The sequence below is a fragment of the Triticum aestivum genome, chromosome 6D, assembly GCF_018294505.1.
Source record: "Triticum aestivum cultivar Chinese Spring chromosome 6D, IWGSC CS RefSeq v2.1, whole genome shotgun sequence".
In the NCBI taxonomy this organism is placed as follows: Eukaryota; Viridiplantae; Streptophyta; class Magnoliopsida; order Poales; family Poaceae; genus Triticum; species Triticum aestivum.
Window position 1 is genome coordinate 81866465 of NC_057811.1, and position 69721 is coordinate 81936185.

General features: G+C 46.4%; 1 protein-coding gene, 1 long non-coding RNA gene and 1 pseudogene across 3 annotated transcripts; 1 reads left to right on the forward strand and 2 right to left on the reverse strand.

Moving 5' to 3' along the window:
* The first annotated feature begins 7426 nt into the window (after positions 1-7426).
* Positions 7427-11601, forward strand: LOC123143703 (uncharacterized). The gene is made up of 2 exons (XR_006470988.1): positions 7427-11030; positions 11157-11601. It is a non-coding gene; the product is annotated as an uncharacterized lncRNA (long non-coding RNA).
* Positions 11602-11894: 293 nt separating this feature from the next.
* LOC123143702 (uncharacterized) lies at positions 11895-15685 on the reverse strand. 2 transcript variants are annotated; one of them, XR_006470987.1, is made up of 5 exons: positions 15229-15685; positions 14660-14731; positions 14460-14552; positions 13653-14214; positions 11895-12661 (listed from the first exon to the last, which is right to left on the reverse strand). XR_006470987.1 is itself a non-coding variant. In XM_044562658.1 (2 exons), exons 1-2 carry the CDS (start codon positions 15535-15537, stop codon positions 15019-15021), a joined length of 375 nt encoding a protein of 124 aa, XP_044418593.1. In that variant the 5' UTR covers positions 15538-15685; the 3' UTR covers positions 14763-15018. The 2 variants fall into 2 exon arrangements, 1 of the variants encoding a protein (XP_044418593.1); XM_044562658.1 differs by lacking the exons at positions 11895-12661; positions 13653-14214; positions 14460-14552; positions 14660-14731 and adding an exon at positions 14763-15084.
* Positions 15686-36433: 20748 nt separating this feature from the next.
* On the reverse strand, positions 36434-40295 carry LOC123141165 (protein FAR1-RELATED SEQUENCE 5-like; annotated as a pseudogene).
* Between the last annotated feature and the right edge of the window lie 29426 nt (positions 40296-69721).

The window sequence follows — 69721 nt, forward strand, 5'->3', positions numbered from 1 at the left end:
GCATATCACACAAATCAACGAAACTATTAAGATGGGTAGCGACATCTTCACTAGGAAGGCTGGCGAATTGATCTTTCATGACAAGATTCAACAAAGCAGCATTAATTTCACAAGATTCAGTATCGGTAAGAGGAGCAATCGGAGTGCTAAGGAAATCATTGTTGTTGGTATTGGTAAAGTCACACAATTTGGTATTATCTTGAGTCATCGTGACAAGCAAGCAATCCAACACACGAGCAAACAAGAAGCAAGCGAAAAAGAGGCGAACGGAAAAGAGAGAGGGCGAATAAAACGGCAAGGGTGAAGTGGGGGAGAGGAAAACGAGAGGCAAATGGCAAATAATGTAATGCGGGAGATAAGGGTTTGTGATGGGTACTTGGTATGTTGACTTTTGCTTAGACTCCCCGGCAACGGCGCCAGAAATGGCTCGTTGACGGGAAATCAAATCTTGACTTGACTTAGTGTCAGCCTCCCCGGCAACGGCGCCAGAAATTCTTCTTGCTACCTCTTGAGCACTGCGTTGGTTTTCCCTTGAAGAGGAAAGGGCGATGCAGTAAAGCAGCGTAAGTATTTCCCTCAGTTTTTGAGAACCAAGGTATCAATACAGTAGGAGGCCACGCACGAGTCCCTCGCACCTACACAAACAAATAAAATCCTCGCAACCAACGCAATAAAGGGGTTGTCAATCCCTTCACGGTCACTTACGAAAGTGAGATCTGATAGATATGCTAAGATAATATTTTTGGTATTTTTATGATAAAGATGCAAAGTAAAGAAAGCAAAATAAAAACGGCGCCATAAATAACTTGTTGTCGGGAGATTAAATATGATGGAAAATAGACCTGGGGGCCATAGGTTTCACTAGTGGCTTCTCTCGAGAGCATAAGTATTACGGTGGGTAAACAAATTACTGTTGAGCAATTGACAGAATTGAGCATAGTTATAAGAATATCTAGGTATGATCATGTATATAGGCATCACGTCCGAGACAAGTAGACCGACTCCTGCCTGCATCTACTATTATTACTCCACACATCGACCGCTATCCAGCATGCATCTAGAGTATTAAGTTCAAAAGAACAGAGTAACGCTTTAAGTAAGATGACATGATGTAGAGGGATAAACTCATGCAATATGATATAAACCCCATCTTGTTATCCTCGATGGCAACAATACAATACGTGCCTTGCTGCCCCTACTGTCACTGGGAAAGGACACCGAAAGATTGAACCCAAAGCTAAGCACTTCTCCCATTGCAAGAAAGATCAATCTAGTAGGCCAAACCAAACTGATGATTCGAAGAGACTTGCAAAGATAACCAATCATACATAAAAGAATTCAGAGAAGATTCAAATATTGTTCATAGATAAACTTGACCATAAACCCACAATTCATCGGTCTCAACAAACACACCACAAAAGAAGATTACATCGAATAGATCTCCACAAGAGAGGGGGAGAACATTGTATTGAGATCGAAAAAGAGAGAAAAGGCCATCTAGCTAATAACTATGGACCCGAAGGTCTGAGGTAAACTACTCACACATCATCGGAGAGGCTATGGTGTTGATGTAGAAGCCCTCCGTGATCGATGCCCCCTCCGGTGGAGCTCCGTAAAAGGCCCCAAGATGGGATCTCACGGGTACAGAAGGTTGCGGCGGTGGAATTAGGTTTTTGGCTCCGTTTCTGGTAGTTTGGGGGTACGTAGGTATATATAGGAGGAAGAAGTACGTCGGTGGAGCAACGTGGGCCCCACGAGGGTGGAGGGCGCGCGCAGGCGGGGTAGGCGCGCCCCCCTACCTCGTGCCTTCCTGGTTGATGTCTTGACGTAGGGTCCAAGTCCTCTGGATCATGTTCTTTCCAAAAATCACGTTCCCGAAGGTTTCATTCCATTTGGACTCCGTTTGATATTCTTTTTCTGCGAAACTCTGAAATAGGCAAAAAACAACAATTCTGGGCTGGACCTCCGGTTAATAGGTTAGTCCCAAAAATAATATAAATGTGTATAATAAAGCCCAATAATGTCCAAAACAGAATTTAATATAGCATGGAACAATCAAAAATTATAGATACGTTGGAGACGTATCAATGAGTTGGTGTTCCCGTTTCAGCAGGTACCGTCGGCATCTCCCGCGGCGCGACTCGCCCCTGCCACTACCTCTGGCGAGTTGCCCCCTATGCCGCGCCGAGCACTGGGCCTGGCCCTGCCTGCGCTTCCAGCACTGGCCGCTCCCTCCCGCGGCGCCTCGGGTGTGGCTGCCCCCTCGGGCGCCCCGCCGCCGCGGCCTCTGGCGCCCCATCGCCCGCCCCCATTGTCGTGGCCCCCTCGGCCGCCCCCGTCGCTGCGGCCCCTTCGGCCGCCCCCGTTGCCGCGACCCCTTTGGCCGCCCCAACGCCGCGGTCCCTTCGGCCGCCCCCGACGCTGCTGCCCCTTCGGCCGCCCCCGTCGCGGCCTCCGGCGCCGCCACGGGTGGCCCCTCGGGGTCTTCGGAGACCGGCTCGACTTCCTCCTCGCCGGTCCCTCCCTCGGCTCCGCCGGCTGCAGCCGCACCTCCAACTGGTGTGGTCACTCAGGCTCGGACTGGGACGTTTCGTCCTAGCACGCGCTACACCTCCGACGAGTACGCGTGTGCCGCGTCTACCTCGGCCCCGTCCGTGGTCCCCACCTCCGCTTGCGCAGCCCTTTGGAATCCGAACTGGCTTGCTGCGATGCGTGAGGAGTTTGACGCCCTACAGCGCAACCGCACATGGCAGCTTGTCCCGCGGCCTCCCCGTGCCAATGTTATCACTGGCAAGTGGGTCTTCCACCACAAGACTCGCCCCAACGGTTCTCTTGAGCACTACAAGGCGCGTCGGGTCGTGCGCGGCTTCCGCAAGCGCGCAGGCGTGGACTTCACCGACACCTTCGCCCCGGTTGTCAAACCGGGCATGATTCACGTTGTTCTCCAGCTTGCCGTCTCTCGCGCCTGGCCAGTTCACCAGCTCGATGTGTCCAATGCTTACTTGCATGGCCATTTCGACGAGCAGGTGTTTTGTCAGCAGCCTACTGGTTTCATCGACTCAGACTATCCGGACCACGTGTGCTTGCTCTCCCGTTCTCTCTACGGGTTGAAGCAGGCGCCTCAGGCCTGGTACCAGTGGATCGCGGCCTTCCTTCAGCAGCAGGGGTTCCGGTCCACACGGTTCGATGCCTCCCTGTTTGTTTATCACTAGGGCACCGCCACCGCGTATCTTCTCCTGTACGTCGACGACATCATCCTGACTGCGTCCTCGCCAGCGCTACTTCAGCAGGTCACAGCTCGCCTTGGCACCGAGTTCGCCCTCAAGGACTTGGGGGCTCTCCACTACTTCCTCGGCATCGAGGTTGTTCACCGTGCCACTGGCTTCTTCCTGCATCAGCAGAAGTATGCCTATGAGCTTCTGGAGCGAGCCGACATGCTCAACTGCAAGCCTGCTCCCACGCCTGTCGTTACAAAGGCTAAGTTGTCCGCCGTCGAGGGCTCTCCGGCGTCTGACGCTCCCTTCTACCGCTCCATAGTCGGTGCTCTTCAGTACCTCACGCTGACGCGTCCGGATATTCAGTACGCTGTCCAGCAGGTGTGCCTTCACATGCATGCTCCTTGTGATACTCATTGGGCTCTGGTGAAACGTATTCTCCGGTACATACGTGGCACCACAGCTATGGGTCTCACCCTGACGGCATCACCTGACACCAACCTCGTCGCCTACTCCGACGCCGACTGGGCTGGGTGTCCCGACACTCGGCGCTCCACTTTCGGCTACTGCGTCTACCTCGGGCCCTCTCTGATTTCGTGGTCGTCTAAACGACAACCCACAGTCTCATGATCGAGCGCCGAGGCCGAGTACAGGGCCGTGGCCAACGCCTCAGCGGAGTGTTCCTGGCTACGACAGCTACTTCAGGAGTTGCTATGTGAGGTTACCAAGGCCACGCTTGTCTACTGTGACAACATCTCTGCGGTCTACCTTGCTGCCAACCCTGTTCATCACCGACGGACGAAGCATATTGAGTTTGACATTCACTTCGTCAGGGAGCACGTCGCACTTGGTCGTGTTCGAGTTCTGCATGTGCCCACCGATCAGCAGTTCGCAGATGTTATGACGAAGGGACTACCTACCTCGACTCTCGAGGTTTTTCGGTCCAGTCTTTGCGTCACCGGCGACGCTTCGACCGCCGGGGGGGGGGGGTGTTGAACATGTGTACATGTACGTAGGTCTGGGTTTGTATGCCGCACATGTAGTGTCTCTCTCCCCCTGTATGTACTTGTATCTTGGGAGACAAGACACCGGTCGCACCCCTTGTACCTATATATATGTGTCTAGTGCATGATCAATCAATTATCTATGCACCAAATCATTCTCTACATACATCATTCACAACCGCTAGACACCTTTTTGCTTCACGGGTTTACACATTTTTTCAAGGCTGTAAGGGCATCTCACCCGTAAACCGGACACAACATCCATTCACGGACCAGGGAACTAATGTGGGAGTTGGCCATCCAAAACTATCCGCAAACATTTCAAGGCGGGTTTCAACTAAACGCACAAACAAATTACATGCAAACCGGATGATTTTCATACAAACCGGACGAAAACATTTACATTTCAGACATATTTTAACTATACTATATCGGACTAGGCTAAAACTAGTCTAATGCCGGCCACAGCGGATCTCCGTTCCCACCACATGTCTTCCCCATGGCAGCTCGCTCATCGGACTCTCGTGAGCCCCGGAAGGATATGCTTCAGCGGGAGGGGAAAAATAGCCTCCCTTTGCCACCGCGAAGCACGGACCAGGGTTGGTTTTTGGCGGGCGAAAGACAGTCGCCGTGGCCTTTGCGCCCGCGAAGCGGGCAAGTCACCGGTCATGTAAACCGGTGAGGTGATGTCCATGGCCTTCAGGGGATCCAAGCGGTGGCGGTCTCCCATGGTCTACTTTTCTCGTTGTCGGTGACAGCCGTGGACATGCCACCTTCGTCGTCGTGGTGTTGGGGCGTGACCGACAGGTACATGTTGTTGGGGACATCGTCGCCGGTGCCCCAGTCAAATCCCTGCGTCGTCGCGCCAACGTTCGCGAACATGGCTTATTTCTCCGCCTGCCGGACGCGTTGCCACCATCGCTCGTGGCAGATTTGCCAATAGACGGCGTTGACCAGCCTAGACAGACGAGGACATCAGAGGGACACACGTGTGGTGCTTGGGTCGCCGGAGTAGGTTCATCGACACATGCACTGGTTTAATGGAGGTATGCGGGCACAGATACCCTTTCAATGCGGAGAGAAGGAGTGCGCAGCAAGCGTGCTGCAGGCGGTGCTCTCGGCTAGCGAGCTGCTTCAATGTCGACGCCAGTAAGAGGCCACGTCCGCTCTGGACCGGCGTCAATGCTGAGCAGCTGCTCTGGCGGGAAAGAACGCCGGTGAGGGAGGGGCTTTTTGGTGGGTCAGGGCAGTCAGAAGCGGGCATGGCAACGGTTCAGATGCTCGCAAAGCCCCCCCACCCCAACCCCCCAACACACAAGCATTTGAAAAAAATGTTGAACAAGTATTTAAAAAAGTGGTAACCAAGCATTGGGAAAATGCTAAATATGTATAGAAAAAATGTTGATCATGCATTCAGAAATAATGAATTTTTTTATCATTGTATATAAAAATGTTTATTAAGCATTTGAAAAAATGTTGAACAAGATTTCAAAAATGTTACTCAAGCATTTGAAAAATGTTACATGTGTATAGAAAAAATGTTGACCATCCTTTAAAAAATGTTAATCTTGCATTTTAAGAAATGTTGATAAAGCATTTGAAAATTGTTAAATGTGCATAAAAAATCTTGACCATGTATTAGAAATATTCTAATGTTCTATCTGAAAAACATTAGTCAAGCATTTTTTTTAAATGTTTGTATTGAAAAATGTTAAACATGTATTAGAATTTTTTTGTTGACATATAAAAAATGTAGAATGAAGAATGAAAAGAAACAAAAAAAAAGAAATTGAAAAAGAAACAAAATAAACCAGAAGATAAAAGAAATAAAAAATAAAACTAAAGAAACAAATGAAAAAACAAAAAATGGAGCAGAAAATAGAAAAGTGACGAAATAAAAATAAAAAAGAAGAAAAAACCCCGAAGAAGAGCGAATAAACAGAAGAAAATGGAGAAAGAAAAGAAAAAAACCAGGAAACCAATATAAAACCAGCTCTTTTCTTTCTAGTAAGTTGCGCCAATGCTATATAACACAAACTCACGTTGGGTCAGTGGCTGTCAGTGCGACGGAGCAACCAGATGGTCCCAAGTTCGTGAGAAAAATGCATTCATGGTCACTGAACTTATACCATAAGTTCATTTTGGTGACTGTATTTAAAAATATGATCAATACAGTCATCGTATACGACTTGAAATGATTCTACGGTCACTGCCTGGCGGTATTGCTCCGTATTTCACTCTATTGACCGTGTGTGTGCACAATTTGAGCCATTAGTTTTGTTACTGTCGTAGCCGCCGTGTGTGTGCATGCCATGATATCGTGCTCCCTGCTACCTACTAGTAGTACGTATATAGGACGTTCCCCGTCTTGGTTTGCAAAAAATCGCTATAGCTCTGGCGGAGGATGTCACAGGCTGTTCTCTTTGTACATGCAAAAGGATCGGCTCCATACCGTCACCGTGTTGTGGAATCTGTGGTCGGCAGTGCGCGTACGTGACAGCGTCAATGCAAGGACGGACGAATTTCCTTGGGTAGGGAGTGTGCGACTCGCCTGGGTGAATGAACGACGCGATGATCCGGCCCGTCAGAACCACCTTATGATCGATCAACCATACGGAGCGTACGAGCATCGATCCCAGCTGCCAGGAGCATGATCCAGCTAGCCCGTGATATTCTGACGCCAACCCCATGAATCTTGTAGTACAACAAGACCTCCAGATCGAGGAAGAGTGGAGTGGGGCGCAGTCACTCACATGATCGATCGAACCAAATCTACAACCACTACTTGTACGCACGGTGATCGACTAGCGGTCGTCCGGTTGCATGTACTGCTTCCAAGCATATAGACAGACTCCCGTTCTACTGCGCAAGGCAAGTGCGACCTTCCTTTTTTTGCTGAATGATCCAGTGAAATGATATTCTATGTTATTCAGAACGCTGTTCACGTTCTTGCTTCACGGGTTTGCACACAGGATGGCTCCATGTTCTGTTTTTTCGCACTGAAACGAAGCAGGGCAGTAAAGCTCACCAAAAGGATACGAGACACATACCCTATGTATTTTCATTCGGAATCAATAACTCCCGAACGGCCTGCTTTTTCGGATCTCGTCCCGAACGTGTCCATAGCCACTAGATCAAAATGCACGGATCTCAAAGCTCATCCCCAGCCACGTCACCGAGAGTTGAGCGCTCGGGATCAGAGGCGGTCGTCGCGAACGAACCCCATTCTCCACCGCTCACAGCCCACTCCCCTATCCCATTTTCCCCACTCCCCTCCCCACATCCCAATCCTCGCGGTGAGGTCCTGGCCGGCGACCCGGCGACGAGCGCGAGAGGAAGGCGAGGGGACGGCTAGGACAGGTCCTGGCCGGCGACGGACTCGTCGGACCGCTCCTCTGGCGACGGAGCGGAGGACGGGGGGCAACAGAGGTGGCGGGTGGAGCCTGTGCTGTCGAGGGCCCGACGAGTTGAGGTCCTGGCCGGTGACGGACTCGCCCAGTCACTCCCCCGGAGACGGAGCGGGGGACGGGAGGACAACGGGAGGTCGTCAGCGTCCACATCGTCGTCGTCCGTGACGGCCGCGGCCTCGACGCTTGGGGATGGGCTCGCCTCCGCTGCGCCGCCCTCCGCACAAGGAGGTCCACAGCGATGCGACCTGCACGGCGCGCCATCCCCGGCGACGCGCTCTACGCCCGTTCCTCTTGGCAGGACCGGCGGCCGCGGCGGCTCAGGCAGAAACACCGGGGGCTGGGACGCGTCGGCCTGCGCGACGACGCCATGAGCTGCCCGGCCTGCGTGTAAGAGTAGCTCACTGGCGACTAGCTCGATGGGCAGCAGCAGCAGCAGCACGGGCGGCTGTGCTGCACGCACGAGGTTGCCGCGACGGGGATCTGCATACTGTCGTCAGGCTCGATGGGAAGCACCAGCACCGGCAGCAGTGCGTGCTGCGATCTACGTCGCCTGCGACAGGAGCTGCATACCGTCGCCGGGATCGAGGGGAATCACCAGCACCTATTTTTCCTCTCTCGTCCGGAGGTAATCACCGATGCTCCATCCATCCTCCCCTGTTCTCTGTCGCCGTCGCAGCTTGTAAGTTGCTTTGCTGACTTCCGTTGGGAATCATTGATGGTTGTAGAATCCACGATGCACATTTGTACAACCAGGCCGGCGAGCTATATCATACTAGCACCCCATACATGCCTGACAATTAGATTTTAGGATTTTTGATTCATTTTCCTGAATGTATGCAATCTTCTACACATATATACATGGCAATTTTTGGAGGCATTACCAGACACTTTCTGCACGCCTTTTTCATGCACTACATGGCAACTCAGGAATTTTTCCCCTGATGTTCTGGTTCTGAATGTGTGGCATCTTTTATACATAACACACAAGAATTCTTGTAGTCACTACCTGACACTTTTTGTATGCTCTCCGAGTGCACTACATGGCAACTCAGGTTTTCTGCTGTATTGTTTCTGAATGTGTGGCATCTTGCCATGACAATTTTTTGAGGCGTCGTTGAATTGTAAAACAAAAAACGATGGTTGAGGTCAGAAATTTTTCAATGCTCACACCCCGTCCCCGACGTGCTCCACATGCCCGCATTGGCAGTAGTGGTTTCCCGGTTAAGGAGCTTTGTGAGTTTCAACTACAAGTGCTGCTATCTCTCCTACTGTTTTTGTAGATGCTCTAGCTATTTACCTTTTGTTGTACAGATGTGAGTATATGTGTAGATGTGTGATTTTTTCGTAGTTGCTCTATCTCGTGGTACTACCGCTACAATACATGGCAAAATCCTGAAAATTGATAATTCTGGTCCATGGCAAAATTAATAGGAAATGCTCCAAAAGATGGCAGTTTCTTGTGAAATGTCATGGCAAAGTATGAAAAATCATATGGCAAAATTCAAAACTTTTGTTTAATCAAATATGACATCTTTTAGAGCCAATTGTATTTGTCACATGGCATTTTTAAGAACAAGTTTTGAACATTGGCATGGCAAAATTCAGAATCAGATCCTAATTTGCCATCTCTTTCGTAAGGAACAAATCTTCTAAATTTGCCACGTGGCCATGGAAAATTTGCTAATTTTGCCATCTCTTTTTTCACAAGAACAAATATTTTTACAAACCTTGGCTTTTTACTTGATGGACCATGGTGAATAACTTTTGGAACATGATGAATTATTTCTAGAACATGACTAATTTGTTTCACAAACTATGGCAAATTTACTTTATGTATCATGACAACGAAATATCATTGCAAATTTATTTATTTTCACCATGTCAAATTTACTTTTCTACCATGGCAAATTTGTTGTAGCTACTTTTACACTTTAGTTTGTTCGTACATACCATGAGACTTTTTAATAGTTACCATGGTAGTTTTACTGTATGGCTTTTTGATGTTTCATAATGTTTCATGGCAAATTTATTCTACAACCCATGGCAATTTTCTTTCAAATAACACGACAATTTAATATGCATTTTTTCACCATGGTTTTTTTATATTTCATAACGTTTAAGAACATGGCATTTTTTCTCTTTCTAGCATGCCAAAACTTTAGTTTCTTGCGATGGCAATTTCGAGCTTCATTTGCCATCCAATTTTTTTACTCTTTTTTTTGCCATGTCAAAATTCCTTTATTACGACATGGCAAAATTACCCTTTCAGCTTTGCATTGGCAAATTTACTCGCACATACATGGCAAATTTACTTCAACATTCATGGCAACAATTTTCCTTTCCATTGCCATGCTAGTTTTTACTCTTTTTTTGCCATGTGAAATTTACCTTTTTTTTTGTCATGGCAAAATTTACCTTTTACTTGCCATGCCAAAATAAAGGAGTATTCATGGAGCATGGCAAATTTTACCTATAAATACTTGAAAATTTTCTATTACATGCTATGTGGCAATTTTTACTCTTTTTTGCCATGTCAAAACTTTACTTTCTTTGTCATGGCAATTTTTTAACCTTAATTGCCATGGCAACTTTACTTGTAAATACATGGCAATTTTACTTTAACATAGATGGCAATTTTTTGCCATGGCAAATTTAACCTTTTTTATTGCGATGGCAATTTACATTAAACATACATGGCAAATTCACTTTTTCTCGCTCATGGCATTTTTACTTCTATGGAGCATGGCAAGTTTGACTTTTTTTTCTGCCACTACTATTAAACAAAAGATGTTGCATTTTTGTTTCTGCTCCACATGATGGCAATGTTTAATCCACATTTTTAGATCTTCATTTATATAGTAAAAATAGCATACACTTTTACAATCCATATTTCTTGCCATCATGATGTAGATGCAAAATTGCCATGAACTTTTTCTTTTTCGCCATTGCATAAAAAAAATCTTTTTTTACCATGGCAATGTTTTTGCTTATAAAGATGATTGCATATTTAGTAGAATGTTTTCATTTTTTATCTAGCACGACAAATTTATTTTTAGATCTTTTCAATTTCTTTTCAGAGTATGGCAAAATATGGCCTTTTTATTCACAACCAAAAGCGGCCTTTCTTAGTCACAGTAGGTCTTAGGAAAACTGGGCTTTATTTCTCTTTCAAACGCGAAAAAGGCCTGGGGCGATGGTGTTCGGGCTGGGTTCTTCTCGTCCCGAACGACATCGTTCGGTCGTTTGCCTCCCCTGTCACGAACGAGTTGTTCGGTCTGGGGCTCTCCCAGACCGAACAGTCGGGAGTTATCGGGGTCCTTTTCATTTGCAGATTAATCGGCAGCTTCAGACTCGGACACAGCTTGTGATCCCGGTTCCTTTCAATTTTTTTGGAAAAGAAGGTTAAACCCTCAGCCTCTGCATCAATCGATGCATGTAGCCATCTTTATTAATTACTAGGAAAATGGCCCGTGCGTTGCAACGGGAATACAATCATCCCCTGATTGATAACTTTTTTGCCTTACCAGGGATCTATCCTAGCCCCGCAATGAAGCCTGACTATCACCACGATGATAGGGCATGACAGTCTGTCTCGAGAAGGTCCTCGGAATCGGATAGACCTAATGCGACCATGGCCTCCTACTACACATCTGCCCAACACGTGAGCGTGCGGTGGCATGAGGCAGGTTTCCTTGCCAAGGCCCAGCTGCATGAGCATCTGATCTAGGGCATCCGCCCTTGCAGTGTTAGTCGAGGTCGGCGGCCGGCGTCATTGCGTGTGCGTTGCTATCGGAAAAAAATGTGTCTAAAGTTTTTATCTTGCAGACTATATCTAAAGGGGAGATTCAAAAGAGAACGATGTGGCTCACGTACCCAGGTCATTGTATCTGAAGTTTCTATTTATTCAGGATGGCGTAGGAACACATTCAATAACGAAGTATAATCTAATTAGTAGCAAGGCACTCGGTATCATCAGTTTGTGTTTTTCTCCAAGTAGCATAGAAACACATCCCATAACCATAATATAATACTGGACGGAGGGAGTATGTGGTAATAGGCAATTAGTTTGGTTACTATCAATTCTCTATGTTGTTCTTACCTTATACAACATGAACATTTTTTACGGCTTCAGTAGATGATGACCTTTTTTTAGATAATGATACTTGGGAAATCTCATAAAGCTTCTAGATTGCAGCCATTGAACCAATCAACCAAAGGGCTTATGTAAGTAATTACTGTAAAATAAGACTCAGACCTGAGAAGAATTCACTTTGAACACATTTCTCTTAAGACGGATAGAACAATCCTTGACAACCTATGCCAGTAAGGAAAAATTAACATCAGCAGAATCGGCAAATGCACACACGCTGTATTGAAAAGACCGCTCATGCTCCTTCCTCTCACATTAACTTCAGGCCTCTAACAATCACCGATCTTTGACTAATCATTCTGAAGTAATACAGGTTTAACTTAAAACATGAAGAGCAATGGTGTTGTCGCTGCTGAACATGACATCTCCCGCTGTTTTGTGTTTTTCCAGTCTACTTGTGCCTACTTCCTCTAAATAGAAATTTGTCAGTGTGGCTCTCTGTATGACTAATAGAATGCAGCCAATAACTGCACGTGTCGGTAATTAATCACGATGTTACCTAAAAAAAGGTACTTAGTCCATTAAATCTCCACCGCGTGTGTCAAATTCCTGAACATGAAGCCTGTCCATCTGTACCTACAAAATAGCTAGAACATCGGCAGTGAAATTGAAGGAAGATTGTGACGAGCTTCCTAGACTTGAGCTGCTGGAGATCCCACAGCTAGAGCTCAACGACTCCAGCAAGTCACTGTTCCGGAATGTGATTGCGTTCGAGCGGACGTACACGTACCTGAATACTATCTTTTATGATTCTGAATCTTCACAGGAGAGGGTTAATTACATACAAACAATTTGCCTTAATTCTTGAAGAGAATGTTAATCGGATTCTCATACCGAGGAACCATCTTCACGTGCATTTTCTTCACAATCTGCTTGATACACCTATATTGATAAAGTGTGACCATCAGCTACATTCACCTCAACATAACTGAGAAGAGAAATATTTTTATGACGGAGAAGAAAATAATGATTGATAGAAACCTATCCAACCATGAATAGCTCAGATTAGCTATTTATAATTTATATATACTACAGTCAAAAATCATAATTTGATCAAAACATAACTTCATCCAAGATTATGTCGCAATGGATTGCTATAAGTCCACCAACGAATTTCGGATTTAGGACCAAACTTTCTGCCAGAAGGCAGCCATAATATATATATATATATATAGACACACACACACACAACACTGATAGATTAATCTTAAGAAATAATTTACTGCTAGGTGCATGTAGTTTATACCCAGAAAGCTATGAAAGCTACAGGACACAGCAAATGCTGGAGAAAATGAAGAGCGGTGAAATTCTGACAATTTGCAAGCATCCGGAATAGGTCCTTAGTCAACATGAACTTAGTAATTCTACAATTACAAAAAGGCAGGATAGTCTGCTGCAGGCAGAATAGTAAAAGGAACTTGGATTATTCATGCAATGAATCTTCTAGAAATTGGCTGCAAGAGACACAATCACCAAACAACAGTTTAACAAGAATTATTTCTGTGCAAGTCCAAAGATATATTTAATGGCTCTTACACAGTTAACTTGGTCTTCTAGAAATTGGCTGCAAGAGACACAATCACCAAACAACAGTTTAACAAGAATTACTTCTGTGCAAGTCTAAAGATATATTTAATGGCTCTTACACAGTTAACTTGGTTGCACAGATAATTACATAGTAGATTATATATGCTGAAGAAACCATAAGCATCAAGATGGCATATAAATTCTTATGTTATGGCATCGCTGGTCATTAGTGCTCATTAGGCTCTATACTTATCAAGTCAATGCAAAGGAGGAAAAATCAAAAGCATAGCCATGCATTCGCACCATATTTGTAGACCAGATGAAAAGAGGAAAGTATGCTTGTTACCTAGATGAAATCTGATTTTGGCGGCACAGATGCGCATAGAGTGGTGACCAATGTTGCTACAGCCGGGATGAGGGAACTCACCCACCTCTGACTCTCGCATGGCAGCATGGGAAATTTCCCTTTTCTTTCAACTAATCTCAACTGAAAACTTCCATGGTTCCATGAACCTCCCCGTCTCCCTCCTTGAGGCCTTCTCCTCTCAGATCCAGACGAAACGCCAAGCGGAACAGACGGCCACCAGAGGAAACGCAGTATCGCACGGATAGACAGGTCCATGTGGAGCTTGATCTAGAGCTTGACAACGGTAGGGAATTGGAGTCCGGCAGGCAGCCTTGGTACGGCGATCTGCTCGACCAGGACGACACCGTCCGGCCGCACGGGCACACCTCCGTCCAGCCTTGGTAACTGTCCAACGTAGCGCACTGCTGCTCACCGAAGAGATGAGCCTGGAACCACCATGAACCTCCTCATGTCCCCGTTTGCGTCTTCACCAGTCCAGGTGCTACCTCCTCCAATGCTCAAGATTTAGTCTATTAAGTAACAAAAAATCAAAAGATTGATCCTGCAGAGATGAAGGCTTCAGAAGACCAACATGGTAGCAAGCATATTAGAACTGAATATAAAATTACAGCATGCACATGTCGCATTGATATGCATAATTAGAATTTTACAGGGCCAGAAAAATGACACTGTAGTTCACTGATGCGGTTAGAGGTTTGTGCATCCAACCATCCAAGTATAAATGTAGATCCTACCTCTAATAACAGTTTCACTCAGTCAGGAAACTGTGCTGAATGTTAGTGTTACCTCTCTAAATGAACAAGAAGTCCTTCTGTTCCTTGAAAGAGATCATCAATGGATGAGATAGCTAAGCATATAAGGCCTCATGATTGCTCTTTCCTAAATGAGGCATAATATTAGGAAAAATATAACACCTCATTTGGCATCAGAGATTTATAAAGTACTTGATCAAGTAAGATCATAGAAAGCAACAGTTGAGCATGTACCTTGTCACAGATCTTCATACTCATAGGTGGAATGTGTGGTTGTATGGTAGTTCCTGGTTGTTGCTATATAATCTGCACTCCGATCAAGTATTGGAATGAACAGTTTTGAGCATAATCAAAGCACGTCATACAACTGTATGCCATTAGAATTCAGTTCCAAATTCATACAACTGAAAAGAAGATAGATACTACTTTATATATCATTTTTGTCAAGCCAATATTGCCATGGTCATGAAGCATTGGATTCTATATAAGTGTAAATTTAGAGAGTGAGGCGATGCCGCCGTCTGCCCTCCGGAGCTCCCCGCCTTCGATCTCGTGCACGCCTCCCAGGACCGCGTTGGTATCGACCTCCCACCTCAATCTGGATGTCCTCGATCTCGAGCACCTCTTCCCTGTGGATCCGGTTGTGGCCAATGTACAGACTAATTCCCACACAAAACATTCATTAAGTTAGCATTGTCTCTTTTTCATCTATAGTTCGATTTTCAACCCGATAGAGTTTTGGAGCACCCAAACCGAGCAGGCATACACAAAATGAAGGAAACAGGCAAGTGAAGGAAGCAGACCTTGTTGTGGGGGTGGGCGGGGAGCCGCGTAAGGTGCCCCATGGCGCCAGCAGCAAGCACGGCCCACGCGCCATCGTCTACGCCGCAAGCAAAGCTCATCGCCGCGGCCGCCGCATGGACGAGCGCGGCCGGTGACGCGCCGGGCTCGGCCAGCGCCGCGACGACCGCCGGCACGACGCCCAAGTCCGTGTCCTCCTCCTCCTCCCGGTCCGCCCAGGCCCGCGTCCTCCTCCTCCTCCTGGTCCGCCGATGCCGCTGGGGGCCCCTGGCCGCCAACCTGGCTGCGAGCTCCTCCGTCTGCGTCCCCATGCAGAAAGGCGCCGAGGAGGACTCCGAAGGCGCGGATGCCGGCCGGCTCGCCGGCGCGGCACCGGATCGACCGCCGCGTGGGGTGGGGCGCCTCCTGGCGGCTGGGATCGGGAGGCGAGGGAGAGAGAGGAGAGCCCGTTCTCGTGTGGGTTTCTGATTTTTTTTTTTAACTTAAAAAGGATCGCGGGTTGAATACCGTAAACTGTAGGGATTTATTTGCAAAATGGCTGAACGAAACGTTTTCTCACTTAAGAAAGGATTGCGGGTTGAATACTAAAAAACTCAGGGACTTTTCTGCGAAACTGCCACGACGTACAACCCCAGCAATCGGTGGTTTATTAATAGGTAATAAAGATAAAGAGCAGTGCATGCCGATTTGCATACTTGGGATCGGGAAACTCTAAAGGGACCGAAAGTAAGAATTTGGAAATTGAAAAAAGAATTGGAGAAACTAAGACGAGGCCCTCTGGATACGGAATCTCGATGTCGCCAGAAGGAAATTATTGTGGTAATTGAGAATATTTTGGATCAAGAGGAAGTTTTCTGGTTACAAAGAGGACGGGCGAACTGGTTGATGCATGGGGATCGTAATACAGCTTTCTTTCACAACGCTGCCACGGCCAGGAAAAAAAATAAATAATATAAGGAAACTGTTAGATGATTCAGGAAACTGGGTAGAAGAAAAGGAGTTGAGAGATCACATCACTAAATATTTTTCAAAGCTTTTCACTTCGGAAGTTCTGCATCCCAATCAAGAAGTTTTATCACTTGTCCGTAGGAGAGTGTCAAATGAAATGAACAGTGCTCTACTTGCCCCTTATACCGCGGAAGATGTTCGCAAGGCTTTATTCGATATTGGGGACTTGAAAGCTCCAGGACCAGATGGTCTCCATGCTATTTTCTATAAAAGGTTCTGGCCTATGCTGGGGGAGGACCTAATTGAGGAGGTTCTGAAAGCAGTCAACACATGTACTATCCCGACTGGTTGGAACGATACGGCGATCGTGATGATTCCTAAGATTAATACACCAGAAAAGGTAACACAATTTAGACCGATCAGCTTATGTAATGTGGTATACAAAATAATTACAAAAATGGTGGCTACCCATTTGAAGGTTTTTTTACCAGAAATCATTAGCCCAACACAGAGTGCATTCGTACCGGGAAGACTGATAACGGATAATATTTTAGTGGCCTATGAATGTTTTCACACAATTAAGAACAAAAGAGAAGGTAGAGAGGGCTTGTGTGCCATAAAACTTGACATGCACAAAGCATACGATAGAGTCGAGTGGCCTTTTTTGAAAGAGATTATGTTGAGATTGGGTTTTCGTCAAGAATGGGTGAATTTGATTATGCAATGTGTCTCAACTGTCGAATACAGAGTAAGGATCAATGCAGAGGAAAGTGAGAGCTTCAAGCCTACTAGAGGATTGAGGCAGGGTGATCCGCTATCACCATACCTCTTCTTGCTATGCACAGAGGGGTTGAATGCATTGCTGACACATGCCGAGGAAAACGAAAACATATCAGGAGTTAAAGTATGTAGGGACGCCCCGCCAGTCACAAATTTTCTCTTTGCGGATGATTCATTGATCTTGATGAAAGCCAATCAGCATAGTGCGGCGGCCCTGAAATCAGCATTAGATTTATATTGTGCGGCGTCGGGACAACTAGTAAGTGTGGAAAAATCCAGCATTTTTTAGTCCTAATACAACGGTTGAGATCAGGGAACAAATGTGTACAACGCTGAATATAATGACGGAGGCAATGAATGATAAATACCTGGGTTTACCAGCCAACGTGGGTGCTGATAAATCAGACTACTTTAAATTTCTGATTGAACGAATTGTTAAGAAAATTAGTGGTTGGAAGGAAAAATTACTGTCTGCCGGGGGGAAGGAGATCCTACTCAAGGCTGTGATCCAAGCCATACCTACCTATGCAATGTCGGTCTTTAAAATTCCTAAAAAAATTGTAAAGGAATCATTGACGCGATAGCGCATTTCTGGTGGGGTGACGAGGAGAACCAGAGGAGGATGCACTGGATGGCCTGGTGGAAAATGTGTGTACCAAAAAACCAAGGTGGAATGGGATTCCGTGATATCCACTGTTTCAACCTGGCTTTGCTCGCCAAACAAGCATGGCGTCTTATAGATAATCCTGATTCCTTGTGTGCCACTATTCTGAGGGCCAAGTACTACCCTGATGGCGATTTGCTGAAGTCTAAGCCAAAGCGTGGCGCTTCTTTCACCTGGCAGAGCATTATGGCAGGTATAACTACTCTGAAACGTGGCTATATTTGGCGAGTGGGTAATGGACATAACATCAATATCTGGGAAGATGCCTGGATCCCAAACTGTGTCACTAGGAAGATTGTGACCCCTAGGGGGAGCCATTTGCTATCAAAAGTGAGTGACCTGATTGACCCTGCTTCCAACAATTGGGACGAGGAACTGATTAGACAAACTATGTGGCCCATTGACGCACAACGAATTCTTTCAATCCCACTTTCGCAATATGATATGACAGATTTCATTGCCTGGAGTTACACAAAAAATGGTATGTTCTCGGTAAGGTCTGCTTACTCGATGGAATGGAATTATCAGTATGAGAGTAGACTCAAATATTCTAATGGGATGGGGCGAAGCATACCAAATCCTATTTGGTGTCAGATATGGAAGTTAGCCTGCCCAGCAAAGGTAAAAAATTTTATATGGCGTACATTACATGGCACTCTCCCATGCCGGGTAACACTCGCTAATAGACACATGAAGGTCTCGCCCTCTTGCCCGACTTGCTCTCGGGGTTTAGAAGATACGAAACACATGCTTTTCCTCTGTAGTAAAGCAAAGGAGGTTTGGAAGAGACTAGGGATGGATGTGATAATTGATAAAGCTTGTGAGGTTGATCTTGCCGGGGAGGCAATATTGGAATACCTTTTACTTCTTCCAGACCAAGACTTGAGTATTATGGGGTACCAAAATGTACGTGAAATGATAGCTATTTCAGCTTGGTACCTATGGTGGGAAAGACGAAAGTTAGTGCATAAGGAATTAACTCAGAATGCAAATCAGATAGCAATGGGGATCATAGCTCTCACATCCAACTTTGTAAATGCATCATCTCCAAAGGCGACGATGAAAAAGGGGGGTTGGTACTGTCCTCCTAGGGGTTTTGTGAAACTTAATGTTGACGCCTCTTTTGATCATGATATGTTGAAGGGTACGATGGGGGCAGTTTTAAGAGACCACAAAGGTAGGTTCATTGCAGGAGGAAATGGAAAGATTGACTATTGTGTGGATGTTTTGATGGCTGAAGCTTTAGTTCTCAAGTTTGGCCTAACAATGGCGCAAAGGGCGGGGTGTAACCGCCTAATCATCAACTCAGACAACATGGAGGTGGTTGAGACCATGCAGGAAGGAGGACAATCAACGGGGGCGGCGGCAGCAGTCTTCGAGGATTGTTACCACTACGCCTGTGATTTTGTCACGACTAGATTCGAACATTGTAATAGAGTCAAATAAAGTAGCTCATGAACTTGCTAGATTAGCTAGATTTTCTTCGACTTCCGACTGGTTTGAGGAACCTCCAAATGAAATTGTAATGATCCTCACAAACGATGTACTGGTTATTTCAAATGAATAAAGCTTCCTTTTAAATAAAAAAAAAGGTAAAGATAAAGATTTTATAAGGTCTGCCAAGAACATACATCAATCCACCGAAGCCACCACTCACATTATAAACTCGATAATGTGGAGTGCTCTCACTTCCCATATCTAAAATCGATGTCGTCGCTGATACATCCACATAACGTATTGGGACCAATAGCCGGTGCAGCCTACCTAAAGCGCACAGCATGCACATGTTTAGAAGCCGCCAGCATCATCGTACTACTGACCCATCTTCAGGAGAGATATCCGCCTCATCCTTGCGAGTCCAGACATCCGTCGGCGCCACCACGGCGCCACCGCCCTGCGCTCATCCGCCCAGACGCGAAGACTCTGAAGGATCTTTTCATGACCGTACATATTTTCTTCTCTATATGATAAAGGATTTATATGGGAGGATGGCACGATGGGCCTCATGGGCATGGTTTTTATTCAATGTCTTTCCTCCAGAATAAGCCAACAACCCATCCTAATGCAAAAAAGAAAAAACAACACCTTTAGATATATGTAAAAAACTTGTCGCAAAATGAAATGGCATGCACTACGCGATTCATGTATAGAGTTGCCTTGTCGCTTCACATATCTAGCAGAGTGTTGTTAGCAATAGTCTTTTTATATATTTATCTCTATCATTTAGTTCTTTTCCCAACAGAGTTAAGAACTCTCCCTCTGTTTCAAATTATAAGATGTTCTAACTTCTTTTTGAAGTGGATCTGTGTAGAGACGTGTTTTATTGCATTTGTCATTTCAGTCTGTATATAGTTCATATTGAAATATCCAAAACATATCTTTTTAGCGTTCAATAATCATGGATGAAGGGTGTTTTGTAGCACGGTCATCTATAAAAATCATTGTTTGTTGGCAGCACGTGACGTATGGATTCCTTAGTTCCTACTCCCTCCGTTCTTAAATATTTGTTTTTTAGAGATATCAAATGGATATCAAATACGGATGTATATAGACATATTTTAGAGTGTAGATTTACTCATTTTGCTCCGTATATAGTCACTTGTTGAAATCCTTAGAAAGACAAATATTTAGGAACGAAGGGAATACGTGCGATATATCAACGATCATCCATTCAAGTGAAATTTTACAGACTCACGGTATTCATGTTCTTTCCAATAATTCAGAAACATCTACATGTATTCATGTTCTTTCCAATAACTCGAAAACATTTCCAGAATAAGCCAACAACCCATCCTAATGCAAAAAAGAAAAAACAACACCTTTAGATATATGTAAAAAACTTGTCGCAAAATGAAATGGCATGCACTACGCGATTCATGTATAGAGTTGCCTTGTCGCTTCACATATCTAGCAGAGTGGTGGGAGCAATAGTCCTTTTATATATTTATCTCTATCATTTAGTTCTTTTCCCAACAGAGTTAAGAACTCTCCCTCTGTTTCAAATTATAAGATGTTCTAACTTCTTTTTGAATTGGATCTGTGTAGAGACGTGTGTTATTGCATTTGTCATTCCAGTCTGTACGTAGTTTATATTGAAATATCCAAAACATATCTTTTCAGTGTTCAATAATCATGGATGAAGGGTGTTTTGTAGCACGGTCATCTATAAAAATCATTGTTTGTTGGCAGCACGTGACGTATGGATTCCTTAGTTCCTACTCCCTCCGTTCCTAAATATTTATCTTTTAGAGATTTCAAATGGATATCAAATACGGATGTATATAGACATATTTTAGAGTGTAGATTCACTCATTTTGCTCCGTATATAGTCACTTGTTGAAATCCCTAGAAAGACAAATATTTAGGAACGAAGGGAGTACGTGCGATATGTCAATGATCATCTGTTCGAGTGAAATTTTACAGACTCACGGTATTCATGTTCTTTCCGATAATTCAGAAACATCTACATGTATTCATGTTCTTTCCAATAACTCGAAAACATTTTCAGAGCCATGCATCGAAGTTGGCGTATACGAGTACTCTTGAATGCTGAAATAGAATGGCAAACAAAGAGGAAAAAAAGCTTACGCACACCATGTCGGTGTGCAATGTGCATGGACTTGCCAAGCTCAGTCAAAGGAATCACTCTGAACATGACATGCCACACGTACCCATAACAATTTATCAGTTGTTGACTTTTTTTTCAAGATAGCGAACAACTCATTCCAAGTGGTGAATACCATCTCTCGAATCGAGCTTATAAATCGGTTACGATTCCGATTCGGGAGCAATGTGGTACAAATTAGCTAACACCCATTCCTTCTGAAATATTACCTTGACATGGGCCAAATGTAGGCCCAGCGCAGGAAAAACATGGGACGCGCCAGACTGGACGTTCGTGGACCGAACAAGCGTCAGCTCGTTTCTGAACGATCAGTCCAAACCAAGGACGAAGAGCAGGTGTTCAGTGAGAATGATGCCAACGGTCTCAATGCAAATAGCTACTGGAGCAAAATCTTATTTACTAATAAGAGCGTGTTTATCCCTCAATGCTCACGGAGGTGCCATTGTCCTTTTGAGGTTTGCTTACAATAGTTGTGCCACTGAGAATAGTACACATTCAAGTGCAGGAAGTTTGAGTATATAGTACTAGTTTTTTCAACGTAAAAAGGGTATATTATAAAATGTATGTGTGCCAACGATATTTTTTTACTTACAAATACAGCATTACTTGCATATACATTAAGACGGCAAGTTTATTATCAGGTGCTTCAAATAATCAATATAGTAAAATAGTGCTAGAACAAGTGACGGTGTCCTGGACTAGGGGGTACTAACCTAGTCGGCCCATGTTCCTCGGATTTGGTTGGTGGGTCCTTGTTCTTATTAAGGTGGACTCCGGAGGCTGCAAGATGGAGGAGGATTAAGACCGCATCTGCCGAAGACTTGTCGTACACTCCAAGACTTCTCCTACCACCTCATCGCCAAGATATCGACCTTGTAACCCTAGGTACCCTACCTGGCGTGTACATAAGCCAAAGGGTTTAGCCCGTAGAGGAAACATCCACGCAATATCATTCACTTAGCCCTAGAGTTAGACCACATCTCAGGATCTCGAGGTAGATCAAGTCTGTACTTGTTACATCCATATCAATATAAACAAGAGCATGACGTAGGGTTTTACCTCCATCAAAAGGGTCCGAACCTGGGTAAAACATCGTCTCTCTGTGTCCTGTTACCACATGTCCGAGATCCACAGCTCGGGACCCCCTACCCCGAGATCCACAGCGTATCATTTCATTTATAGGTAGGGAAAGAGAGTTGTTTGTACAAGTGACATCCTCACAGACGTGCACTAACAGGCGTCTGGGAGGGTGCAATGAGTAGGGGGAGGAGGATGCTCAGCCACAATACATATGATCATGTTACATGAATGATTGCTGCTAAACCCTTGGCACCGGCCTTGGCCCAGAGGCGAGCATCTTCTTGGATGGATAGCACGAGATCGTCGGTGGAGGGGCGGAGGCCGTCGAAGTTGTCGGCGTTGCGATGCTTCCAGATGGCCCAAGCAGTCAATGCGACGATGGAGTTGAGTCCTTTACGCAGGCCGCTCGACGAAGTTTCGGCAGCAAGAGACCACCAGGCGAAGAAGGTCGTCGTGCTGTCCATGGGTGTGATGGTGAGCCGGCACCATGAGAGGATTTCGTGCCGGATGATCCGGGCGAACACACAACCAGATAGAAGGTGGTCGATGGATTCGGTCTCCTGGGAGCATATGATGCATGCAGGGTCTTGGGTGAGGCCGTGGCGTGCGCGGCGCTCTGCCGTCTAACATCGGTCCAGGGTTGCAAGCCATAGGAAGACCTTGTTGTTGAGGGGGGCCCAGCTCTTCCAAGGAAGCTTCCAACAAGGCGGGGTGGTGGACCAGTGGAAAAGGGCCTGGTAGCAGGACTTGGCCGAGTATATGCCATTCGCCGTCCACCTCCAAGAGATCCGATCGGGCGTGGGGGGTGAGGGTTATGCCATGGAGCTTGCGCCAAAGATTGACGTACTCGAGGACCTCCGGGAGCCCAAGCCTGCCGTGGATGTCACGGATCCAGGCCCGCTGCTCGAGGCCCTCATAGACCAGGGTGCGCCGCCGTCGCCGGCGCGACACAAGGGAAAGGAGGCCGAGGGCGATATTAGATATGGCCTGCCCATCGAGCCAGTGGTCACTCCAGAATAGGCATGTTCTCCCGTCTCCAAGGTGCCAGGATGTGGAGGCACGGAAGAAGCGGCTCGTCGAGTCGTCAATGGGGAGCTCAAGGTGGTGCCATGGGTGCGATGGGTCGGTGGCCTTGAGCCAAAGCCAGCAGCAGCGCAGCGAGATGCCGGTGAGGTGTAAGTCTCGCACGCCCAATCCACCGCATTCTAGCGGCCGGCAGACGTGCGGCCAGCTTACGAGACAGCTGCCTGACCTGGCGTCGCGCCAGCCATGCCAAAGAAAATCGGGGATGACACGCGTAATCTTCTTGAGGATAGTCGGGTTGATTGCAATGGCTATGAGGATATGCACGGGCATGATGGCGAGCACGTGGCGCACTAGAGTAAGGCGCTTGCCACGAGATAGGAGCGCGACTTTCCAAGTGGCCAGCTTCCGCGTGAGCTTGTCCACGAGTGGCAACCCGTGGAGGAGGGCGTTTTGCGCACGGACAGGGGGAGGCCCAAGTACACCAGGGGGGAAGAGGTGACTGCACACGCGAGCGTGGAGTTGATAGCCGTGGTCACCTCATCGCCACAGTGGATGGGGGTGGCCGAACACTTGAGGAAGTTCATGCAGAGACCCAAGGCGTCACCGAAGGCCTGGAGCAGCTAGCGGATGGTGGCGAGCTCGGTGGTGGTCGGGTGGCAGAAGACGACCACATCGTCGACGTACAGGGAGATGTTGGACGCGGCATGCCGGGTGGTCAAACATTGTAGCATTCCCGCGCAGACTGCATGCCGTAGCAGTGAGGTCAGGGTGTCGATCATGATCGCGAAGAGAAGCGGGGAGATGGGGTCACCTTGGCGAAAACCACACGCATGATCCAGCGGAGGGCCGGGGGTGCTATTAATGAGAATGCGCGTGGACACTGTGGAGACAAGGATGCACACCCATTCGCACTAGCGGTGCCCCGAAGCCGAGGTGCCCTAGGACTTGCAGGAGGAAGGGCCAGGAGACCGTGTCGAATGCCTTCGCAATGTCAAGCTTGAGGAGGATTCGCGGGGCCTTTAGGTTGTGAAGAAGGCGCGCCGTTTGCTGAACAAGAAGAAAGTCGTCGTTTCTGAACCTAAGGAACGACAATTTGATCCGGCCCGTCAGGACCACCTTATGATCGATCAACGATACGGAGCGTACGAGCATCGATCCGAGCTGGCTGTAGCACGATCCAGCTAGCTAGCTCGTGATATTCTGACGCCAATCCCCCTGAACCTTGTAGTACTACAAGACTGCATGAATCGAGGAAGAATGGAGTGGGGGTGCAGTCGCTCACATGATCGATCTAACCAAATATGATCGAGAAGGTACTCTCACCGGCTTGTGATCGTCCGGTTGCATGTACTGCTTCCAACCATAAAGACAGAGCTGCGTATGGTAGATTGGCAGTGCTGTTGCACATCCCTTTCTGTTGCGTAAGGCAGGTGCGACCTTCCTTTTTTTTTTTTTTTTTGCTGAACGATCGAGTGAAATGATATGCTATGTCATTCAGAACGCTGGGCACCTTTTTGCTTCACGGGTTCGCATATAGGATGGCTTGGGTATGGTACACTTATGCTCCATGTTCTGCGGTTCACATGAATGGTCCTTGATTTTTTTCCCCACTGAAACCGCACGAAGCAGAGCAGTAAAGCTCGCCAAAAGGACATGAGGCACATGCCTGATGTATTTTCATTTGCAGATTAATCAGCAACTTAAGAAACCGACACAGCTTGTGCTCCTGGTTCCTTGGATGGCCATACATATTTTCATCTCTGTAAACTAATTAGTTCCCCTTTGCAAGCGAATACATGTCAGTTTTTATGAATTATCTGCGTAAAACAACGTTTTGTTTAACTTGTTTATATCTAATGACTAATGTATCACATTACGTATACCCTTTATTCTCAGAACGTACTAGAAAATACTCCCTCTGTTAACTAGCATAAGACATTTTAGTTCACTATTTATAGAGGGAGTACTACTTACATATATGTAGGGGGATGGCCCTCATGGGCAAGGTTTTTTACTCAGTGGCTTTCCTCCAGAATAAGCCAATAACCCATCCAAATGCAAAAAACAACACCTTCAGACAATATGTAAAACTAGTCGCAAATGAAATGGCATGCACACTCTCTTCGTAGAGGGTTGCGATTTGTCATGTACATAGTTGCCTTATCGCTTCACATATATAGCAGAGTGTTGCGAGCAATAATCTTTTTTATATATTTATATATCTCTATCGTCTTGTTATTTTTCCAGCTGAGTTAAGAACTAGTCACGCGCCCATTTCCTTTTGAGCGTTCAATAAATCATGGATGAAGGGTGTTTTATAGCATGGTCATCTATAAAAATCACTGTTTGTTGCCAGCACAATTAGAGAAGAGGCGCCCGGATTCCTTAGTCCCTAGAAGCAATATATCACCGATCATACGTTCAAGTGAAATATTAGAGACTCACGGTATTCATGTTCTTTCTGATAATTAAAAAAACATCTACATGTATTCATGTTCTTTCCGATAACTCAAAAACATCTTTGGAGCCACGCACCAAAGTTGGAGTGTACGAGTACTATTGAAGGATGAAATGAAAGTAAACTGAGAGTAAATTCAAAAACATCTACATGTAGTATCGATGTTCTTTGCAGCAACTCAAAAAAGATCTCCGGAACCATGCATCTGAATTTGATGCACTCTATGAGTAGTATTGAAATGTTGAAATAAAAAGTAAACAAAGAGGTAAAAAAAAGCTTATGCACACCATGTCGATGTGCAGTGGACGTGGACAGGTCAAGTTCTGTGAACAAGGCTTGCCACACGCATCCAGAACAATTTATCAGTTGTTGACTTTTTTTGGAGATAGCGAACCACTCACGCCAAGTGGTGAATACCGTCTCTCGAATGGAGCTTATAAATTGGTTAGGATTCCCATTCGGAAGCAATGTGGTACTACTAATTAGCTGACACCCATCCCTTCTGAAGTTTTACCTTGACATGGGCCAAACGTAGGCCCAGTGCAGGAACGACAACAAGGGACGCGCCAGTCTGGCCCGTTGTGGAGGAAAATCGCAAGGTATGCGTTGCTGAACAATCAATCCAGACCATGCTCGTCTCAAAAAAAAAAAAAAAAATCAATCCAGATTATGCTCTCAAAAAAATAAAATCAATCCAGACCAAGAACGAAAGAAGAGCAGGTGTCCGGTGGGAATGATGCCAACGGTCTCAATTCAGATAGCTGCTGGAGCAAAATCTCATTTATTTTACTAACAAGAGTGTGTTTACTAGCCGTGTGTGGCCCTTCGCAGCTCTGCTCACGGAAGGTGCCATTATCCTTTTGGTGGTTTGCATACAAGTAAAGGAAGATTGAGCATATACTGGTTTTTTGTATGTAAAAAGGGTATATTACAAAAGAAGTATGTGTGCGAATGATTTTTTTCATACAACTCTAGTTGGGGCATCTTAAAATAATTAATGAGTTATATTAAGAATGATACAGATAAATAATAGAAGTGTACACGAGGTGTATTGAATGCATACTCCCAAGAGTGCAGAAAATGGACCAAGGTAGGCGAAGAGGAGAACACCCCCCCCCCCCGCGGCCCCCGCGTCATCCGCCTGGGCGACTCGGGTGGCGATTAGGGTTCCCCCCGCGCCGCCACCCCCCTTCCCCCGCTCTCCCCTCGCCGCCACTTGAGGATCTCGCCGGGCTCTATCCCGCGGACGCCCGGGAAGGTGGCGGCGAGGCCTCTGACGCTCCGTTCCTGGCGGAGGTTCCCGGATCTGCGGCGGCGGCCCTTCTTGGCGAGGCAACGACGTCCTCCTCGGCTGGAGCCGGTTGCGGGTGATTCTGGCCGGCGTGCTCGACCACGCGGGTGGTGAGCCGCCAGCGGGGGTTGGCTACGGCGCGGAGATCCCCCTCCTCGCCGGATCTGAGGTCTGGCTCCTTCCTCTTTGACTCCCTCCGCACCCTGTTTCCAGGCTCTAGTGTCTTGCGCGCCGGATCTGGAGCTGGTGTGTGCTCGGTGGTGAGGTCTAGGACTGCGGGAAACCGTTGGTTGGCATGTCCGGCCCGGCGGCAGCGACGCCATAGGCGCTGTTCTTCCTCCTTGGAGGTGCAGCCGAAGGTCCTCACCTCCCCACCCTCGTTCCCCCCTCTTGGGTGAAAGCCCAAAATCCGGCTAGGATTGGGCGGCAACGGCGCGTCCCGTGTCGTGCTCCTCCTTGGAGGTGCCGCCTGGGGAGGGATCGTGTTCGGGTGAGGTGGGTCAAAGGTTGGAGCTTTGGGCGGCTCTAGTTGTCTGGTGGCGGCGGTTCCGTCGGGATTTGCTTGGCTGGCATTGTCTCCGTTCCCCTCATGGTTGGAGCCCACTGGTTGCGGCGTGTTTGTCACAAGGCTGGCGGTGCGGCGCCTTCGATCCGGCGGTAGGGGATAGGGTTCCCCTTCCCAGCAATAGCAACACGTCCCGGCTGTGGGCTCCCGGATTTCTTCTTCTTCAACGGCTGACGGGCCTTGCTCCTTGACGTTCTGCGGTCCTCCGTGATGTCCTTGCTGGCCGTTCTTCAGCAGCTGCCCCCGGTGGCTTTCCTGCATCTTACTGGTGTCCTATGTTGCGGCAGTATGGTGGATGTGGTGTGCTCTTTGGCCATGGGGTTGTGCTCTGCGGTTGCTCCAGGTCTCGAGGTCGGCACCTCTTCTGCTCTAGGGTGAGCGCCTCTCAGGTCCGCTGGTTCGACGCCTTTCGATTCAAGGTGAGAGGGAAGGGTCCCTCTGTGGCACGAGAGGAGGAAGATGTTTGGATCTCTCCATCCTGGGTGTCAGCCCAGTTCATGCCCATACTCTGTTTTAGCAGATCCTCATCCTGCTTGCTGGTCGCTACCCTCGGTACCAGTTTGTTGCGGTCTTCAGCTAGTGCAAGCAATGGGCTTTGTTTTCTTTTCTTTCGTGCTTGTGCGTTGCGTTGAGTTGTAAGCTCCCTAGAATGCTCCCTTGTATCGTTGGGCCGATGTTTCTGGTGTGTGTTTGTAATTCCTGGCCGGTTGATGGCTTTGTTAATTCAAAGCCGGGCTCTTTCGCGAGCCTTCGTTCTAAAAAAAAGAGTGCAGAAAATGAGTATATCGAATATTTGAGCTGATCAATCCATGTTGCCACATTCTTACAAATCAATCACTCAAACAAAAACAAACAAACAAACAAACAAACAAACAAACAAAACCTTACCAATCTACTAATAGCAAATTCACAAAATAATATTGATTCACAACTGACAATTCATGTTACATTTTGCCGAAAAATGCTTGACGCCCCGCTTTATAAATAAAGCCAAGCACCATACACACGCACCGAATCAGAGGTTTGCAAAAAGAAACAGAGGGGGAGGAAGAGAAGACATAAAAGCTCTGGGACAACAGCAACATAAGCCCGCTCTCGAAACAGGCTTTCGGCCCGCTTTATGTATAAAACAATGAGCAAACAGAGTACACGGCCAAACGATACAAGGAGATGAGGTGGCCCTCATATAATGCCGATCCTAGGATAACAGGATCACGCAGGACGCACGCGACTACGCTACCGAACAAGATTACAGGAGAAACTGAGTACAACACCATGCCACGCCCTATACCACCTAAGTTCCACGACAACGCCCCCAGGAGGGAGAACGACGTTGCCGAGTACACAACAGACAAAGGTTTTCACCCGGAATCGGGACACGAAGAGGAGCACCACGACAACGTCTTCAAGAAGATAGTGGTGCCCGCGAGTGTCGCCGTCGCCAACGCCAAAGCGTGGAGCTTTCGCTCAGCAGCTCCACCGCGTCACCATGAGGTCTTCAGGGCAAACTCCATGTCCGAATCGGGGCACCACCACCGGCAGAGACAGAGTGCGCCCAAGCCACCCACTGCACCACCTCTCGCCGCCCACACGGCCAAGAGGAACGCCATCACCACCCATAGCAGTTTCCTTGTTCTAGCACTATATTACTATATTGATTATTTGAAGCACCTGATAATAACCTTGCCATCTTTGTGTTGAGATATGCTTTTCGATGAAGGTGTCATCAGCTAGCATAGGCGTGCTTCCTGAACTTTGTGAGTCCATCCCGGTTCCTCCACCCCACGGTAAAAAGTGTGAAATGAGTTGGTGCAGATCTTTCTGCAACGCACGGAGAACGGAAGATGCATTCGGTAGTAAAGGGGTGTGCGAGTGTAGGTTTTGTTCACTTTAAGCATACCCTCCTTAACGTGAGCAGAACTTACACTCGCACACCCCTTTACTGCAGAATACATCTTTCGTTCTTGTGAGTTGCAAAAAAAACTGGGGTGGAGGAACTTACACTCGCACTCATGTCGCACTTTCTACTGTGGGGTGGAGGAACCGGGATGGACTCACAAAGTTCAGGAAACACGCCTGTCCTAACTGATAACACTTTCATCCAAAAGTCTGCATATCTCAACACAAAGATGACAAGGTTATTATCAGGTGCTTCAAACAATCAATATAGTAAAATAGTGCTAGAACAAGGAAACTGCAGAGGCTAGGCAGTAGGCAGCGCATTTTTGCAATACAAACCCAACCATTGCGTAGACCGGGGCTTCGCCTCTCAGGGCATCCATTTTCGAATCGAACAAGATGACAATAAGCTATAATATCTGCAACCAGAATATAGCATAGTCAACTGTAAAATGGCCCAAATACCTGAGGAACAAATATCAGGATGACGATTGTTAACATGAGGGGCATCGATGTCTTCATGGTCCTCATTGGAAGAGAGGGAGCAGCGGCGTCCCTGAGTGCAAGCGCCGGCGAGGATGCCTTGGTGAGAGAAGACGATGCGCCTGTGCCTTCCCAACGAAAGAGCTGCTCTATTTATCTACGCCCGGGACTGCACAAGCGATCGTTCTCGGCGGAACAACGACAAATGGGCGCTGAAAGAAGGAAAACGCTTCTTTCCAACCGACTGATCTCTCGCTCGCGTAAATCTCCTCGCGCACCGTCCGATCGCGAGAGATCCGACGGACCCGGTGTAGCGCCTGACGCGAGCTGAGGACGCGTCTATCGGGTCGGCGTTTTCCCTCACCCGCACCCCGTTCCGCCACACCGCAACATTTCCCCTTTCCCCTTCGTTCCTCTCGCCCAAGCTCGCTCCAAATCTCCGATACGACGGTCGTCGCGGCGTCCAGCTCCCGGGGCGGCGAAGCTGACGCGAGGTCGACGAGGGGAGGCGCGCGAGGAGGTCCGCGAGGAGGCGGCTGAAGACATGGACGGCGACAATCTGCAGGACAGGTACCTCGGATCCTTCTCCAAAATAATACGGAAATCCGCTGCAGAAATTCGTAGTAGAAAGGCCAGACGATCTATTTTAGGGGAGGCGGATCGCCGGCTCGCCGGAGTTTTAGGGGCGGGCTCGTCGGTAGACATCTATTTTTGGGAGAGGCGGGGTGGTCTTTGTTCTGGATCTGGAGCAGGAGTTTTGCCAGAGCCCATACACTCTCTCCGGGATCTCGCGCTCGCAACTGCCTCTGTTTCAAGCTTGTTGCAATCTTCCACGTCTTTTGCACTGCACCTTGCTGAAGGTCATCAGTGATGGCATGTGTGTGTGTGTGTGCTGCTGCTTTTTTGACAGGCTTCGGTGGTGCTCACGACTAATGCTGCAATGTCGTCGACTGCATGTGGATTTATGCAGACGGTTGCTGCTGTTTTTATGTGTGTAGCAGGTCTGATGATGCAGAGATATGATTAGACGGTTTTTTGCATTTGTAGTACTTGCGAGTTGTAGATTTTAGTGTAGTTTTGTCTGTTGTTGTGTTTGTTCAGGAGGCAGTTGTGTTGCATTGCAGTACATGTTACCCCAGGATTTTTACCCATATTGCATGGAAATTGCAGAAGTAGTTGTTTGTGTTTGTTTTTATTTGATATCTGTTAGTGATAGCTATATAGGTTTTCCCTTTCAGAAGTTAGTGAAGATGCTACATTGCATTTTTTATGTGGCCTCCTAAAATGAATGGCCAACCAGCATTTTCATGCAATGACCAAGTACATTTCAGATTTTTTTCACGAGTTTCAGATTTTTCATGCATTCCTACTCTATAGCTTTTAGTGTTGCTAATAGGTGTTCTGAACATTTCCTTTTTGTTCTTTTTTTTTGCAGTGATCCAAAAATGGATGATGATGAATCTTCCGATGGGTCGTTTTCAACGCGCTTTTCAGCTAGCCGTTTGCGTGAGGTTGCAGAGAAGGAGCTAAATGCTAACAAGAGGGCAGTGCTAGAGAAGTCGAGTTTTGGTTCGTTGTTGAAGATCAGACCATTTTCTGTACCTCTTGAGCTGATTGACTGGGTAGTTATGAGAATTGACACTAAGCATTCTTTGTTCAGGTACCTTCAAATCACCCTCTGGCCCATTTCATTTTGTGTGTGTCTCTGTTGCAATGTTCTTTATTTGGAATTGCATAGCAATGTTCTTCGTCCTCAAATTCGACATGTGCCTTTTGGTCAGCCATAAAAAGAAGACTATATTGTTCACTAGAGACATGGTGCAAATTTTTTTTAATGTCCCATCCGGACCAAGGGTAGTGGAGCTGCTGAAGAGGAACGAACGTTGCGAGCTGTGCGACATATATCGAGAAGGCACAAGGGCTCCAATTAAGAAATCCATTTCTGTAATCAAGAAAGCATCGGATAATGATGTTGTTACTTTAGAGAGGACTTGGGTTCTTTTATGCCTTGCTCTCGTGCTAGTTCCTGGCACCGGCAACATGGTCTCGTTGGACTACCTTGCTAGCTTGAAGGACTTGGATGAACTGAATGAGTTTGCGTGGGACGAGCATGTGTTGGCAACTGCGTTGAGGGAGGCGAGGAATTACCAACTAAAGAGGGAGGCTGGGGCAAGTGGCTTCTGGATAGGGGGCTGTCTACCTATGTTCGTGGTATGCCAAACGCAAATCATTTTTGTCTATGTTTTCATTGGTTCATATTTTTGCTTTACTTTATTTTATTTTATAATGCTCGCAACAATCATGATACAACCTTCTGATTTGTTTTCTTTTTCAAAAATATATGTAGTTAATTTACATGGATTTCCTGGATGTGCCTCGGTCATTGATTAGTGAGGAGACGTTCAACTACTCGCTGCCCAGGGCTTGCTTTGTGTGCAATGCAGATTTTGAGCTTGTTAAAGAATTTGACAGGAACAAGCTCACCCTCGAGAAGGTTGATTTTGGAAAGCGCAATGTAAGAGCAGACCCAATCTTCCTTTTTTTAAAGATTTCTTTCGGTGATAAACATCTTACTTTCTTCTTTTTGGTGATTGTTGTATGCAGCATCGTCCTTTGTCTCAAACGCCATATGCAGTACTGAAGGCGGACAAGCAATGTGAGGGTCAGAATCAACATCATCCGGCAAATATCACTAATAGAGCTGACAAATCCAACACTCAAGTCAGTGTTGAGGGTGTTAGGTGCCAAGTTTCGCGTCTCTCTGGATGAGTGGCTGCAGCCGCTCCCTTCCTGCCAAGAGTTAGAGGTAGAAATGCACTACCTTTTGTTAGTGCATGATTTTGCTTCTTTGTGTTCTTTTGATCTTCTTTTTTCATTTTTATTTATGCTTACCCCCATTTGTTTGTTTCTTATTTTCTGTGCCAGATACCTTTGCACTTGAAGCCTATATATGAGAAGCACAAAAATCTCTATACGGCAGAGTTGAAGAATGTTGTTACCTCTTTTGGGCAGGTCCTGCAGTCAACTTTCTGCAAGCGGTTGGGGTCTCATGTTGATGGAAGCGCACTCCAATGCAGTGTCAAACCATGAGCACAGGAGTGAAGGTTTTGTCGCCCCAAGAGTCATTGCAACAAGCAGTGTCGAGCGCACGGGAGCGGTGACTTTTGGCACCCCAACAGCCACTGCAGCAGGCATTGCTATCCACTCTTCCAAGTGTCCATTATCGGATCCTGATTCCCAGGCAGAAGCAGGTGCTGATGATCAGAACAAGGCACAACCTGGTGGTGTAGTTGCTGCTCCCAAAGTAGTGGAGACCGGTGCATTAGGTGAGAAGGTTGGGGTGGAAGCGGAACAGGGGGCGGGTCAAAGCACAAGCGTTGCTAAGCGTTCCAGGGCTGCTGCGTTGCAACAAGGTGAGAGTAGCAATCATTCTCATGGGAAGGATTGTGTGGAGCAGGAGGAAGTTATACATCGTGGCGGAAAGGTGACCCCCAAAGATGCTTGCAACATGGATCCTTCGGGAGCTTCTGATAAGGTTGAAACACCAGTTCTTTCCCAGGGCACGGTGCAGGCAATGATGGTAACTGCCTTGGAGTGGGAAGATGGCCCATCTTGTGCTCTTTTCTCGGAGGGGACCGAAGACTATGAGTGGATGAATCAAAAAGTAGACATACCAGTCAAGCATGTGCAGACAGCAAATGCTTCTAGCTCTGATGTGCAGAATTCAATCCCATCAGTGCCAAACTTTGACAACACTCCTCAAGTTGAAAGGCCTAGCAACCTCCCAACCGCAACATTTGACACAGCTCCAAAGCTCCCTAGGGCAAACGACATTCCGGGGCCTGTGTTTGATGTGTCCCCCATCTCATTCAAAAATGCTTCCTCCGATGGACCTCAAGGTTTTTTCTTGCTTCAGAACACAAGCTCCTTTTTATCTAAGAGTTTTCTCAGTGCGTTTCCTTTTTGCATTCTCATTTTTCTTTCTGTTTTTTGTGTTGTTGCAATGTTGTGCAGTAGTAGTGGATTTGCACGAGACAACCGAGGCGAATGTTGAGGTCAGGGGTGAGTCCAACAGTCTTGGTAAACAGTCAAAGAAGAAAAGGGTGGCTGTCTCCCCAGACAATGTGCCAACGATGAAGAAGATTAAGGTTGATGCACACGGTGATGCCTTACACCATCAGTATGTAATGACCAGATACAAGACAAGAAAACCAAAGAAAAACGAGCTTCTGTGAGTCATATGATGATGCTTTTCTATTACTCATTTTTGCCTGAATTTTTTTTTTGTGTTTCCATAGATGAAAGAGTTTGATATGTGAGCATATCTCTTGCTGTTTTTATCTAAAATCAACACAAATTTTCTTTTGCAGGCCCGACTTCATTGAAATAGATGGCTTCCATACATCTCTCGAGAATTTTCATGCATCTCTAAAGCCAAGAGCGGAGATTGACAATGAGGTCATGACCTTATACCTGAAGACATTCAACTATGATCAGTCAGTGAAGAAGAAGAAGCCAAAAAAATTTGTTTTCTCAGTGTTGATGAGTGTTAGTGTTCAAATCTGTTTTTTTCTATCTGTTTGTTTCAATGCTTTTTTGATTTATCATATAGTTGTGGTCTGCCCTCTAATATTTTTGTTTTGTTTTGTGATTTTCTCCATCAGTTGAAACTCAGTGCTGAGCCAGATGTGTTTGATCCGAAGGTGTGCGAAAAAGAATTTAGTGCTTGCTTACAAAATCACATTTCAAAATCTGACCTGGTAAGTTCTTATCTTGTTCCATCTTGCATTCTTTTTCTATTTTTTTACATTTTTTTTTCTAAATGGATTTTCTGGTTCTGCTTTGTTTTGATGCATTGCAGCTATTCTTCATGGTTGTACACAAAAGGCACTGGGCAGTAGTAGTTGTTAACATCACCCAAAGGGAGTTCAATATCTTTGACTCCATTAGGAACTCGGAAGACCTTTTTGAGATGGACAGGATCACTAAGAATGTGGTAATGCTCCTGTTGGAGTTTGGCGCAACAAATCTTTTCCTTCTTTTTGCTTTTCCACACCGCACACTTATGCATTTTGTTTGTCCATGTTTTATCGGGTTTGATCAGGTCGCAAACATCAAGAGTGTTGCAATGAGGGAGCCACTTTTTAAGCACAATCTCGAGTCTTACTCGCTATTCACCCCACTTGATTACCCTCAACAAAAAACTTAGTAAGCATTTTTATCCCAGCAGAATATGTGTTTATTTTGCATTTAGAGACATTTTTCTCTTTTTTCACCTAAAGCTGCTTTTGCATTTTATAACTATATACCTTTCTATTTTTTCAGCTATAACTGTGGCTACTATAGTATTTTATACGTGGAGAATTGGGATGGCCTTGTTATGCTGTCATTTGGCGAGGTATTTTCTTTAGATAGCAAACCATATTTTTTTGTGTAATTCTTCTCAACTTGATTGGGATCTGTTTCATGGCAATTTTTTTACTTGTTTCCTGTCTTATTGCTTCCTAGGATTACATCCCAAACCTTCGGAAACGCATTGCAGCAGATCTGTTGAGACACCCAAGCAACAAGTTGGACCCCGCGCATCAGCTGAAGCTGCTTCTTCAGCGTTAGATGGGTGTTTTCGAGCTTCTGCAACAGGAGGAGTCATGGTGGCGGTGGCCTAGTACTGCTGACGCGAGTTATTGTAGCTAGCTAGAGTGTAGTTGGGAGCATGTTCTTGTCGCCAGCTCGAGTGTAGTTGAGAGCTTGTTCTTCTAGCCAGCTCAACTGAACTTTTTTCACAATGCAATTCTGAATGAAGCACAGGAATGTTTCAGTGTGTGACTGTATGCAAGGATTTGTTTTTTGTGAAGCCTATTCAAGATTGTTTGTCAGCTTATGCAAGGATTATTTGTTTTTTACTTGCCTTTTCAAGAAGATTGTTGATATACTTTGACTATACCTGGCTTGAGATCTTTTTTTTCTCACAAGTAGTTACAGTGTATCTGCTAGTATCTCTATTACTCATATGGAATTAGTAATTACAGTGAATATACACCTTTTTTATATGGATTTAGTAATTACAGTGAAGTTTGACATCATCAATGAAAGTCAATACACTGTACTCACACATGTAACCGTGTGTGAAGTTGAATAATCGCAACAATAGGGTGGGGTTGGGGCGATTGTCGGGCTGTTGTTTCTCTTCATCTTCATAACTTTTCAATCTCACTAAAACAAAAGGAAATGTAATGCAATATCCTTTCTATGTGGCAACGGGCATGCCAAAAGTTTTTGCTGCAGTTTCTCCAGTGTGTTTTTATGGAAAAGTTTTTAAAACAGGATGCTTCAATGTACTTGTATGTTTAAGTAGCCAGCAACAACATCATGCATTGTTGTCCCAAGGAAACCTTTCAAAATAAAAGCTACAATGGTGGAAGTACAATGAGCCAGCAACAATATCATAAGCAACAAGGGGAATTGTAATTTCAGAAAAAGAAGAACATTATATCAGGCACAACTCAATGCATGATGAAATAACTACTTTTTGTCCTCTAATGTAAATTGCACCATTCTCTTTGTCAAGAAACTAATCTATGTAACCAATATTACAAATGTGTAGTAGCAAGAGAGTTTTCTTTTTCTTTTTCTGGTCGAAGTTGATCATAGCCTAAGCTCTGTTGCTCTAGCCATGCTAGCATCTGTCTTCATTGCAGCTTTTAGGTAGGGACATTCTTGCACAGCATGACCTTGCTCTTCACAGTAGGGACATTTTTTGACCCCCATTGCAGCCTTCAAGTACTGGCATGTTTGGACACCGTGACCTTCTTCGTTGCAGTACGAACAAGGAGGCGCTTTCTTCTTTGGTCCAGGTTTTCCTCTGGGCTTGGTTTGCTTCTTTTCATCTTTCTTAGCTTTATTCTTATGTGCATCTTCTCGTTGCTCAATCAGAGTCTTTCTCCTCTTTAATTTTTCAGTCGGACGCCCTTTTTTTGGAACACGTGCGGGGTTCTGAAGCATGGCATCGCCATCAGGTTGCGGCACAGTGGTTGGCTCGGGGGTTTGTTGTTGCTGTTGCATTGCTTGCGGCTGATTTGCTTCTTGTTGTTCTGGGAGCGCCCCTTGCTTTGCTGCAGCTATGAGGGGCTCAAGTTGGTGAGCTGCATCATTCATTATTTTGTAGGCAAGATCGTTGCTGCAAGCTTGTGAAGCCAACCATGTATACTTTCTGCACAAGGTGTTGTACTTGAGAGTGTTGGTCGCAGGGTGCCCAAAATCTAGGAGACATCCACCACCGCTCATTGCCGTTGTCGCAGCTTCTGACCACCTCTCTAGCATGTATCTTTGTGGAATTTTTTGGACATTGAGATGCACCATTACCCTTATGATGTGTGCACAAATAATCCCATTCATCTCAAAACAGTTGCAGCTGCATTCAAACTTCTCCTCGCCAACACAACATTCACTGAAAATATTCGGGGGTTCTCAAAGTAATTTGAGTGCAGCTCAAACCTCACGCTTGCATTGTCAAGAGCAGGGGCCAGGTTCATGATGAAGCCTGTTGATGCCATGACCTCTTTTTGAAACTTGAGAAACACGCTTCGGGTATAGAAGTGAACTGCTTGGTGCTCAAAGTTGTACCTGAATGTTGCAATGAAAAGGTCAATGATTTTGAGTTTTTCAAGTTCCCTGTTCTAACTTTTTCTCTCTACAAAGCACACACATACCTTGAGTAAAGTGGTGCAGTTGTTGCGTGGCCTATGAAAGCTTGATTGTCTTCACGGTCCAACATTGTTTCTTGAAGCACCTCATATTGTTGTACAAATCTCCAGACAGAGTCTTGAGGGTTGACAAATGTCTTGAAGTAGGAGTTGAGACCCTCAGACCGCCCTGTAGTGCTTGTAAATGGGAAGAAGTTCTTTCGGAAGTATGCTGGAGCCCATGTCTCTCGCTTACGCCACATGTTGCTTAGATGTCTGTTGTCAACCAATTCAAAGCAATGCAGCATATGCTGCCAATTCTCCTCGAACTCATCCACCGTCTCCGAATCATTGATAACCCCATAGAAAACCTGCTCAAAATTTTCATCCATGCTCAGGATCCTACCCAGCTTTTCCCTTGCTTTTCGCTGGATGTGCCATTTGCAGCACCTATGCACTGTGTTTGGGAAGACATCTTTTATTGCTGTTTCCATTGCCTTGTCCTGGTCAGTCATTAGGTTCAACGGGTGCTCATTATTCATTGCAATCATCCAATGTTGAAACACCCACTTGAAAGTTTCTATTTGTTCATCTGGCACCAAGGCACAACCTAGCAGCACGGTTTGCAAGTGGTTGTTCACACCAACAATAGGAGCGAAAGGCAGATTGTACCGATTTGTGCAAAATGTTGTGTCAAAGAACACACAATCTTTGTACTTTGGGTACAATGCTCTTGTCCTTCCATCCACCCAAAACAGAGCTGTCACTTCGTTTGTTTCTTTGTCAACTTCTGTTGCGTAGTAGAATTGAGCATTCTCAGTTTGACGCCTCTTAAAGTAAGCAACCGTCATATCCATGTCCTGAAATGACTGATTTTGTCGCAGCTTGGAACGCGCATTTGAAACATCCCTCTTCACATATGGCAGTTTCCTCCGGTCTCCGCCATGGACCATTCCAAGCATTCCCATGCAATTTGTAGTTGACAAGTTTACATCATGCATTGGCATCAGTAGTTGGTAATCTTCTTCTGGAATTTTGCGGTGTGAGCGGTAGAACCTCACAATCTCCTCATGCTGCATCAAAGGGTGTGTATGCTGTGCAACAAAGTAGGTAACAACCCACTTATTGCCCCTGAGGCCAACAATCATATGAGCTTTGCAATCATAACGCATAATCCGATTCCTCTGACGCTTGACTGTCACATCCATTTCAACCCCGGCCTGCTTGCTTGATGAGCTTCCCCCTGCTGCAATTCCTTCCGAGTGGCTGCTTGTCTCACATGTAGTCTCCGGTTTGCCAGCATGCACACATTGGAAGACCCTCTTGATAAGTTGTTGTGGACCTTTCTTCTGGCTGTTCTTTGAGGAAGCTATGCGTGAGCCAAAACCCGTTCCAAATGCGTAGTCATTATAGAACTTTTGGGCATCTTCAATTGAGTCAAATTCCATGCCAACATAGGGCAGAAGTGGCTGAGATGAAATATCATCATCCTCATCTGCATCATGCATTCCACCGTGAGTGTTTAGGACACCACCTGAATCCCCACCACCATGACTTGTGAAAGGTTGCTGAACAAAACTCTCCTCATTTGCCGCCCCATCTTCGGTATGCTACATCATTGCAACAACAGTAGAACAACACCATCAGTAGCAGTTGAACAGTATTTGAGGTCAACATTTCTTTGCAAGAGAAACATTTTTTATAGATGAAACATCAACATGTATATCAATAGTATATTTTTTCATTGCAGCATGTTTATAAGATCTATAGGTAGTACTGTAGTAGTACATTTTACGACATTTTTTGGTGCTGCATAACTTTTTTATCAACTTCAAATAACATTTTTTTTCATCATAGAGTTTTTGTGCTTGCTGAAATCCATAGACTAACACCACTATAACATGCATAAGGTCTCTAATCTACTACTGTTTTTTGCTATTTTCAGCAGCAAAAATATTTTTCTGAAGCTGAATTTTCAACATTTTTTTTGCAATATCTGAAATCTAAAGCAAAGCAAACATTCAGTAGTCTTACATCCTCTGAATTTAAAGCAAGCAAACATGCAGTGCTGTTGCATTCTCTGAATCAAAGCAACATTCAGGGTCACTGAAAGTAACCTTTTCCAATTTTACACAACCTTTTTTTCTTGTTACTGAACTGAACCAAAGCAACATAATGTGTAGTTTCAAACATTTTTGTTTTTCTACTTTTTGTGAATTAAAACCAATTAGCATAGCAACATCCAATGAGCATAACTGGCAAATGTCAATGCAGCACATAAACAAGTGAAGGATTTCAGAGGATTTGGCAGCAGGGGAAGCTCACCCAATTTGCAGCGGATCCAGCCGGAGGAGCATCAGAGAAAACAATTGGAGGATCTCGGTACATGCGCGTAGCAGAACTTTGTCGCCTGAGATCGAAGGCGCTCGCCGGAGCTGAAGTCGTCCGCCGGGGAACAGCCGAACCCTCGCCGGAGCTACCACCTATGGCGGAGTAGGCCATGTCTCTGGCGATGTGGTGCGCCATCGCGGGCAGGGGGTGGGGGTGGGGTTGGGGAAGAGGTGGAGGGAAGGGGAGGCGGCCGCCGGATCGCGACCGATCCCCGGTGGGGCGAAGCGCCCGCGATCTGCGGGTGGGGATCGACCTATCCCCGTTTCATTGCAACCGCTCGCGTGGAGGTGGGAGCGTGCGCGTGGTTCAGCTCGCGTGGATCGGACGGACCAGCGTTGTTCGATCGGACGGACGTGAACGCGGTTTACAAATCCAGCATATCACCCGACCTACGCCTAGCTGCGGCCCTGAAAGAAGGCACCCAACTATCCATATACGGTGGCACTGCGGGCGCGCGGGCACACCAGGCTGTATGGAAGAAGAAAGAGAAAGGGTCGGGAAATCACACCCGGCTGAGTCGGCATGCACATGCGCTGCTTTATCATCCGGGATCCCTTCGTGGATGCGTCCATGGCCTTGTCCGGATCCTTGTCCTTGCTGCCTGCCTCCATGCGGATGAGGGCCATCCAGCACTTGCATGCGCGCCCATGCCAATGGTTTGTTGGAGTTAAGGCATCCGAAAGTGGCGCTAAAGGCACCCGGAACCAGCTGCTGCATCTCCACCACTGGATGCAGTGAGGATCATGACGGTGGGCGGTGGAGCTCCTGGACTGTTGTTGCAATTCATTATGCTTGCATCTAGCAAGAACGGGATTGCGCCTTTGCCATCCACGGCCACGGCCATCACAGGTTTTTATCACGCTTCCGCATATTATTACGAGATTAATCTAAGATTTTATGTCAATCCTGAAGATTAAATCTAGCAATGGTATCACACTACAACACGTACGACATTAGGAGGCATTTTATTAGCGGCGATTTTCTAAAATGCCCTAAAAAGCATGGTACTGACGACACTTTGAGAAAGTGCCTCCCAAGCTCACAACCTTGGCGAATTTAGAAATGCCTCAGAAACAGAGAGAAAAGCGGCATTTACGAAGATGCCGTAATATGCATATACCTTTGGCGGCTCTTTGCAAAACGCGTCACTAGACTGAACATCACTGTACCACCAACCAACAACCACACGTTATGTGATTTGTTATATCATTTTCCTTGTTTTGTTCTTTTCTCTTTCTTTTTGCCTTTTTCCTTTTTTTCCTTCCTCCTAGTTCGATGAACCTTTTTTTAAAAAAAATCGATGATTTTTTTTTTCATATTTGTGATTTTTTTTTCAGAGTCGATGAACCTTTTTTCAATTTTGATGAACTTTTTTTCAAAATCAATGATTTTTTTAAGACCGGTGAACTTTTTTCAAATTTGATTTTTTTAAAACCGATGAACTATTTTTGAATATGTGAAATTTTTTCGTTTTCTCCATCAACCATTTTTGGCAAATTTATGAACTTTTGAAAAATGTAAGTTTTCTTTCATTTTTTGACGAATTTTTTTCAGATTCATTTGTTTTACAAAAGTCCAATAGTCCACCGTCAGTGGTTTGACCAGTCAAAGGTTGATCGGTCAACCCCTCATGGAATGACCTGATCGATAAGTTTAGTTTTTTCTGGCGAGCTATCAAGCATGCGTGTTGGGCCTGGTACAGGAGACTCGCGCGTGAGCGCCAGGAACGGGAAGTGGTTTGTCTAAGAAAAAAGGAACGGGAAGTGGCACCAAAGGCGTTGTCTAGGAGTCCCTTTATTTATTGTGTATAAAAGGCTGAGTAACAAACAACCAATGGCAACTATATATACGGCCCAGGGAAGGCGGTGTCTGAGTTGTTTGTAGTGGCTAGATGATAGATAAAAAGAATGTGACAAACAAATGAATGTGGATGGAGCGGTTGATCGTCACGTGCATGTTAGTGTTCCTGCGGCAATATGCAAAGACCGCGATAGCCAGTACATAGTCTCTTCCTTTGTTGTGTACACAGGTGTTACAGATCCCACATTGCTCGAAACACTTACGTGTTGGGAGGCCATGGCTCTTGAAGAAGACCTAGTGGTTTAGATGATCCATAGCTTAGGTCAGAGGAAAATGAGAATCCCTCTGCACCATTTACTGGGAACGAGGTTCTCGATGCAATATCGCAAATGAAACCGAATAAAGCACCGGGACCAGATGGGTTTCCTGCGGAATTCTATAGGAAATGTTGGCATATTATTAAGGACGATCTTATGCCTATGTTTCACGTTTTTTTAACGGGCACCTAGAACTCTTTCGTCTTAACTTTGGTATGATTACGTTATTGCCAAAGAAAGAAGAAGCAGTTCGTATCGAGGAGTTCAGGCCAATTTGTCTTCTCAACGTGAGTTTCAAAATATTCACGAAAGTGGCTACTAATAGACTGACATGGATCGCCCATTCGGTGGTGCAACCAAGTCAGACGGCTTTCATGCCTGGGAGAGACATCCTAGAAGGGGTTGTCTTCCTTCATGAAACGCTCCATGAAATTCATTCGAAGAAACTAGATGGGGTTATATTCAAAATGGATTTCAAGAAGGTATATGATAAAGTTAAGTGGCCTTTTCTTCAGCAGGCAATGCGCATGAAAGGTTTTAATGAGACATGGCGGAACCAAGTGGGTTCTCTAGTCCAAAAAGGTAGTGTCAGAATTAAGGTTAATGATGATATTGGTCACTATTTTCAGACTCATAAAGGCTTGAGACAAGGGGATTCCATGTCCCCTCTCTTATTTAATATGGTGGCGGATATGTTGACCGTTCTTATCGGCAGGGCCAAAGAGAACGGCCTAGTTGATGGACTTGTTCCTCATCTAGTTGATGGGGGAGTTTCCATTTTACAGTATGTTGACAACACTATTCTTTTCATGGAGCATGATGTTGTAGGGTGGAACCCTAAGTGAAGATCTTTCACGAATTGGAGGGGGAATCCCCAAGAACAAGATGAACACAAGAGAGAAAACAAGAGGAACACTCAAGAACAAGTCCAATCACACATCCACTAGACCAACAAACACACAAGATCCACAAGGTACATGAACAATCAAAGGGAAACAAGATACATGGTAGAGTTCATCCCAAATCCTATGAAGGAGATGAGGGCTTGATGATCTAGGTAGATCCTTCCCTCAAGGGGGTTTTGAATCCCTAGGGATCTTCTCGAATGGAGGTCTTGTACTCCAATGGAGTCTTCTCTCTCAAGAGGAATCCCACAAGGGGAGGTACATGAGCTAAGCTCTATGATTTGTGCCTATTCTTCGCTATCCTAGAAAGGAGGTGGAGGTGGTCTATTTATAGTCTAAGCCACGAAGGGGTAAGTTGGAAAGGGATACATGGCCAAAGGCCTGCGGCTGCGCACACAGGCGGGGCGGTAGTACCGGACATCGGGCGGTAGTACCGCTTGGTGTGGGCGGTAGTACCGCTCATCCCGGACTTGGCTGATCCGCTTCTTCCGTCTTCTCTTCCATGCTTCCCTCGCGGATGGTGTAGGTGTTCCTTAGCGCTTGCACTCCTCCTCGACGTCCGTAGCGTTCCGACAATACCTATGCATGCACACGAGAGGGGTGTCAAGTAGTATACCATCCTCGAAGGGGTCAAGTGAACACGTGTAAAGGAGATGATTCACCTTTATGTGTGTGAAGTAGATGTCGCACGTGTCACTTGCCAAATGGACTCTTGACATGGTGATGTCCGTAGGATGCTCCGCATCATCCCCTCCCACTTGGGAAAGATCCGACCTCGGATCGAAAATGAAATCACCATGGGAAAGAGATGGCTTCGCTGTGTAGAAGTGGACGTTCACCAAGTAGTCATCATCTTCAAGCTTGAAGCGGGCGAAATGCACAAACCAAGATAGCAATTGTGTATATGCGGGAACAATCTTGTGGCACAAGGGATGATATGATGATACCAATATGATACCAATATGATATGGTATGTATGCAATGGAAGGTACGGATCACTAATGTGCACAAGTAACGTTGCCGACAATACTCAAATGGCTAGTCTCGATAGGCAAGTGACGCAAAATGGCTAAGGGGTTAACAATCTAATGGCAAGAATGTACAAATATGGGATACCACGATACCAAGATGATATAGAGGTTAGCGTTCTTGCTTACGGTTAGGGTGTCAAAATGGCGAAGTGGTCGATGTCAAAGACGACCTCGTGGCGATGATGAGTGGCGGTGTTCTTGATGTAGATACCAAGATGATGTAGACCCGTTGAAAGGATCGATATAGTTGACTAGAGGGGGGGGGGTGAATAGGCAACTAACAATTTTTAGCTTTTCTTTACCAATTTAAACTTTGCATCAAAGTAGGTTGTCTAGAAATGCAACTAGGTGAGCAACCTATATGATGCAACAACAATAAGCAAACACGCAAGCAAGAGATAAGGCACAAATAAGCTTGCACAAGTAAAGGCACGAGATAACCAAGAGTGGAGCCGGTGAAGACGAGGATGTGTTACCGAAGTTCCTTCCCTTTGAGAGGAAGTACGTCTCCGTTGGAGCGGTGTGGAGGCACAATGCTCCCCAAGAAGCCACTAGGGCCACCGTATTCTCCTCACGCCCTCACACAATGCGAGATGCCGTGATTCCACTATTGGTGCCCTTGGAGGCGGCGACCGAAACTTTACAAACAAGGTTGGGGCAATCTCCACAACTTAATTGGAGGCTCCCAACGATACCACGAAGCTTCACCATAATGGACTATGGCTCCACGGTGAACTCAACCGTCTAGGGTGCTCAAACACCCAAGAGTAACAAGATCCACAAGGGATTAGTGGGGGGATTCAAATATCTCTTGATGGAAGTGTAGATCGGGGCCTCCTCAACCAATCCCTAGAGAATCAACAAGTTTGATTGGCTAGGGAAGGAGATCGGGCGAAAATGGAGCTTGGAGCAATAATGGAGCTTGAAGGTGGAAGAGGTAGTCAACTAGAGGAGGAAGACACCCCTTATATAGTGGAAGAACAAATCCAACCGTTATCCACCAACTCAGCCTGCGCAGCGCGGTACTACCGCACCCGAGGCACGGTACTACCGCAGGGGCACGCGGTACTACCGCACCTGAGGCGCGGTACTACCGCAGGGGTACGCGGTACTACCGCAGAGCCCCGCGGTACTACCGCCCACGCAGCAGAGACCAGAACAGCCACACATGCACTAAGGCAGAGGGCGGTAGTACTGCTGGCGCGGTACAACCGCTCCCATTGCGGTACTACCGCAAGGCAGGGGCTGTCTAGGGATGGGAAGGCATGGATATAAAGAATTACATCTGTGGCTACTTCCGCAGAGTTGGAGTCGATGCAAAAACCCGACGCGGTAGTACCGTAAGCCAGCCGCGGTACTACCGCGCGAGGTGCGGATATAAAAAATTACATCCGCCCCTTACAGCCACGTAGTTGCGGAACTAAGCAGGGACCACAGTACTACCGCTTACCAGAAGCGGTACTACCGCGGGGCCTTGCGGTACTACCGCACCAGCGGGCGGTACTACCGCAAGGTCCTGCGGTACTACCGCTCTGATGAGCAGTACTACCGCACTTCCTAGTTCGGCAGACAAGAGCTATAATTGCATAGACAAGGAAAACTTAGGATGCTCAAAAGGCAAGAGGAATTGAGGTGCAAGGGACGATGTGTACGTGATGAATCCACCCAACCTTTCCAAAGCGGACCCCCTCTTAATAGTACGGCTTCCCTATGACTCAATACCACCGAAAAGAACCGAAGAGAAACGCCGTCTTCTATAGCCTTTGAGGGGAACCCAATCATCTTGTGCCTAGTCAATATATCTGAAATATTTGATGCACATGATTAGTCCGCAAAAGCATTGTCATCAATCACCAAAACCAACTAAGGGATAACAATGCCCTTATAATCTCCCCCTTTTTGGTGGATTGATGACAACACGGGATTTGCACGAGGGTATAACGCAAAGAGCAAGGGCAAACCCCAAGTCTCTAAAATATAGACGGGCTCCCCCTAGATGTGTGCTATCTTGATGAGTGCTTTGGACTGCACGGCACACGTACTAGGATCAACACTCCCCCTATATTTTATAGACATGGCAAATCTTGCAATTAGGCTAAAGCTAAGCATGATAGATAGGAGCAAAATGTAATAAGCACAGATAGAATAAGCTCACTACAGTACGATAGAGTGCATATGTCTTACACCATATGATAGAAGGTCTCACGAGCACAAACCAAAGCAAACCAAAGCAAACGAAATAAACGAAGTTCAACTGACCCAAACACGACATAACTCGCAGAAAATCCTACACTCTCTCCCCCTTTGGCATCGAGACGCCAAAAAGGCAGAGAGGACACCTACAGCAATAGTGGTGGCTCAAGCGGAGTAGTCACTGGCACGCTCCTCGTCGGACTCTGCAGCTGGGACGGACTCCTCCTCAGACTCGATCCACCGATAGCCCTGCTTGTGCAGCCATTCTGCCTTTGGGGTGATGTTCACCTCTGACCCGCTAGATATGTTCTCGCCAAAGGTCCTGAAAATCCGCTTGTCGCGGCGGCGAGTCTCCTTGGAAGCCACATGGGTCTGGTACTGCCCCTTTGCTTGCATGCAGAACAACATCTTCATCTTGTTCTTCAGTCGCTTAGCCCAAGAAGGCTCAGAGGTGGGAGGGATGTAACCCTGAGAGCTGTCCTCGTCTGCTGCCTCCACCTCATCCTCATCTGCATCCACGTCCATGGCAGCCGCAGTACCAGCACGAGAGGTAGTGTTGGCCCACTGAGGCTTGATACGGAGGTTGATGGGCTCATGCCGGATCCAACCAGGGGCGTCAAACTCATCCTGAGGGTAGACCCGCTCCCAAGTAGCCGAGATCAACAGAAACAAATAAGGTCCATAGATGGGGACCTTGCGGTTGTAGACCGCGAACCGAAGCTCAATCCACATGATATGTGAGACATCAAGTGGCTGTGTCTGAGAGTTGCGAGCATCTTCACACAGGAGCATCATATCCACCAGATAGGCATGCACCTTGTCCTTGTCCCCAATGCGTGGGAAGAGAGTGTCGCGGAAGATCCGGTGCATGATGTCAAGAAAGGAGTTGAGTACCCAAGTTGACTTGCCATTGGAGAGCTTCTTCTCCACAAGGTAGGGCATGAGCTTGTTCTTGTTGGCAGACTCGGGATTGGCATGAGGGCGAACACCTTGGGGTGTGGCGAGCCCCTCATCCGGAACCCCAAGCAGGGTCATGAATTCCTTCCAAGTAGCAGTCAGTTGTCGGCCATTGGTCATCCACGTCATGGTCCTTTCCTCATTGGGATGAAAATGCACGGAGGCAAAGAACTGAGCAAGGATCTCAGGATCATAGTCTTTGTGGAATGAGATGATATGCTCAATGCCAAATTGCTCTACGAGGTCCAAAGCCTCACCAAAGTATTCCCGGTGCGCCTCTTTGCGCATGTGATGCATGTTGATCCACTTCACCTCCACATGGGTATTTTGCTTGGCCTTGATGACATCCAGATAAATGAGATTCTGCTGCTTGGTCCAGAATAGGTCATTCCCTCAAAAGTTAGCACGAGGGTTTCCATACGGATTGATCTTCCTCCGAGCGATGAACTTAGCAAGCGGTATCTCATCCATACCCTTGGCGGGTTCCTTCTCTTTAGTGGCAGAGGTCTTGGTTCTGCGTTGGGGGGCATTGGAGCCCTCTGCTTCCTCTGTGTTGCGCATACGCTTGGATCCCGTGTCACGGCTTGGATTGGAGCGGTGAGCCGGAGCACCTGAGCCACCACCTAAACACACACCACAAAACAAACACGCACGAAACGCGAGAAGGATCAATGCAAAGACCACAACAAACCAGGAGAAACAAATAGACTTGGCACGTGAGAAGTGCCACAAGAGGGATTTGAGACAACGGTAGTAACGCGTGTTGTACCACGTGCGGTAGTACCACTCCAAGGAGCGGTAGTACCGGACGCGCGGTAGTACCGCACCTGAGGAGCGGTAGTACCGCATGGTTGCAGATCCGAAATAGCCATGGAGATCTGAGCACAACCGTGTGAACACGCGGTACTACGGTCGATCAAATCCATCACGGGACAACTATAGCAAGTACCAACACTACACAAAACTACTCTCCTACATCCTACTCTTGCATAGATTTGTCCTAAAATCTCAAGAACAACTTGCATCTCCCCAAAACCTAAAAGCAACAAGACGAACAAGAAAACGAGAGGGATTGGGGAGAAACCTTGTTCCATGGCAAGAGGGAGTGGGGGGGGGGGAACGATCCCACCGGTCGGAATCCGAGGAGAGCGGCCGGAGACGGAGATCCGGCAAGGGCCTCCGGCGCCGTTCTTGAGCGAGAGAGAGAGAGACGAAGTGGGGAGAGAGACGAATGGGTATGGGGGAGTTAGAACTCCCCCTGCCCGTGTTTAACCCCCACGCGCCCTTGACCGCACGGTAGTACCGCACGTCATCGCGGTACTACCGCCCAGGCGGAAGTACCGCACCGAGGCCGTAGTACCGCTCCCCCAGGCGGCAGTAAAAAATTACTGCCACGCTGGGTGCGGAAGTACCGCGCGCCCCCCTTGCGGTAGTACCGTGGCAGGCCGCGGTAGTACCGTGGGCTAAAAAAACAGTTTCAACCAAAGATAACTCCTAAGCACGGAACCTTCAAGCGAGAGACCACAATAAGGAACTAACACACTGGACACCACAAGCACGAGCGCGCCATGAAGAAGGAGAGGCAAGAACCAACACAGACCAAAAACGAGACACAACCTCTCCAAGGAGAGGGCGGTGGCCGGAGCCACCTATGTTTGAGTCAATTGGTATGGCACCGCGAAGAATTATCCTTGGGCCCATGACCAAAACTCGTCTTTGAAGCACAAGTACCATAAAAAATGGCTAATGTGAAAGAGTTGATCACTTTATGCACAATGGGGGGAGGGAGAGTTCATTGAGAGAACAACACTCCCCCTATGTCCATGCCTACACCTAGTTTAGACAACAAGTTGAGTGTGGTGGGGTGTGCAAGGGGTCAAGCAACATTGCTCGAATCAATGATATTTAGCTCATGCCTTAACTCGCGAAATCTTGCTTCATCCAAAGGCTTCGTGAAAATATCTGCAAGGTTATCATGGGTGTTGACGTAGTTGAGCTCGATCTCCCCTCGCCTAATGTGATCTCGGATGAAGTGATACCGAATCTCAATATGCTTCGTCTTGAAGTGTTGCACGGGGTTGAGAGAAATCTTGATGGCACTTTCATTATCACACCAAAGAGGCACTTTGTCACAAATGACACCGTAATCCTTTAAAGTTTGCCTCATCCATAAGAGTTGTGCACAACAACTCCCGGCCGCCACATACTCCGCTTCGGTGGACGAGAGAGACACACAACTTTGCTTTTTAGAAGACCAACTTACCAAAGAGCAACCAAGGAATTGGCACCCTCCGGAAGTGGACTTCCTATCCACTTTGTCTCCCGCCCAATCGGAGTCCGAATATCCTACAAGCTTGAAGTTTGCTCCTCTTGGGTACCATAAGCCAAAGTTTGGGGTATGAGCCAAATATCGAAAGATTCGCTTGACCGCCACAAAGTGGCTTTCCTTAGGTGCGGCTTGAAACCGTGCACAAATTCCCACACTCAACATGATATCTGGTCTAGATGCACAAAGATAAAGCAAGGAACCAATCATGGAGCGATATACCTTTTGATCCACCGCTTTACCATTGGGATCGATGTCAAGTTGGCACTTGGTGGGCATTGGAGTGGACGCCGGCTTGACATCACTTAGTTTGAATCTCTTGAGCATGTCTGGAGTGTATTTGGCTTGGTTGATGAAGGTTCCTTCTCTTCTTTGCTTTACTTCGAAACCGAGAAAGAACTTCAACTCTCCCATGGAAGACATCTTGAACTTTGAGGTCATGAGTGTGGCAAATTCCTCATTGAAAGCTTTGTTAGGGGAACCAAAGATAATGTCATCAACATATAGTTGGCATACAAACAACTCCCCTTTGACCTTCTTAGTAAAAAGAGTGGGGTCGATTAGCCCAACTTCAAACCCACGATCTTGTAACAACTCGGTAAGGTGGTCATACCACGCACGTGGGGCTTGTTTAAGGCCATAGAGTGCCTTATCGAGTTGATACACATGATCGGGAAAGTAGGGATCCTCGAACCCGGGGGGTTGCTTGACATAAACCAACTCATTAATGGGACCATTAAGAAAAGCACTCTTCACGTCCATTTGTTGCAACTTAAAGTTGTGATGAGAAGCATAAGCAATCAACAAACGAATAGATTCAAGGCGAGCAACGGGAGCAAAGGTTTCACCGTAGTCGATACCCTCGACTTGGGAGTAGCCTTGTGCCACCAATCGTGCCTTGTTGCGAATGATGGTCCCATGAGCATCTTGCTTGTTCTTGAATATCCACTTGGTTCCAATGACATTGTGGTTCCCCGTTGGCCTCGGCACTAATCTCCACACCTCGTTGTACTCGAAGTTGTTGAGTTCTTCATGCATGGCATTAAGCCAATCTGGATCTTCGAGTGCTTCATATACCTTATGGGGTTCAACACAAGAGACAAACGCGTGATGTTCACAATAGTTTGCCAATTGTCTACGACTGCTTACCCCCTTTTGAATGCTTCCAAGCACATTCTTCATGAGATGACCCTTGGTGGAGAGCTTTGATGCAATCTTGGCGGCACGACGCTCCAATTCCTCCTCGGTGGTGAGTCGAGGAGCGGTCACTTGATCATCTTGAGCGCCGTCTTGAGCTTGTTCTTGATCTTGAACTTGCTCGGAGGAGAGAACTTGACCTTGGGCATCACTTGGTGTGTCACCGCCGTCTTGAGCATGATCTTGCCCTTGGTCTTGTTCATGAGGTTGAGGGTCTTCACTTTGTTCTTCGGAAGCGTGTGGGCCTTGGGTTGGTGATGGCTCCACTTGAGTGGAGAATTGTCCTTCTCCTTCGGCCACAAGGGGTTCCTCAATGGGTAGAATAAAACCAACACCCATTCTTCTTATGGCTTGAGGAGGAATTTCATCACCTACATCACAAGTGCCACTTTTGCTCCACTTGGGAGCCGTTATTCTCATCAAACTCCACGTTACACGTCTCCTCAATAAGTCCCGTAGATTTATTGAGGACACGGTAAGCATGAGAGTTTGTAGCATAACCAACAAATATGCCCTCATAAGCTCTAGCCTCAAATTTAGACAGCCGAACACCTTTCTTGAGAATGAAACACTTACACCCGAACACCCGAAAGTACTTGAGGTTGGGCTTGTTACCGGTGAGTATCTCATATGGAGTCTTGTTCAAGCCCTTGTGGAGGTAGAGCCGATTGGATGCATGACACGCGGTGTTGATGGCTTCGGCCCAAAAGTTGTATGGAGACTTGAACTCCGCCATCATGGTTCTTGCCGCATCCATCAACGTCCGGTTCTTCCTCTCCGCAACACCGTTTTGTTGAGGGGTGTAAGGTGCGGAATATTGATGCTTGATCCCCTCATCACTAAGAAACTCATCCAAGGTGTAGTTCTTGAACTCGGTGTCGTTGTCACTTCTTATTGTCAAGATCTTTGTATTGTGTTGACGTTGGGCTTCATTCGCAAAGTCAATGACGGTTTGTTGGGTCTCGCTCTTCCTCTTGAAGAAATACACCCAAGTGTATCTTGAATAATCATCCACAATCACCAAGCAATACTTCCTACCCCCAAGACTACCAAAGGATGGAGGCCCAAAGAGATCCAAATGAAGGAGCTCCAAAGGCCTCTTCGAGTAAATGATAGTTGTGGGAGGGTGAGCCGTCTCATGTAGCTTTCCTTCGATACAAGCACTGCAAGCACGATCTTTAGCAAAACTAACATTCGTTAGTCCACGGACATGGTCCCCCTTGAGAAGACTTTGCAAAGATCTCATATTGACATGGGCTAACCGGCGATGCCAAAGCCATCCCACGTCAACTTTAGCTATTAGGCATGTCGCGGTCTTAGTGGGTCGCTCCGAAAAGTTAATCACATAGAGACCGTTTTCGACATGCCCAACAAAGGCTACTTTAAGAGGCTTGCTCCACAAGAGGGCCACGGTATCAATATCAAAGAAAGTGGCAAAGCCCATGATTGCAAGTTGACGAACGGAAAGTAAATTGTATGCAAGGGACACAACTAGCATGACTTTCTCGATCGTGAGATCATGAGAAATGACAACTTTGCCGAGTCCCAATACCTTAGAAGACGAGGCATCACCCCACTCGACATTGGTGGGCATAGATGGAATCTTGTGCACGTCCACCACTAAGTCCTTGCTTCCGGTCATATGATTTGTAGCTCCACTATCGAGCAACCATGATCCCCCACCGGAAGCAAACACCTACAAGAGATCAATGCTTGGTTTTAGGTACCAATTTTGTAATGGGTCCTTTTTTTGACAGAAAGACTGTAAGGGAACCCCCTACAGTATAATTGGTGCAACAAACCCAAATTGCAAGTACCATGTCTTGAACCTGGGTGGGTAGGAAGGCATCAGCCCCTTCCCACCACTAGGCTATGCCTTAGTCTGCTGTAATGGGTCCTTTGATGTTAGTAACAAGGGTCTTAGGAATCCAAATAGACCATTCAATATACTCATGCGGAGAACCAACAAATTTGGCATAAACATGCCCATCACTAGCATGGCATAGCACATAAGAAGGATTAAAGTCGCCGGCTTTGTTGGAAGGGGTGGCACTTCCCTTCTTGACACCGCCACCCTTCGCATTGTTCTTCTTCTCCTTGGAAGCACCCTCTCCCTCCTTCACAAAAGTTTGCTTGAGAGGAGGAGGTCGTTTGGTCTTGTCATTCTTTTTCTTGTTCTTGGGCTTGGGTGCGAACCCAATCCCCTCCTTGGCCACAACTTCCTTTTGATTGCTCAAAAGGTCGTTGAGGTTCTTCTCACCTTGTATGCATGACATAAGGCCTTTCTCAAGTTGCTCCTTCAACTTAGCATTCTCCTCAACAAGATGCACATGCTCACAACAAGGGTTAGTAGCATTTGCATTATCAATTAACACCATATGAGGGAAGGTGGCTTTCTCCTTAGTTAGCTTCACTTGGAGTTGATCATGAGACTCCTTGAGGCTAGCATGAACACCCTTCAAGACTTTGTGAGCCTTGTCAAGAATGTCAAACTCCTCTTTGAGTCTAGCAAGATCAACCCCAAGCTTTGCCAGCTCGGAGTTTAGCACACGAGACACAACAAGAGCATGATCAAGATATTTCTTTAACTTAGCATGATCATCGTTGTATGACTCCTCAAGAGCCAAACGAAGACCACACTCTTCGTCAAGAGCATTGGAAAGATCCGAAATCTCATCGGCATAGTCACGACTATGCCCCTCCATCTTAGAGATGGTATCTTCGTGAGCCTCGATCATGTCATTGGCTTCACCAAGTTGTTCCAAGAGAGCAACGAAGTGCTTCTTGGATTTACCCTTGAGTTTACCCATAAAGGTCTCAAACTCATTTTCCTCCACATTTGTCCCCTCATATTCATCAATGCTATCCGTCGAAGAAGGATGATTAATGATGGTAGTTTTGATGTTGGGGGTTACCTTGTTGGTGGCTTTAGCCATGAGGCACTTGGCGGTGATGTTCTCATTGGGTGAGTCGAAGAGAGACATCCGTGGAGTCATTGCAATGGCAACGGAGGCCATGGCAACCGACTCACCTGTTGGGGAACGTAGCAGAAATTCAAAATTTTCTACGCATCACCAAGATCAATCTATGGAGTTTACTAGCAACGAGAGGGAAGGAGTGCATCTACATACCCTTGTAGATCGCGAGCGGAAGCGTTCAAGAGAACGGGGTTGATGGAGTCGTACTCGTCGTGATCCAAATCACCGATGATCCTAGCGCCGAACGGACGGCACCTCCGCGTTCAACACACGTACGGAGAAGCGATGTCTCCTCCTTCTTGATCCAGAAAGGGGGGAGGAGAGGTTGATGGAGATCCAGCAGCATGACGGCGTGGTGGTGGAAGTAGCGGGGATCCCGGCAGGGCTTCGCCAAGCGCAAGCGGGAGGGAGAGGTGTCACGGGAGGGAGAGGGAGGCGCCAGGGGCTAGGGTGCTGCTGCCCTCCCTCCCCCCACTATTTATAGGGGTCCTGGGGGGGCGCCGGCCACCCTGGAGATCCCATCTGAGGAGGGCGGCGACCAAGGGGTGGCTTGCCCCCCAAGGCAAGTGGGGCGCCCCCACCCCTAGGGTTTCCAACCCTAGGCGCAGGGGAAGGCCCAAGGGGGGGCGCCCCAGCCCACTAAGGGCTGGTTCCCTTCCCACTTCAGCCCATGGGACCCTCCGGGATAGGTGGCCCCACCCGGTGGACCCCCGGGACCCTTTCGGTGGTCCCGGTACAATACCGATAACCCCCGAAACTTTCCCGGTGGCCGAAACTGGACTTCCTATATATAATTCTTCACCTCCGGACCATTCCGGAACTCCTCGTGACGTCCGGGATCTCATCCGGGACTCCGAACAACTTTCGGGTTTCCGCATACTAATATCTCTACAACCCTAGCGTCACCGAACCTTAAGTGTGTAGACCCTACGGGTTCGGGAGACATGCAGACATGACCGAGACGCCTCTCCGATCAATAACCAACAGCGGGATCTGGATACCCATGTTGGCTCCCACATGTTCCACGATGATCTCATCGGATGAACCACGATGTCGAGGATTCAATCAATCCCGTATACAATTCCCTTTGTCAATCGGTATGTTACTTGCCCGAGATTCGATCGTCGGTATCCCGATACCTTGTTCAATCTCGTTACCGGCAAGTCTCTTTACTCGTTCCGTAACACATCATCCCGTGATCAACTCCTTGGTCACATTGTGCACATTATGATGATGTCCTACCGAGTGGGCCCAGAGATACCTCTCCGTTTAGACGGAGTGACAAATCCCAGTCTCGATTCGTGCCAACCCAACAAACACTTTTGGAGATACCTGTAGTGCACCTTTATAGCCACCCAGTTACGTTGTGACGTTTGGTACACCCAAAGCATTCCTACGGTATCCGGGAGTTGCACAATCTCATGGTCTAAGGAAATGATACTTGACATTAGAAAAGCTCTTAGCAAACGAACTACACGATCTTATGCTAGGCTTAGGATTGGGTCTTGTCCATCACATCATTCTCCTAATGATGTGATCCCGTTATCAACGACATCCAATGTCCATGGTCAGGAAACCGTAACCATCTATTGATCAACGAGCTAGTCAACTAGAGGCTTACTAGGGACATGGTGTTGTCTATGTATCCACACATGTATCTGAGTTTCCTATCAATACAATTCTAGCATGGATAATAAACGATTATCATGAACAAGGAAATATAATAATAACCAATTTATTATTGCCTCTAGGGCATATTTCCAACAGTCTCCCACTTGCACTAGAGTCAATAATCTAGTTCACATCACCATGTGATTAACACTCACAGGTCACATCACCATGTGACCAACATCTAAAGAGTTTACTAGAGTCAACAATCTAGTTCACATCACTATGTGATTAACACTCAATGAGTTCTGGTTTGATCATGTTATGCTTGTGAGAGAGGTTATTAGTCAACGGGTCTGAACCTTTCAGATCCGTGTGTGCTTTACGAATATCTATGTCATCTTGTGGATGCTACCACGCGCTACTTGGAGCCATTTCAAATAACTGCTCTACTATACGAATCCGGTTTACTACTCAGAGTCATCCGGATTAGTGTCAAAGTTCGCATCGACGTAACCCTTTACGACGAACTCCTTTTCACCTCCATAATCGAGAAAATTCCTTAGTCCACTAGATACTAAGGATAAGTTCAACTGCTGTCATGTGATCCATTCCCAGATCACTATTGTACCCCTTGACCAACTCATGGCAAGGCACACTTCATGTGCGGTACAAAGCATAGCATACTGTAGAGCCTACGTCTAAAGCATAGGGGACGACCTTCGTCCTTTCTCTCTCTTCTGCTGTGGTCAGGTCTTGAGTCTTACTCAATACTCACACCTTGTAACACAGCCAAGAACTCCTTCTTTGCTGATCTATTTTGAACTCTTTCAAAATCATGTCAAGGTGTGCGTTCTTTGAAAGTATCATCAGGCGTCTTGATCTATCTCTATAGATCTTGATGCCCAATATGTAAGCAGCTTTATCCAGGTCTTCCTTTGAAAAACTCCTTTCAAACAACCCTTTATGCTTTCCAGAAATTTTACATCATTTCGGATCAACAATATGTCATTCACATATACTTATCAGAAATTTTGTAGCGCTCCCACTCACTTTATTATAAATACAAGTTTCTAACAAACTTTGTATAAACACAAAAACTTTGATCACTCCATCAAAGCGTATATTCTGACTCCGAGATGCGTACTCGAGTCCTTAGAAGGATTGCTGGAGTTTCGCATACTTGTTAGCATCTTTCAGGATCGACAAAACCTTCTGGTTGTATCACATACAACCTTTCCTTACGAAAACTGGTAAGGAAACTTGTTTTGACATCCATCTGCCAGATTTCATAAATGCAGCCAATGCTAACATGATTCCGACGGACTTAAGCATCGCTACGGATGAGAAAATCTCATCGTAGTCAACTCCTTGAACTTGTGAAAATAATCTTTGCCACAAGTCGAGCTTCATAGATGGTAACCTTACCGTCCACGTCCGTCTTCTTCTTAAAGATCCATTTATCTCAATGGCTTGCCGATCATCAGGCAAGTTCACCAAAGTCCATGCTTTGTTCTGATACATGGATCCTATCTCAGATTTCATGGCCTCAAGCCATTCGTCGGAATCCGGGCCCACCATCGCTTCTCCATAGCTCGTAGGTTCATTGTTGTCTAGCAACATGACTTCAAAGATAGGATCACGTGCCACTCTGAAGTAGTACGCATCCTCGTCGTCCTATGAGGTTTGGTAGTGAATTGATCCGAAGTTTCATGATCACTATCATAAGCTTCCACTTCAATTGGTGTAGGTGCCACAGGAACAACTTCCTGTGCCCTGCTACACACTAGTTGAAGTGACGGTTCAATAACCTTATCAAGTCTCCACCATCCTCCCACCCAATTCTTTCGAGAGAAACTTTTCCTCGAGAAAGGACTCGTTTCTAGAAGCAATTACTTTTGCTTCCAGATCTGAAATAGGAGGTATACCCAACTATTTTGGGTATTCTATGAAGATGCATTTATCCGCTTTGGGTTCGAGCTTATTAGCCTGAAACTTTTTCACATAAGCATCGCAGCCCCAAACTTTTAAGAAACGACAACTTAGGTTTCTCTAAACGGTGTCGTCTCAACGGAATTGCGTGGTGCCCTATTTAAAGTGAATGCGGTTGTCTCTAATGCCTAACCCATAAACGATAGTGGTAAAGAGACATCATGGTATGCACCATATCCAATAGGGTGCGGTTATGATGTTCGGACACACCATCACATTGTGGTGTTCCAGGCAGTATTAATTGTGAAACACTTTCCACAATGTCTTAATTGTGTGCCAGACTCGTAACTCAGATATCTCTATGATCATATCATAGACATTTTATCCTCTTGTCACGACGATCTTCAACTTCACTCTGAAATTACTTGAACCTTTAAATAATTCAGACTTGTGTTTCATTAAGTAAATACACTCAGCATCTACTCAAATCGTCTGTGAAGTAAGAACATAATGATATCCACTGCGTGCCTCAGCACTCATTGGACTGCACACATCAAAATGTATTACTTCCAACAAGTTGCTCTCTTGTTCCATCTTACTGAAAACGAGGCCTTTCAGTCATCTTGCCCATGTGGTATGATTTGCATGTCTCAAGTGATTCAAAATCAAGTGAGTCCAAATGATCCATCTGCATGGAGTTTCTTCATGCATATATACCAATAGACATGGTTCGCATGTCTCAATCCTTTCAAAAAGAGTGAGTCCAAAGATCCATCTACATGGAGCTTCTTCATGCGTTCTATACCAATATGACTCAAATGGCAGTGCCACAAGTATGTGGTACTATCATTACTATTTTATATCTTTTGGCACGAACATGTGTATCACTGCGATCGAGATTCATTTTAGGTGCAAGACCATTGAAGGTATTATTCAAATAAACAGAGTAACCATTATTCTCCTTAAATGAATAACCGTATTGCGATAAACATAATCCAATCATGTTTATGCTCAACACAAACACCAAATAACAATTATTTAGGTTTAACACCAATCTCGATGGTAGAGGGAGCATGCGATGCTTGATCACATCAACCTTGGAAACACTTCCAACACATATCGTCATCTCACCTTTAGCTAGTCTCCGTTTATTCCGCAGCTTTTATTTCGAGTTACTAACACTTAGCAACCGAACCGGTATCTAATACCCTGGTGCTGCTAGGAGTACTAGTAAAGTACACATTCATATAATGTATATCCAATATACTTCTGTCGACCTTGCCTGCCTTCTCCTCTACCAAGTATCTAGGGCAATTTGCTTTAGTGACCGTTTCCCTCATTACAGAAGCACTTAGTCTCGGGTTTGGGTTCAACCTTGGGATTCTTCACTAGAGCAGCAAATGATTTGTTGTTTCATGAAGTATCCCTTTTGCCCTTGCCCTTCTAGAAACTAGTGGTTTTACTAACCATCAACAATTGATGCTCCTTCTTGATTTCTACTTTCGCGGTGTCAAACATCGTGAGTTTCTCAAGGATCATCATGTCTATCCCTGATATGTTATAGTTCATCACGAAGCTCTAATAGCTTAGTGGCAGTGACTATGGAGAACCATCACTATCTCATCTGGAAGATTAACTCCCACTCGATTCATGTGATTGTAGTACTCAGACAATCTAAGCACATGCTCAACGACTGAGCTTTTCTCCCTTAGTTTGCAGGCTTAAGAAACTTGTCAGAGGTCTCATACCTCTTGACGTGGGCACTAGTCTGAAAATCCAATTTCAGTCTTCGGAACATCTCATATGTTCTGCGATGTTTCAAAAACGTCTTTGGTGCCACAATTCTAAACCGTCAGCATTACACACTGAACTATCAAGTAGTCATCAAAATGTGTATGTCAGGTGTTCCGCAACATCTACAGACGACGCTGAGGTTCAGCACACTGAGCGGTGCATTAAGGACATAAGCCTTCTGTGCAGCAATGAGGACAATCCTCAGTTTACGGACCCAGTCCGCATAATTGCTACTACCAACTTTCAACTAAATTTTCTCTAGGAACATATCTTAAACAGTAGAACTAAAGCGCAAGCTATGACATAATTTGCAAAGACCTTTTGACTATGTTCATGATAATGAAGTTCATCTGATTATTTAATGAACTCCCACTCAGATAGACATCCCTCTAGTCATCTAAGTGATACATGATCCGAGTCAAACTAGGCCGTGTCCGATCATCACGTGAGACGGACTAGTCATCATCGGTGAACATCTCCATGTTGATCGTATCTACTATACGACTCATGTTCGACCTTTCAATCTCTTGTGTTCCGAGGCCATGTCTGTACATGCTAGGCTCGTCAAGTCAACCTAAGTGTTTCGCATGTGTTCCGAGGCCATGTCTGTACATGCTAGGCTCGTCAACACCCGTTGTATGCGAACGTTAGAATCTATCACACCCGGTCATCACGTGGTGCTTCGAAACAGCGAACCTTCGCAACGGTGCACAGTTAGGGGGAACACGTCTCTTGAAATTTTAGTGAGGGATCATCTTATTTATGCTACCGTCGTTCTAAGCAAATAAGATGTAAACATGATAAACATCACATGCAAATCATAAAGTGACGTGATATGGCCAATATCATCCTGCGCCTTTGATCTCCATCTTCGAGGCGCGGCATGATCACCTTCGTCACCGGCATGACACCATGATCTCCATCATTGTGTCTTCATGAAGTTGTCTCGCCAACTATTGCTTCTACTACTATGGCTAACGGTTAGCAATAAAGTAAAGTAATTACATGGCGTTTTCATTGACACGCAGGTCATACAATAAATTAAGACAACTCCTATGGCTCCTGCCGGTTGTCATACTCATCGACATGCAAGTCGTGATTCCTATTACAAGAACATGATCAATCTCATACATCACATATATCATTCATCACATCCTTTTTGGCCATATCACATCACATAGCATACCCTGCAAAAACAAGTTAGACGTCCTCTAATTGTTGTTGCATGTTTTACGTGGCTGCTATGGGATTCTAGCAAGAACGTTTCTTACCTACACAAAAGCCACAACGTGATATGCCAATTTCTATTTACCCTTCATAAGGACCCTTTTCATCGAATCCGATCCGACTAAAGTGGGAGAGATAGATACCTGCTAGCCACCTTATGCAACTAGTGCATGTCAGTCGGTGGAACCTGTCTCATGTAAGAGTACGTGTAAGGTCGGTCCGGGCCGCTTCATCCCACGATGCCGCCGAATCAAGATAAGACTAGTAACGGCAAGTAAATTGACAAAATCGACGCCCACAACTACTTTGTGTTCTACTCGTGCATAGAAACTACGCATAGACCTAGCTCATGATGCCACTGTTGGGGAACGTAGCAGAAATTCAAAAATTTCTACGCATCACCAAGATCAATCTATGGAGTTTACTAGCAACGAGAGGGAAGGAGTGCATCTACATACCCTTGTAGATCGCGAGCGGAAGCGTTCAAGAGAACGGGGTTGATGGAGTCGTACTCGTCGTGATCCAAATCACCGATGATCCTAGCGCCGAACGGACGGCACCTCCGCGTTCAACACACGTACGGAGCGGCGATGTCTCCTCCTTCTTGATCCAGCAACGGGGGAGGAGAGGTTGATGGAGATCCAGCAGCATGACGGCATGGTGGTGGAAGTAGCGGGGATCCCGGCAGGGCTTCGCCAAGCGCAAGCGGGAGGGGGAGGTGTCACGGGAGGGAGAGGGAGGCGCCAGGGGCTAGGGTGCTGCTGCCCTCCCTCCCCCCACTATTTATAGGGGTCCTGGGGGGGGGGGCGCCGGCCACCCTGGAGATCCCATCTGAGGGGGGGCGGCGGCCAAGGGGGTGGCTTGCCCCCCAAGGCAAGTGGGGCGCCCCCACCCCTAGGGTTTCCAACCCTAGGCGCAGGGGGAGGCCCAAGGGGGGAGCCCCAGCCCACTAAGGGCTGGTTCCCTTCCCACTTCAACCCATGGGGCCCTCCGGGATAGGTGGCCCCACCCGGTGGACCCCCGGGACCCTTCCGGTGGTCCCGGTACAATACCGATAACCCCCGAAACTTTCCCGGTGGCCGAAACTGGACTTCCTATATATAATTCTTCACCTCCGGACCATTCCGGAACTCCTCGTGACATCCGGGATCTCATCCGGGACTCTGAACAACTTTCGGGTTTCCGCATACTAATATCTCTACAACCCTAGCGTCACCGAACCTTAAGTGTGTAGACCCTACGGGTTCGGGAGACATGCAGACATGACCGAGACGCCTCTCCGGTCAATAACCAACAGCGGGATCTGGATACCCATGTTGGCTCCCACATGTTCCACGAGGATCTCATCGGATGAACCACGATGTCGAGGATTCAATCAATCCCGTATACAATTCCCTTTGTCAATCGGTATGTTACTTGCCCGAGATTCGATCGTCGGTATCCCGATACCTTGTTCAATCTCGTTACCGGCAAGTCTCTTTACTTGTTCCGTAACACATCATCCCGTGATCAACTCCTTGGCCAGATTGTGCACATTATGATGATGTCCTACCGAGTGGGCCCAGAGATACCTCTCCGTTTACACGGAGTGACAAATCCCAGTCTCGATTCGTGCCAACCCAACAGACACTTTCAGAGATACCTGTAGTGCACCTTTATAGCCACCCAGTTACGTTGTGACGTTTGGTACACCCAAAGCATTCCTACGGTATCCGGGAGTTGCACAATCTCATGGTCTAAGGAAATGATACTTGACATTAGAAAAGCTCTTAGCAAACGAACTACACGATCTTGTGCTAGGCTTAGGATTGGGTCTTGTCCATCACATCATTCTCCTAATGATGTGATCCCGTTATCAACGATATCCAATGTCCATGGTCAGGAAACCATAACCATCTATTGATCAACGAGCTAGTCAACTAGAGGCTTACTAGGGACATGGTGTTGTCTATGTATCCACACATGTATCTGAGTTTCCTATCAATACAATTCTAGCATGGATAATAAACGATTATCATGAACAAGGAAATATAATAATAACCAATTTATTATTGCCTCTAGGGCATATTTCCAACATCACCATCTTCATCATCGTCATCATCCTCATTGTACTCTTCTTGTACCATCAATGCCTTGGGAGGAGTCTTCTTGGTGAAGTTGCTCTTGTTGGGGAACGACTTGCCCTTGTCCTTTCGGATGAGCTTGCCACCATTGTCTTCCCTCTTCTCGTAAGGGCATTCCGCAACAAAGTGGCTCACATTGCCACAATTGAAGCAAGTCCTCACTCGTTGCTTGCCCTTTGCGCCACTTGAATAGTTCTTGTTGAAGTTTGGCCTTGAGTTCTTCTTGCTCCAAAATTGCCTTGAAGCAAGAGCCATGTGTTCGTGATAGGCATACTTCGTATCTTCGAGGTTGCTCTCCTCTTCTTCCTCTTCATCCTCTTCCTCCATACTCACCTTGGCCTTTAGCGCAAGGTTGGGCTTCTTTACTCTTTGTGAGTGAAGAACCGCATTGTCGGCGGTCTTGTCCAAGATGCTCATAGCAACGAACTCATCCAACACTTCACTTGAGGACAAGGTGTGGAAGTCCGGCCTTTGACGAATGACGGAGGACATGGCTTTGTGGTAGGGCATCATTGCCTTGAGGAATTTGCGCTTGATCCAATTGTCATCCATGTCCTTACTACCATGATCTCGGAGAGAGACCGCGAGTTTGGTTACTCTCCGAAAAAGCTCACGAGGTTCTTCATCTTCTTTCATTGCAAACTCGTCGGCTTCAGCTTGCGCCACTTCATAGTTGGAGCATTGAATGCTTGCGCTTCCCCGATAGAGGGAAACAACTTGGAGCCAAGCATCTTTGGCCATGGTGTAGGGCCGGAGATGAGGAAGATCTTCGGATGGGATTGCTTCTTGGATGATGAAGAGAGCATTCTCATGAATTGATGATCCACAACTTCTCTAGGAGTGAAGTTACTTCGGTCATGCGGATAAAAACCTTCTTCAATGATTCTCCAAACGTTAGTGTTCACATGATTTAAATGATGCTTAAAACGATAGACCCAAGAATCAAAATCTACATTCTTCTCAATCTTAGGGGCCGGGCCGGCATGATTCAAATGAGTGGAAGGGAGCAGTCCACCATAGACAGGTGGAGGTTCCACATGGGCAAAGATGTCGGTGCCATTTTTACCACTAGAAGAAGGAGCTTTCTCGCTAGTAGCTTCCCCTTTGTCGGAGGTAGCATACATCACCTTGTTGGCGGGATCACGCACTTTCAACGGTGCGGTGGAATGTTTAAGCCCTTCTAAGTATTTATTAAACATGCTTTCGACCTCGGTAGTCATGGAGGTTTTCAATGTGTCCAACGCCACATTTAATTCCTCACGAGAGACCGCGGTTCCCCCATCTCCCGTAGACGAGACCGGATTCACACCGGAGTGCTCCTCCACACCGTCTACGATGTCAACCATACTCTTCGGACGGTAAAGTCCTTAATAAAGAGACGAGGCTCTGATACCAATTGAAAGGATCGATATAGTTGACTAGAGGGGGGGTGAATAGGCAACTAACAATTTTTAGCTTTTCTTTACCAATTTAAACTTTGCATCAAAGTAGGTTGTCTAGAAATTCAACTAGGTGAGCAACCTATATGATGCAACAACAATAAGCAAACACGCAAGCAAGAGATAAGGCACAAATAAGCTTGCACAAGTAAAGGCACGAGATAACCAAGAGTGGAGCGGTGAAGACGAGGATGTGTTACCGAAGTTCCTTCCCTTTGAGAGGAAGTACGTCTCCGTTGGAGCGGTGTGGAGGCACAATGCTCCCCAAGAAGCCACTAGGGTCACCGTATTCTCCTCACGCCCTCACACAATGCGAGATGCCGTGATTCCACTATTGGTGCCCTTGGAGGCGGCGACCGAACCTTTACAAACAAGGTTAGGGCAATCTCCACAACTTAATTGGAGGCTCCCAACGATACCACGAAGCTTCACCACAATGGACTATGGCTCCACGGTGACCTCAACCGTCTAGGGTGCTCAAACACCCAAGAGTAACAAGATCCACAAGGGATTAGTGGGGGATTCAAATATCTCTTGGTGGAAGTGTAGATCGGGGCTCCTCAACCAATCCCTAGAGAATCAACAAGTTTGATTGGCTAGGGAAGGAGATCGGGCGAAAATGGAGCTTGGAGCAATAATGGAGCTTGGAGGTGGAAGAGGTAGTCAACTAGAGGAGGAAGACACCCCTTATATAGTGAAACAACAAATGCAACCGTTATCCACCAACTCAGCCTGCGCAGCGCGGTACTACCGCACCTGAGGCACGGTACTACCGCAGGGGTACGCGGTACTACCGCAGGGCCCCGCGGTACTACCGCCCAGGCAGCAGAGACCAGAACAGCCACACATGCACTAAGGCAGAGGGCGGTAGTACTGCTGGCGTGGTACTACCGCTCCCCCTTGCGGTACTACCTCAAGGCAGGGGCTGTCCAGGGATGGGAAGGCACGGATATAAAAAATTACATCCGTGGCTACTTCCGCAGAGTTGGAGTCGATGCAAAAACCCGACGTGGTAGTACCGTAAGCCAGCCGCGGTACTACCGCGCGAGGTGCGGATGTAAAAAATTACATCCGCCCCTTACAGCCGCGTAGTTGCGGAACTAAGCAGGGACCACGGTACTACCGCTTACCAGAAGCGGTACTACCGTGGGGCCTTGCGGTACTACCGCACCAGCGGGCAATACTACCGCAAGGTCCTGCGGTACTACCGCTCCGACGAGCAGTACTACCGCACTTCCTAGTTCGGCAGACAAGAGCTATAATTGCATAGACAAGAAAAACTTAGGATGCTCCAAAGGCAAGAGGAAAGGAGGTGCAAGGGACGATGTGTACGTGATGAATCCACCCAACCTTTCCAAAGCGGACCCCCTCTTAATAGTACGGCTTCCCTACGACTCAATACCACCGAAAAGAACCGAAGAGAAACGCCGTCTTCTATAGCCTTTCAGGGGAACCCAATCATCTTGTGCCTAGTCAATATATCTGAAATATTTGATGCACATGATTAGTCCGCAAAAGCATTGTCATCAATCACCAAAGCCAACTAAGGGATAAAAATGCCCTTACACCCGTCCCTAAGTAGCCAAAACACCTTAGGAAACGGTAAAAACCGCAAACTCAAATTCTCCAAAGGCAAATGTCAAATGGTGGTTCCGGAATGCGTTGGTGGCTCCGGAGTTGGCAATGCGGAAGTGGTGGTGGTGGGTGATGACGAAGTGACCGTCCCTAAGTAGCCGAAACACCTTAGGAGACTCAAGTCACCACTCAAGCAACCACAAATGCTATAAGAAGCAAAAATTGGGTTAGGTTGCGGAAAGCTGTGGTGGTTTGGCGGATGATATAGTGGATGGCCTATGCAAAGATGCCAAAATGCCAAATTTTTGATGGAGTCCAATGGTGATGGAACCTATCTAGATGGATGGGGGGTGTCAATAGCTACTCAACGAGCTAAAGAACGTCAAAATCGGACTCCGGGAGCGAAAGTTATGGCCGAAATGGTGAAACTCGGAATGCTGAAACTGGGAGGGGCGGAAGTACCGCTTGGAATGGGCGGTAGTACCGCTCATGTCGGGTTTTTTTTCCGCAAAATCTAGCTCTGGGAGGGGCGGTAGTGCCGCTTGGAAGGGCGGTAGTACCGCTTGGAGGTGCTAAGCGGTAGTACTGCCAGGGGGGCGGTAGTACCGCTGGTGTCGGGAAAATTCGCAGATCGAATCGGGGCGCGATTTTGGGGCGGAAATGGATGATTTCGGAGGCAAAATTTGATGGATTTCGTGGATGGGAAGTGGGGAAACTTGGGGAGATGCTAGATCCACTCGAAACCAAGCGAATCCATGGATCAAAATCAACAAAACATCATCAAACCAACAAATCACAAAAAAAATTGGGGGCTATTTTTGGTGGGGAAATTTTCGAAATTAGGACGAAATCACACAAAACAAGGCTAGAAAACGGCGGCGAGGGCTCCAAATTCGTGATAAACGTGGCTCATGATACCAAGATGTTGTAGGGTGGAACCCTAAGTGAAGATCTTTCACGAATTGGAGGGGGAATCCCCAAGAACAAGATGAACACAAGAGAGAAAACAAGAGGAACACTCAAGAACAAGTCCAATCACACATCCACTAGACCAACAAACACACAAGATCCACAAGGTACATGAACAATCAAAGGGAAACAAGATACATGGTAGAGTTCATCCCAAATCCTATGAAGGAGATGAGGGCTTGATGATCTAGGTAGATCCTTCCCTCAAGGGGGTTTTGAATCCCTAGGGATCTTCTCCAATGGAGGTCTTGTACTCCAATGGAGTCTTCTCTCTCAAGAGGAATCCCACAAGGGGAGGTACATGAGCTAAGCTCTATGATTTGTGTCTATTCTTCGCTTTCCCTAGAAAGGAGGTGGAGGTGGTCTATTTATCGTCTAAGCCATGAAGGGGTAAGTGGGAAAGGGATACATGGCCAAAGGCCCGCGGCTGCGCACACAGGCGGGGCGGTAGTACCGGACATCGGGCGGTAGTACCGCTTGGTGTGGGCGGTAGTACCGCTCATCCCAGACTTGGCTGATCCGCTTCTTCCGTCTTCTCTTCCATGCTTCCCTCGCGGATGGTGTAGGTGTTCCTTGGCGCTTGCACTCCTCCTCGACGTCCGTAGCGTTCCGACAATACCTATGCATGCACACGAGAGGGGTGTCAAGTAGTATACTATCCTCGAAGGGGTAAAGTGAACACGTGTAAAGGAGATGATTCACCTTTATGTGTGTGAAGTAGATGTCGCACGTGTCACTTGCCAAATGGACTCTTGACATGGTGATGTCCGTAGGATGCTCCGCATCACATGACTTGGCGAAAGCTCGGAATATGAAATTAGTTTTATGTCTCTTCGAACAATTGTTGGGGCTAAAAATTGATACCTCTCCAACGTATCTATAATTTTTTATTGTTCCATGCTATTATATTATCTGTTTTGGATGTTTAATGGGCTTTATTATACACTTTTATATTATTTTTGGGACTAACCTACTAACCAAAGGCCCAGTGCAAATTGCTGTTTTTTTTGCCTATTTCAGTGTTTCGCAGAAAAGGAATATCAAACGAAATCCAAACGGAATGAAACCTTCGGGAGAGTGATTTTTGGAACAAACACAATTCAGGAGACTTGGAGTGGACGTCGAGGAAGCGACGAGGTGGCCACGAGGCAGGGAGGCATGCCCCCCACCCTCGTGGCTCCCCTGACCGACTTCTTTCGCCTATATATACTCATTTACCCCGAAAACATCCGAGAGCACCACGAAACCCTATTTCCACCGCCGCAACCTTCTGTACCCGTGAGATCCCATCTTGGGTCCTTTTCCGGTGCTCCGTCGGAGGGGGAATCGATCACGGAGGGCTTCTACATCAACACCATAGCCTCTCCGATGATCTGTGAGTAGTTTACCACACACCTTCGGGTCCATAGTTATTAGCTAGATGGCTTCTTCTCTCTCTTTGGATCTCAATACAAAGTTCTTGATTCTCTTGGAGATCTATTCGATGTAATTCTTTTTGCGGTGTGTTTGTCGAGATCCGATGAATTGTGGGTTTATGATCAAGATTATCTATGAACAATATTGGAATCTTCTATGAATTCTTTTATGTATGATTTGATCTTTGCAAGTCTCTTCGAATTACCAGTTTGGTTTGGCCTACTAGATTGATCTTTCTTGCAATGGCAGAAGTGCTTAGCTTTGGATTGTATTGTTGCCATCGAGGATAAAAAGATGGGGTTTATACCATATTGCTTGAGTTTATCCCTCTACATCATGTCATCTTGCCTAATGCGTTACTCTGTTCTTATGAACTTAATACTCTAGATGCATGCTGGATAGCAGTTGATGTGTGGAGTAATAGTAGTAGATGCATAATCGTTTCGATCTACTTGTCACGGATGTGATGCCTATATACATGATCATGCCTAGATATTCTCATAACTATGCGCTTTTCTATCAATTGCTCGACAGTAATTTGTTCACCCACCATAGATGCTATCTTGAGAGAAGCCACTAGTGAAACCTATGGCCCCTGGGTCTATTTTCCATCATATAAGTTTCCAATCTATTTTACTTTGCAATCTTTACTTTCAAACTATATCATAAAAATACCCAAAAAAATTATTTTATTATCTCTACCAGATCTCACTTTTGCAAGTGGCCGTGAAGGGATTGACAACCCCTTTATCGTGTTGGTTGCAAGGTTCTTATTTGTTTGTGTAGGTACAAGGCGACTTGCGTGTAGTCTCCTACTGGATTGATACCTTGGTTCTCAAAAACTGAGGGAAATACTTACGCTACTTTGCTGCATCACCCTTTCCTCTTCAAGGGAAAACCAACGCAGTTCTCAAGAGGTAGCAAGAAAGATTTCTTGCGCCGTTGCCGGGGAGGCTTACGCCAAGTCAAGTCAAGTCAAGACATACCAAGTACCCATCACAAACTCTTATCCCTCATATTACATTATTTGCCACTTGCCTCTCGTTTTCCTCTCCCCCACTTTGCCGTTGCCTTTTCTTTGCCTTCTTCCCGTATGTCTTTCTGTTTGTGTTTCCACGTGCCTTCTATTTGCTTGCATCTTTGCTTGCTAAAAATCTATTAATATGGATCCACTTAAAGTGTTCTACTTGGATCATCTTCGATCCTTATGCACTCGTGCTGAAAGCCCAACTAGCCTAGTTGATGGGAAATCTTTAGATGAGCATGCTCACTTTGTGTGTCACCGTTTGTTTGAAAAAGGGAGACTCTTATGGGATCAAATAAACAGAGTGTTCTGTTATGCTTGGAATCTTTGTGAAATTTGTGATTTTACTTGTTGCTCTAAGAACCCTACAAAACACCTTCCCTACCTATGTGAGTTTAATGAAAATGAAATCTTATCTTCTTATGCTAAGGGTGTTTATAGTTACTATGATATCGAACAAATTGAAGAATTTGTTGCTTTTAAGGGTGCTTATGAAGTTGCTTCTTTGACTGAAAAGTATGATATTACTCTCTACGAATCTGAAAATTTTGACATTCTTAAATATTGCTATGAAAACTATGCCCATAATGTCTATGTCAAAGAATTTATTGAGAGAATGACCGTTGCTTTGGAAGAAAATAATGATATGCATGAATCTATAGATAATGATGTTTCTGATTATTTGATTGAAATATCCCTTGATGAACATGGTGCTTGCTATTCTTGTGGCCATGATGCCAATATTTATGAAGATGAATTTGCTATAGTTCCTTATGTTAAACATGAGATCGT

Bases quoted from the DNA above. Each gene is read 5' to 3' on its own strand.
- LOC123143702 (XM_044562658.1), bottom strand. From the start codon at position 15,537: ATGGGGACGCAGACGGAGGAGCTCGCAGCCAGGTTGGCGGCCAGGGGC. The intron at 15,085-15,228 runs GTCTGCTTCCTT...TGTGGGAATTAG, and splicing joins CCGCCCACCCCCACAACAAG to TCTGTACATTGGCCACAACC.